The sequence below is a fragment of the Abrus precatorius genome, unplaced genomic scaffold (assembly GCF_003935025.1).
Source record: "Abrus precatorius isolate BTA unplaced genomic scaffold, Abrus_2018 Scaffold3, whole genome shotgun sequence".
Taxonomy (NCBI): Eukaryota; Viridiplantae; Streptophyta; class Magnoliopsida; order Fabales; family Fabaceae; genus Abrus; species Abrus precatorius.
The window spans coordinates 28172208-28224658 of record NW_020874373.1 but is presented as its reverse complement, the minus strand read 5'-3'; the positions used below and the strand labels follow the sequence as shown (position 1 = coordinate 28224658).

The 52451-nt window shown below is 27.2% G+C and overlaps 4 protein-coding genes and 1 pseudogene across 4 annotated transcripts; 3 read left to right on the top strand and 2 right to left on the bottom strand.

Moving 5' to 3' along the window:
• The first annotated feature begins 12634 nt into the window (after positions 1-12634).
• Positions 12635-15177, top strand: LOC113862420. The gene is made up of 7 exons (XM_027495506.1): positions 12635-12811; positions 13183-13429; positions 13774-13974; positions 14074-14725; positions 14806-14894; positions 14968-15027; positions 15134-15177. The coding sequence occupies exons 1-7, from the start codon at positions 12635-12637 to the stop codon at positions 15175-15177; spliced, it is 1470 nt and encodes a 489-aa protein (XP_027351307.1).
• A 966-nt stretch (positions 15178-16143) lies between these two features.
• On the bottom strand, positions 16144-18423 carry LOC113860964 (fructose-1,6-bisphosphatase, chloroplastic). The gene is made up of 4 exons (XM_027493547.1): positions 17866-18423; positions 17379-17603; positions 16341-16847; positions 16144-16239 (listed from the first exon to the last, which is right to left on the bottom strand). Exons 1-4 carry the CDS (start codon positions 18292-18294, stop codon positions 16168-16170), a joined length of 1233 nt encoding a protein of 410 aa, XP_027349348.1. The 5' UTR covers positions 18295-18423; the 3' UTR covers positions 16144-16167.
• A 3374-nt stretch (positions 18424-21797) lies between these two features.
• LOC113862419 lies at positions 21798-24816 on the top strand (annotated as a pseudogene).
• Positions 24817-30907: 6091 nt separating this feature from the next.
• LOC113863639 lies at positions 30908-32476 on the top strand. The gene is made up of 3 exons (XM_027497284.1): positions 30908-31031; positions 31320-31646; positions 32331-32476. The coding sequence occupies exons 1-3, from the start codon at positions 30965-30967 to the stop codon at positions 32474-32476; spliced, it is 540 nt and encodes a 179-aa protein (XP_027353085.1). The 5' UTR covers positions 30908-30964.
• Positions 32477-35575: 3099 nt separating this feature from the next.
• Positions 35576-39553, bottom strand: LOC113863239 (laccase-7-like). The gene is made up of 6 exons (XM_027496744.1): positions 39461-39553; positions 39101-39252; positions 37128-37372; positions 36932-37042; positions 35860-36813; positions 35576-35706 (listed from the first exon to the last, which is right to left on the bottom strand). Exons 1-6 carry the CDS (start codon positions 39551-39553, stop codon positions 35576-35578), a joined length of 1686 nt encoding a protein of 561 aa, XP_027352545.1.
• Positions 39554-52451: the final 12898 nt, after the last annotated feature.

The window sequence follows — 52451 nt, the reverse complement described above, 5'->3', positions numbered from 1 at the left end:
AAAAATTCATGGAATCTAACGCAGCATGTACACAAAGTATCAATACTTAACTTCTCCTCAAAGGGATTCACTTGTTTCACAGATTAACCATCTTTTTAGGAAAGGATATTTATTATTATTATTATTCGTATTTAAATGATTGACACAAAAAAGTAATTGTATATTAACATTATTATTATTGTGTGGCTAACATGCGCAGGAAGCAGACAGAGCACCCTCCACGAGGCACGAGGAGGAGCTTTCTTGGTTTGCATAGAAGGATGGTGAGTTGTGTGTGTGGTTGGTGCCCACTTTGGCATTTGCAAACTAAGCTCATCAAATTCAAGAATAAAAAAATATAGTACGCGTGCTTTCTTTGTCATCTTCGTAAACCCAACACATGCAACTCATCAATTAATCCTTTGCTTTCTTCCCTGCCACACACCTAAGAATTTGTATCCTATACAATGCAGTTCACCTGAACTTCGCAGTTCACAAAATTTACTCACAAAATGTAAATGGGTCTGTCTAAAACTTCAAAATTACATGATTAGAAATTCAAATTGATCTATAAAAGAAAATAACTTTTTTAGTATCTAAAAAATTTAAATATTAAAGTTAATTTATAAAGACATGATCATTTTTTAATACTTTTAATCTGTATATTATATAATCAAACTAGACTAGTTATACACACCTCAATTATGATGTTAACTTTTCATATTAGTGTTTTCTTTAATTTTAAACACTTCGATGGAGAATTACCTTTTTTCACTCAATATAATCGAAAAAGGTTAAATTAGGCTTCTACTATGATGGCTTTGTTCCATTTTGCAAGCTAGGTAGGAGAAATAATTCTACAGTTTATAAGTTTTAGGGACAAAATTGAATGTAATAATACTATGCTTATATTTGATTAAACTTAATGCATTTTTTTTTGGGTGTATTAAAGTTAATGCATTTGATAGGATGTCTTTGTTTAGTGTTTACACTTATTTTTCTCAAAGGAATGTATTATTAACGTTTCTCTTACGTTAAATATTTATCTCAATTTATTTGGGGAAAAAGACAATCATATTGGTCTAGTGTCATTTCATGTGGAACTATGTAACTTCTGTCAAATAATAATAATTTCTCTAACTAATAATATTAATCAAAATCACAAGATCACGATTCATAACTCGGTTTTTTTACTTTGACATGAAGAATTTATTCCTTTTTTTTAACATTTATAGTTTTGGAAAAAAAGAGAAAATATTCACATTTTAACTTTTATTGTACTATTTATCTATTATATTAATTAATTTTTTATTTATTATCTTCTACTAAATAATTATCAATGATAAAAAAATATATAATTACTAGACCATAAAAGAAATTTTAAAAAAACGAAAAAATATTATATACATCACGAAGATCGACGTTTTGATCTCCTGTTAAGTTCAGAAATCATAGTCAACAAAGATAAAATAATAGTAAAAAATCACATTCCCCAATGATATTGATTTACATGATAAAGGTTCAACCCTCGTCTCCTACATTGTTTGGACTTTGGCAAAAAGAATGTTAAAGGTACAAGACAATCGACACATTGAATACGACGCTAGAATAAAAAGACTTGTTTACTACTGAACCCATTTTTTGTACATGGGATAAAGTTATATTTATTTTATTCAAAAATTTTAATAGATCTTTTTTAAATTCGAATTTAATTCCATCAAGATTCAGTAATATTAAAATCAAATTGTTAAATATATTTTAATTAATTATACAATTAATTTTACCAAACAATTCTATTTGAATAAGTTATATACTTCTAGTTACAAGATATAAATTTTCAACTTCTGTGCAACATATTTGAATTAAAATGCTGGAGAATGGAACCCCCTCTTAGCTTTAATGTTTGCATCTTCTTATCTACGCTTACAAGTTCTACACGGCTGTTGCTGTTTGCAGAATTGCAGTGAGCAAACCGTGAAAATGTGAAACTCTGGTCACATATCATTGCAAAAAGCTGAAAGGTCACAACCACACAACTGGTTTTGCAAGAAGATTGGCCTCACTTGCCCGTTTTTCTTATGTTATTTCGCTTTCACAGTGCTATGTTGCCATTGTGTTCATCTTCTATAAGACAATGTTTGGAACGGAGGAACAGGGTTGGCCTAGGCCCCAAAAGAAAAAAAGTCAAAGATCATTCACATTTGGAACACAGGACCACTAAATTAGTTGGCTTCTGAGTGCATGCCATTAAGCCTTTCTCCTGCGTGCCCCCTTCAAAAGATTATATTATTACATGCTAGATGGATAAAAAGCTTCCACCCAACATTTTTTCCTCTTTCTTTTGAGTGGTACTCTGCTTCAACTTCACCGTATTATAACCAACATGATAAAAAGGAACACAAAAAGATGATGACAACAAATATAAAAACCAGCTTTTATATGTGGGTCTTCATCCATCTGAGGTTTAGTTCCCTCATTGTGCAGATATAGTAAATCATCAAACTAATTATATATTATTCTTTAATCACTGTTTGCGTTATTTATTAATTAAAATTAGTTTTATTTTAATATAAAATATATTTAATATTATTATACTTAAAATTTAGTGTGACGATGATTTGGGATTTACCAGTGGACTTGTTAAAGATAAATTGGTTATTTAATATTCATAGATAATTTATGAAATGGTATCAAAGATTTCACTCACAAAAAAATTGGTGCTAATATGAAATAGTGGAGGAGGACCTATTTTTGTCCACGTTTGAATTCCATAAAACGCATAATTTTTGTGATGGTGCTTGTTAGAAATCAAATCTATTAAGTGTCAAATTCTATCTTATCCAAGAATGGGTGTCAACCTCATTTAAGATTGAGAACACATTAATTTATTTTTAAAATTTTAACTATTTAGATTTATTCTTTTATTTCGATATATTTTTCTACTTGTTATTAATCCATTATGCAGGATTTTATTATCTAATTTTTCAGAAAATCTAACTAACTTTATATTACCTATGACCTATATTGATTTTTTTTTTTTTAAGTTTAAACTTGTATCTCATTCATTTTTATATTGTTTTGAATGTGTGTTTTTTGTTTTTAGGTTTCATATGTCACATGTTTATATTATTTTTATTTAATTTGACTCCTTTTTATTTGGGTCTTTTATTTTTTATTTTTGGATTTAATTATTTTAGTTTAGCTGTAATTTTATATTGGAGTTGCAGACTTGAATTAAGATTGAGAAAAAAAAAATCTTGAGTATGAATGAAAGTAGGCCAAGTCATCACACTTGAGCCTATGATTTAAGCCTATTTAGTAAAAATTTAAATTTTTTAAAAAATTTAATTAATTAAATAAACCGGGCTTATATTTAAAAAAACTTCAGGCCAATTTATTTAAGGCACTATATATATATATATATATATATATATATATATATAATATTTTCATTTAATTACAATGGTTTCTTTACCTATTTATAGATAAGTCTATTAGGCTGACGACTTATTAAAAAGCCTTAATATGAAACATATCATTAAATAAATTGAAAGTTCAGGTCAAACCTTTAAAAATGCTTATAACAAGTAATATGCTAAGTCTAACTTAACCTGCTAATTCCAAAATGAAGAGTTGGTAGAGCTAGTTACATTAGAAGATCCACCAAGATAAAACGTACAAAAGAGTATAGAAAATAAAATACTCAACGGGGACTGAAGATAAAGCCACCCAAGCCTTATTGATTGAGAAATAATGTTAAACGAATAACTTTGATTTATATTATTCAAACAATATTAATAGTTGTTTAATATTTTTTATCTTTTTATGTCCATCATATCACATTATTATTACATTTATAGTTTTTCTCTCTTCTATTCCTAATCTCATTAGGTGTAGATGTCAAAGGGTGTCTACAAAATTTTTTTCTTAAACCAAATAAATTATAACAATTTAACAAATAATTTTACATCTTAAAATTATAAAATATGTTAGTAAATTGTTTTAATTAATTCACCAAAAATATTATTTTAGATTTTCTTCTAAGTCTAAAATATGCATTCAGCTGCCCTTGATACAAAGATGTTCTGACTTGTGTTTGAGACCTCCATCAAGAAAAATAACACTTCAGTTAATGAAAGTAAAGCCAGTGAAGGAGAAAAATATCATTGAACTAATAACATATTTGAAATTGCTAGCTGGTCATAAATAGCATATTTTAACATCAGTAGAGGAAAGTTGTCATCAAACTAGACTGGACTTTATTTCTGGACTTTATTTTTACCCTTGACTGTTTATACAAGAGAGACCAATTGTTCCAAAACAAGATTGGACTATAGGTTGTTTCACTGGTCAGTTGTTGAGCCAGGAATTGGTTTATTTTGGTCAGCTACTAATTTTTGGTCATGTTTTGGTGAGTTGTTTGACTGGACTACTTTGGTTCATATTAATATACAGTCACTGAGGCAGCTTTGGCCCAAACTCAAACCTTAGACTGCAGCCCAGTTATGCAATTTTAAAGTCAAACTTGGTAGTTATTGTATTTACCTTTTAATTTCTTAATTAACCTGTTTAAGATGCTATTAGTTACTCTCTTTTGTTGTTTAATGTTATGGGCACACGTTAAAAAATCTTTAACTGATGTTTTTTTTTTTGAGAAATTGACTAAAATACCCTTATGTATATTTCATGTAAAAAAGATGATAGGTGGAAAAAGAATGATGATAAATGAAAAATATAATATAATTATTGTGGTTAGTTAAAGTAATTATGATATAAAATAATCAAATTAATCTTTCTTTTTTAATTAAAACATTAGTAAATATAAAAATATATATGAAATTGAGAGTATAATATGACTGAATTACATAACAAAGTCTTCTTTCTTTTTATCTTTTATATATTTTAACTAAATTTTTGGCAAATTTATAAGTATCCCTTTCAAACGTAATTTTGGACCTTTAATGTTTAGACATCTTATATTTTAATTTGGAAGTTGAACTTTACTTTCAACCCCAAAATAAATTAAGTTCTAAAAATTTAAAAAACTACATATCATATTGTAAACACTAAAGTAAGAATAAAAAAACACAAATATTACTACGTGTTAAACTTTGAAGTTTCTTCTTTAAGTTAATTTTAGCAATAAAAATGTTATATAATTATACTATGATAGCTAGATAAGTTATATAGTTTATTTGTTAGACAATAAATGTTATATTAAGAGTAAATAGATACTTTATAGGTTTTCTAGTTTTGTTTCTAATTTAATTAACACTTCATGTTAATTCTTTATTTTTATAATTATCTTTTATATTAGTCCTTGTCAATTACTACTAATATCCATCAAGAAAAGATTCTACCTGACATGTAAACACCAAGTTGCACATTATCTAGAAAAGAATATTGAATATAATGTCATTTTACTTTATAAAACAAACATTAATTTCATTTCTTTTTCATGAACCCTAATCCTTACTCTTCTCCTTTCTATCCGTGAATACCGTTTTTTTTTTCTTTTCAGTTTCTCTCAAAATTTTATAAAATAGAATAAAATGTTGTTTTTACAAATATATATATATATATATATATATATATATAACTTGGGAAATAGTTTTGGGCCCATAAACAAAAATATTTTGTAGTGTACGAGTTTATTTTCAGCACCCACAATAAACTTTAACCTTAAAAAAGGAAAAATACAGAAATTTTATTCTCATATGAAGATTTTAAAGGGAGAGATTTGAGAGAAGGGCGGCAAAGTTAAAAAAAAAAAAGATTTTTAAGATATTTGAGAAAAGGAACAAAAAGAGCAAAATTTTAAAGGGAGAAATCTGAAGAAAAAAAATCTCGAGGAGAAATAAAATTTTTTAAAGATAAAAAACAAAGCAAAGGAAAAAAGAAATTAGAATAAAAAAAGAACAAAGATAGGAAGAAGAGATAAAAAAAAAAAACAAAAACTCATTACCTATTTTAGATATGTATTTATTTATTTGCCTTATTACTTTGTCCATCATCAAATGACTCTAAAAAAGCAATGTATGATAAAAGTAAAATGTTTTAAGAAGAGTTAAGTGAATGAGAAATGAAAGCGAAGATAAAATAATGCTGATCTTTTATCAACTTTTAACCTCTTTTTTTTTCTTCTATTTTTTTAGATTTTTTAATTTGAAATGTTTTGTTTCTTTCTATTTGGTTACACTACCTTTATAATATGTCTTTCATCAACTTTTACAATTTTTTTCCTTTTTCTTTTAGATTTTTTATTTTAAATATTTTTATTTCTTCTTACTCTTTGGTTCAAATGTTTGGTTTCATGCTTTAGTCCCCTTTTTTTTTCAGTCTATTCTTTTTTATCTCAGATTGTATTTTAATTATATAGTTTATCTTAAATAATATATTTTACTCATTAATTTTATTTTATTTTATTATTATTCTTTTAAAATTAATTCTCCTAATTTTATTTTATTTTAACATTAACAATAAATTCTCTCTAACTTTTTATATTATCTCATTGTTTATGTCTTAATTAATATGTTGGTCATTTACTATTTAGAATTGTTATCTCTTTATTTTTTGTATATTTGTAGAATGTAGATGGTGATTTAATTTTATATTTATGATTTATCTTTTCTTATATTATGATTTTTTTATATATAATCAATAAATGAATAATAATATAATTATATCAATTTATAATATTAATGTATAACTTCTTTATTGTCATGTATTATAAATTGACAAAACCTAAGTATACCTATGTTACATTGGCTTTACACAATATAAATTTATCAAATGTTGAATTTAATTAATTAAATAATTATTTTAATAATTAATCAAGATGTATTCTTCTTCTAATTATTAACTTATTAATTGATCAATTTATATTATTTTATTAATATAATAATTTATGATGTTAATGTGTAGCAACTTTACCTCTATGCAATATAAATTATCAAAACTGTACTAACATTACCTTAAGTTTTATACATATTAATATATTAAAACAATTTTATTCGATTTCTAAAATTAATCAATTATGTTTTTATTCAATTAAAATTTATCATCTAGAACCTAATGCAACAATTTATACTATTATTGTGTAGTGTCTTTACCTTTATATGCTTTAAATCGCTAAGGTTCTTGTATACCAACGTTACCTTGATCCTTATACAATATAAATTTATCAAATGAATTTTTAATCTTTTATTAAATAAATATTTAATTTAATCAATTTAATTTTATTCATTTCATTAAATGAAATTAATTCTATATTTTAATTTTTCTTAAGTCATATTTCTAATTTTGATAAATTAAATAATTAATCTTTTTTTTTAACAATATCGATGTATAATTTACATTACCTTCAATTGTCCAATAAATTATAAAAGATTTATTTATAACTTACACTATCTTAAATTCTCTTTTAACATAAATCATAATTAAATATAAATTCAAATATTTCATTTACAAATTTTTTTTTAATGATTTGCAATGCAGTTGTGTTATCTTCCTTCACCTTCCGTATTGTATAATATATGTATAACCGCGTTATCTTGTATCCTAAACATTATAATTTTATAAAAAATAATTTTAATTTTAAAATAAATTTTCTTTTACTAAACTTAATTTTAATCAGTCAACTTCGTAATTTTTAGATAGAACTACGAGACTTTGAGTTTGTCATTATACTTAGAGATACGTAGAAGTGAGAATCAAACCTGTCAAGTCAAAATTATTTTTAAATAATATTTTCTCTTTTAAGATATCAATTAACATTTTAATAAATAATTTATATATTTTTTTAAAAATAAACATAATCACACTTTTGTTTAGGGGTTAAATAAATATTTTTAAAATTAAAATAAATTTATACAATTAATTTAAGGTAATCGTTTTTAAACTGATGTTATAGGATGCTAATATCTTTGACGTAAATGACTCTCAAGCTCATTTTTTGTTTTAAAAATATTTTTTTAAATTTTTTCTAATGTTTTCTTAAAATAAACTTTGGTGGTGACTCATCTAATTTTTAGAAAATATTTTTTATTCTTTAAAGATATTTTTCTTAACACATTTTTACTGTATTATTGCTACCGTCCGGTTGTGATACTATCTTATTTGCTTCAACCTCCATAAATGTTTATTTCCGATAATTGAAATCAAATAGCTAGCAATGAAAATAAATCATAAATAATGTCATCGTAGTATTGAAAAAGCTTTAATAGAAGTTCATTTTCTAAATATGGCAATACATATTTTAAGGGAGACAAGATTATAATTTATTTTTGTGGTTTGAGAATTGTAGTAGAAATATAAAAAGCAATCACAAATCTTAATAAATTATTTCACGAGTGTCTTAACTATATGATAAATGCCTTTACTTTAATTTTTTCTATTTTATAATGGTACTTAATAGATTTTTTTTTTTTTTTTTGTGTGTATGCAAAGCTTCCTGAGAAAGGTTAAATTTATATGGTAGCATAGAAATTTTTAATATTAGATTTAGATGTGTGTTGTTCCTCTTATCTTTAGTTTTTTTTTTTTTTAATTTAAGTCAGCTAAACCTATTGTGATTAAACCTATTACAACTTGTGCATACGAACTTACTCAACTTTCACTTTTGTTTTTTGGTCTTTTAGATATGTTTCTTATTGACAAAGGATTTGTTACAATTTGATTTTCCAATGTTTTTCCCTTTCTATATTACAAAGTGTTGATATATTGCTTTATAAACATTCATAAAAAACTAATAATGACAATAATTCTTTAGTTTCTAACTTTTGTATGTTATTGTTGCCATAACATGGATGCATGTCATATTTACCACAAGCAAAAATACAAATAGTTATTTAATTAAAGAATAAAGAATATAATAAGCATTTAAAGGATATACCAAAGAGTTGTCAAAGTTTATACAAGCAAGTTTAGTTGCCTAGATTTACAATCACTTTTATTAGGTTGTAGTGAACTTTAAATCATCGCACATTATCATTACATGATTAAAAATTTAAAAATAACAATAATTTTATATGAAAAGTAATGTAATAGAAAGTAGTATAGTCAAACACTTCATAATTAGTGTTGCATATATTGCCTACTTTTAATCATTTATTAAATTTTGAGCCTTTATCCATGCATGATTAGGCAATTATCTAAATAAGTCCAAACTTTTTTATTGATTATTTTTAGATATGTCATATTGAAATTAAATTAAGAAATTATTGTGGCCCTTACTAACTTCCATAACAAATTCTTTAATTATAAATCTTTTCATTATTTATTAAAATTTTGTCATGGACATCGTACAAAAAACTTATTATGAGTACTTGACATCACTTATTAAAAAATAAGTATTAGTCCTTACACAATAAAGATAGTTGCTATCACTAAATGCAATTCACACAAAATCATTTCATGTTGCTTTAGTTCTTGACATAATTAAAAATACTTTAATTTCTTACATAATTTAGCATACATTTCTTTTACATATTTGAAATAAAATTCTAGAAATAATATTTTAAAGTCATTAAGTCCTTATGAACAAGTGGGCATGACCAAATTGTGCATTTTCATTGAACTTTAATTACAATTCTTTAATTGATGCTATCCTTTTCATTATAACAATATGAGATCTTCAATTCCTCATATATCCATAATTGATCACCATTTGTTTGAGAAGCTTTAGTCATATTGATCTCTTTATGACTTATATCTCATTAAAAAAATTACTATTTATATTAATGTTTTCATTTCTCAATTGAACTTTCTTTTTTCTTTGTTAATTTACTAGTACCATCTTCAAATTTAATTAACTCCTCTCTTAGAAGATTATTATATGTCCCTTCACTATCAAGAACAGTTCCCACAATCTTCTCTTTTTCCTTTTCTTTTCCATTTCATACTACTTTCTTTTTATCTTGACCTTGTGATTTTGATTTTGTCGTTGCCTTTTTTTTTTTTTAAACTTTTATTATCCCTTTTCTTGTATCAACAAAATCATTAGTTTTTATTATTTTCTTTGCATGCCCTTGTATTTTTTGTTACACAAACATGCCCTACACTTCTTGTCTTCTTTCCTATACCTAGATTGTTTTCTATATTTAATATTTTTCTTTGTATTCTTTTTATTAATCACTTTCTTTTCCTCATCACCTACTACTTCCAATCTTTCTACAAAAGCTTCAATTACCTTAGCATAGGTTGCCTTTTCTAGTTCACAAATAGTATACTCATAATATACCTGAATTTGACTATTACTTTTTGCAGAAACATTCACCATTTTAATAAGATATTTTATCTACTTTGAAATTATTTAACCCATTCTATAATCAAACTCAAGGTCCAACTGATAAACAATTGTTAGAGATTGATAACCAAACTCTTTATAATAATTTAATATGCTAAAAGTATCTAACATATCATGACCACACTTGAGTCATGCATCTACATTATCTTTTCATGGGTAGTTTTACCATTATTTTCTTTAATAAAGTTACCTCCATGGTGTATGTAAATGGTTACCATCTATAATAGGATGAATTTCAAACTCTCAACAAAAGACTAACTACATTGTATGCAAGGAAAGTGAGAAAAAATTTACAAACACCAACTAACCAACATAAAAATAAGCCAACATACATATTAAATTAAATAAGAACCACATGTAACATTTATTTGAAATCTAACATTAGAACTAGACAAATATTTTAGAGAAAAGAGAACAGTTAGGGTTTAATTCCTTTGTCCATAAAAAGCAAAAATTGTCCTTTCCTTGTCAACTTTAATTACTGCAATAATTAAAACAAGGTTAATCACATGACATTCATAATTAAATGGTAAAATTTCCCTTTTTATACATTAAAGTCTTGCTTAACGACAAATTTTCTCTTATTTATGTAGCAATAATTTGTTAGACAATGTGTTAATGCATATTTAACATGACAAATAGGCATTTCCATTACTTAGATACTAATGGTGATTGACTTTGTGAGCACTAATGATGAATAGAGATAAGTTGAAGGACATTTACAAGTTTTCATGAGTAAAGAACTAAGTGCTTTCTCAACTTTTGTGACTATGTGTTGTTATTCTGAAAGATAAATTATAATTAAAAATAGTCTCTAAAGGGGATTGATATTTGGTTATTGGGTCATCAACTTGTGCTTTGTGAGGTCCTTGTTAGCATGAAGGCTAATGATGTGTATCTCTAAGTACTAGAAAGAAGGATGATTTGTGTGAAGGTTATGTTGTTCACGCACTAGAAATCAGAGTCTTTCACAAATTTTATGGAAGGAAAATGAGTTAATTTGTATAAAATATTAAAGCTAGTTTAATATATTAAAAAAAATGGTGCATTTAATTAAAAGAAATGTTATTAAAAGTAATATCCTTTTTTTTTAAACAACTTAAAAGATAACATAATTTATTTATTTATTAAACATAATTTCGGCTCAAACTTTAATTTTTATTTATGACTTAAATAAAATATATATATTTTTGGCCAATTTCAATAAAGTAGTAGCTTAAATTTAACAATTATAAATGAACGAAATATCTTATTTTGATAATTTTAATAATATTTTAAAAATTTAAAAGACATAATAAGATACCTATTGTATTTTATTTTATTTTTTTATATTTGTTGAACTAATATAATATGATAGCTTATTATATTAAGTTATTGTATTCAAATATTTAAAATTATTATCTTGAGACAGGTGAAAAGAAAAGTGTTGAGAACATATTTTCTAATGTATTTTTAAATATATTATTAGTTATTAAAATTTACTAAAAACTATAAAAGTATAAAAAAAAAGTTATTAAATTATTAAGAATTATTAAATTAGAAGTAAAATCTATATAATTTTTATAATATTTAATAAATTTTATAAATAACTATGAGAATGTTATAAAAAATGTATTGATATTATTTTTTAACTGTAGACTAGGAGTAATCATGATAATTTTTCTTTTCTGAATATCTTATACCCTTATTAATATATTCTATAACAATTATATGAAAATTTAATTTTAATAATTTTTTAATAATATTTTTCATTAAAAATATTTACTCATTTTACAAAACATAATTTTAAATTTTTATAATTCATTAGAAAAAAGTAAATTTTAATTTTAAAAAATATAATTTAATATTATTTATTCAGAATATATATATAGGTAAAAAATAAATAAAAAATTTATTAAAAATATATTATTTTTAAAAAGATTTATTTTATCATTTTAATATAATTTATAATAATTTTCTTAATTTTTATTTGTCTCAAATATTAAATAAAATAAAATAATATAATATTACACATTTTATTATTTTAATATATATATGATATGAGAATAATCTATATTACTTGTATGATATTTTATTTTTATCTAAGCTCTTTTATCTTATCGTTTCTGTGATTAAACAGGCTCTAAAATATTTTTTATATAATTAAAAAAAATGATTACAAGAGCAATTTATTCTTTATTAACGTGGGACTGAATCCAAGGTTTGACTCCCAGTGTGAGCCGTTTTGGTGATTACCGCCAAAAAACAGAGATTTCGGCAGAAGTTCAAAAATACTCCCGCGTTCTTTGGCATCCACTTTTTAACGCAGCGCCAATGCGTCCCTCTCATTCTGATGTGAGACTCTAACAGATGGCGGGGAAACAATCCAAAGCCAGAAAACCAGAGGTCTTCGGGAAGGGCAAGGTTAACCCTACACAGATCGCTTTCATCGTCGACAGGTACCTCTGCGACAACAATTTCACCTCCACAAGATCCATTTTCAGAACCGAAGCTTCTTCCCTCCTCGCCAATTCACCCATTCATGAGGTACCCCTACACTCCCTCTTATTTTTCACTGCATATTTATGAATTTGGGTTCGAAAAGTTGGGTTTTTAGGCACCTTTTCCGCTTCTTCTTCCACCCCTTATGTTTTTACCCGTTTTTATGCAGATTTGACCATCTGGGTCCTCGTTTTTCAGCTTAAAGTTGAAGTTTTTAGGCTCTTATTTCCTAATTTTTTTTCCAACCCCCTCCCCCCCTTTCTTTTTTCTCACCATTGTTGCTAAGATTTCACCATTCGGCTCTTCATTTTTATCCCAAAGTTGGGAGTTTTAGAAGTTGATTTCCTATAATTTTGCATCCCTTTTGTTTTCCTTTGTTTAGCTGAAGATTTGTGCACGTGTCTTGGATTTTTTAGGCACCAAAGACTTTGTTGACTTTAGGTGAGATGCTGGATGAGTATATCTGCTTGAAGGAGCAGAAGGTGACGTTAGATCAAGAAAGGATTGTTGTAGAACAAGAGAAAAACCGGGTTCAGATGCTGTTGCAAGGGATGCAGAATGTAATGACTGCTTACAATGCCAGTGGAAACCTTCAAGCACCTGCTGCAAAATCTGCCATTGTAGCTGTTCCTCAACCAACAATTACTAACAAATCTCATCCAGGTATGAATCCTTTTAGCATTATCTATGATGTGTTGTCAAGAATGATTAAAACCTTTTATGATTAAGTTACAATGGAAGCATAATTATCCTTTAAGGCGCACTTGGTTGGCTAGGAAGATAATCAGGTGGATGGAAATTTCGAATAAAAATTAGTTTGCACTTGTCTGCTACAGCAAAAAAAAAAAAAAAAAAAAAAAAAAAGGAAGAAGACGCACTTGATTTTTGCTTATTTGCTGCATTCCAATTTTCCACTTGCTCAACTATGGACACTCCTTAGCCTTTAGGCTGTGGCTGTAACTGACATACTTACCTTGCTTGGTTATGATTTCACTGCTTTGTATTAGGTAATCCTACTCCTGAACAAAACAAATTGAATACACAGTCATTGCCAAAATCTAGCAATTCAAATGCTGAAGGTGGAAACTTCTCAACGCCAATGATGAATCTGTCTGACAGAAAGAGAAAGGAGACCAAAGCTGTGGATGCTCCTTCAGCTAGTAAAAAATCTCGCGGTAGATCATCCAATAGGAAAATTCCCGTCCAAGGTATGGTTTATTTCCTTACTTGTACATCTGGTATAGTATATGGGTATATGCTAATCTCATGAAATCATTGCATGCATTTTATTTTATCTCTATTGTCAGGTCAAAATGCACTGCAACAATCTGATAATGCTGTGAATAATACAATGATGGCTCAGCCTTCTGCAATTCAATCTTCATCGGAGAACTGCATACCCAGGGAGTCACAGGTCCAGGGATCCAATGTTGCTAAATGCTTATTCAACCAGTCTTCACTTTCTGTTCCAAGTAATTCACCAGTTTCAAAGACACCTCCTAGAACAAATTCTTCTCACAGTGATACACATATATCCCCTTCAGAGATTTCTTCAGTTGCAACTTGCCGTGAGGTTACACCCACTGGTTGTACTGTAATTTCAACCAAGAGAGTTATGGTCAGCCCTGCAAAACAGATGGCTTACATAGAGATGAGTCGTTGTATTTCTCCTCTCAAGACAGATTCAGACAAGTTAAGTAAGAGGGATCATGTTAGAAGCAGGTTGAACTTCGATGCCTCTGATGTGCCTGAGAGCTCGCACAATCCATTGCCCAATGAGATATCTACATCTGAGTCTGAAAAGGAACTGGACATATTTGACATTGATTTTCCTAACTTGGATGCTTTAGGAATGGACTTCTCCTTCACTGAAATGTTAAACGATCTAGACCTTTCTTGCGAAGGCATGGATTTTTCTTGCCATCCAACATCAAGTCCTTCTATGGACAATGCTTCAGGGTATTGTTTCTGTCTAATTTGTAAGTCCAACTTTGTTATTTATCCACTCTTTTATCTGAATATTTCCCATTATTTAATAGGTCATCTCATGAATGCGATAGTAATCATTTTATACCCGAATTATCAACTGTGGCTGAAGTTTTATGTGAGAAAGGCATGAAAATACAAGGTAATGAAATTAATTTTGTTTCTTTGTTCGGTAAGCTAACTCATAATTTGCTGAGAAGCTTTCTTTTATGCAGGCCCTGATTGTATGACTACAATGCGATCTGTAACAAAAAGCATAACAGTTTTAAGCCCTGGTAAATTTATTTTTCAGTAGTTTTGTACATTTTACAAAGTTTTTGATTCAGATAAGTAATCTTTATCGATCAGACGATATTAACTTATGCTACAATTTGGCTACAGAGAAAAACCGCAAGCGGTCAGAGGATCAGGAAAATTTTACATAAGGGACAATTTGAAGAATGATTCAGGCTGACTTGTTAACCTGTGCTTACTTGCACTTCATTTAGGATGATAACCCTCTATTCATTTATACCTTACAAGCTTAGCTAGTTTGGTCGAGCTTAAAAAGTGATTGTAGATAGCTTCCTTCCTTGTTTTGATTTATTATAAGTAGTCTTAGTTGGGTTATATTTAGATGGTAATTATGGTTAAGAGCCTAGCTAAGTTATTTAAGCAGTCCTTTTTATCTGGTTCAGTGTTGTGACAGTTTTAACATGTAAAAGGCAAGGGGAAGACTAGACATGTCGGAAGCTAACTTTTCAAGAATCTTAAATTGACTACCATGATTTTGTTTAGAACTGGCAATTTATGTATGTTTGAACAGTTGCTGAAAAACAAGATTGTAATTAGTAACTGATATATTTAATCATTGATTCTGTTTACTGTTTAGTGTAAATTATATACATCATGTTTCCTCACTAATCAGTCGGTACTTGTTATAATTGAGTTATAAATTTCTAGTTCCATTTCAGTGATAACTAATAAGCTCAAATCTAAGTAGAAAGTTTCCCAGGGATCGTTTTACACGTACTCAAAGTCTTCTGAACTACTCATGTAAAGCAGTTAAGTAACAACAGTTTACTGCTCAACACCTGGATGCATATTTTATCTACATTGAGACAGCTATGTGATTTTATATCAGCGTAGTAAGAGGAGAGTTTTGAGATTCACTGACTTAATTGCATCTCTTGCGACAAACAATACCCAAATGGTAAAAATTACATCCAAGTTGAAACAAGTTTAAAAATGATACAAAATTTTTGTTCAAAATAATCTGAAGATCCCTGGCATCATTTTTCTCTTTGCATCAAAGAAAGACAAAGGGGATAATTTTTTTCCCTTAAGACCACAAGATTGTATTGCTTTAGAAGTTTTGATCGGGCATAATCTTCATAAACAAGTATTTATTTTTTGTTTTCGCAATAACATATCATTTAAGCCAAGTATTTTTCCACCTTCTCTACCTCTTCTGTGCTCCCAATATAAAGTGGAACACGCTGATGAATCTGTCCATAAAAGAGAAATAAATGAATAAGACTATGTATTATAACACTAATTATTAACTTAAAAAAATTTAAAGTCATATAAGTCAATCTATACTACTTACCTCCACTGGTTGAATATCAAGTATTCTCTGATGACCATCTGAACCTTTTCCACCAGCTTGTTCTACAATGAAACTCATTGGAGCACACTCATAGAGTAGCCTAAGCTTCCCATTCTTGCTTTTCTTGTCCCTGGGGTACCCATAAATGCCACCATATAGCAGTGTCCTGTGGAAGTCTCCTACCAAGCTACCAATGTACCTTGCAGAATAAGGCTTGCCAGTAGGACCTGGGTCCTTGAGATCATCAATGTATTTCCTTAACTTGTCGTCCCATAGCTGATAATTCCCTTCATTGAAAGCATAGATTTTGCCTGCTTTAGGTATCTGGAGGTTTTCCTGAGTCAAAACAAACTCCCCATACATTGGATCCAATGTGAATACAAACACTCCTTGTCCAAGAGTGAGAACAAAGATTATGGAGCTGGAATACATGCAGTAACCAGCTGCTAGAAGGTTGCTTCCGGGTTGACACACATTTACAATGCACCTTTGTTCTGCTTTGTCAAGCTGCAAATAACTTAAAATACATTAAGTGCTGAAACCCACCAAATTCCATTTACTCAATAGCTTCTTTTTACTCTTTTCTTTTTGATAAAAAATTTACAGGAAAGGGAGGTTGCTTGTTCCAAGTTTAAAGTAATATGTCACCATTCTCAATGAGAGGTAAGGACCACTAGTAATAATTGATTCTAATATCATTATGTTTGCACTTTTTGATCTTATTAGTTAAGCCAACCCTCATTAGCTTTTTTCAGTTACTTCTGATTACATTAATTTAGCGTTTTATATTGATTCAATTGAAAATTAGAAAAAATGACAAATTTACTTCAACTAAATATGTATTACCCTTTATTCATAGCCACTTTTATTTTTTAACTTTGTTAGTCTTATGACAAGAGTACCTTTTTGGGGTTTTCATTTAGCCAAATTTGATTATACTTTACTTTCGAATATTTGATCCAAAAGTTTCAAGGCCCTAATTTAAATTTGAGCCGTTTTCAATTCTAAATGAAATGAAATAAGCCACGGAAGACTTACTGTGGGGTCATCACCAATGTCAGCAAGGCACTCATCATTGGGGCTGTAAATCCCAAAAATGGACCCAGTTGACACTGCAGCATCAATATTAGATGATCCATCAAGTGGGTCAAACACCACAATGTAGTTTCCAGAATAACTCTCTTCTACTGCCACTGGCACATCTTCTTCCTCGGATGCTATTATTCCAGTCCTCCCACTTGACCTCAAACAGTTTGAGAAAACCTGATAAATGTAAAACAGACAACTTGGTTGTTAACAATAGCTACCTAAACAAGCATTCACATTTAAAGCAGTAAAATTTGTTTATAAAATGTTTGCAAACAACCCCTTATTCCATTTAGTCAAGTTAATCCTTTAGGACAACATAATACATGTTTTCTTTTTTTACAGTTTTATCTTTAGGATAAATCAAAATTGCTTGCTTAATTGAAACAGATATATAACTCTAGAATAAACAAAAACCAAGGAATCTTGTAACACTCACTTCATTTGAGACAACATCAAGTTTTTTCTGGTCTTCCCCTTGAACATTTACAGCTCCTTGAACTCCAGTGAGGTTGGAAATGTTAGCTCTTTGCACCAAAGAAGCAATTTGTTTGCATGCCATGGAAATGCTAGATAGCACAATAGTGAGTTCAGCATCAATCACACCAGCTTGTTCTTGCTTCAGCAACCAGCTAGTTAGTGTTTGAAGCTCATATCCACTCTTTTTCTTTGTAACTGTAGTTGCTTCTCCCACAGCCATGCATCTGAATCCAGAGCCACCCACATGCTTTTTCTTGCTACTTGTTGAACTTGATATCAAGGATTTGGTGTCAAAGACACATAGTTGGAAGGGGCAGAGACGTGAGGGAGAAAAAGACTTTGAGAAAATCAACTGAGAGGATGCTGTTGCTGCTGCCATTGCAACCATGATTATTGCAAAATTTGATTTTTGCAGTGTGGTGATTACATGGATTGTGTTCTAAGGCACTGAAAGAAAGAGAATGTAAGGTCGGGAATGACTCGAGATACTAATGGTCCCACTTATCTTCTTCATATAATTTCCTTTTTGTGATTGTGATTACTTAATGATTCCAACGGTAGAGCCACATTGCCACGAGGGATTCTTTTTTTCTTGTTGATTTTATTCTTGTTTTCTTTCTCTCTTTTTTTGTTGGCATTTCTCTCTTGTGTAGCTTGAACAATTCCAAATGTCGTGGATGCTAGGGTAGGAATTTTTTAATCAAATTAATAATTTTAAAATAATTAAAAAGTTAAAATATTATTTACCGATAAAATAGTATTTATTTTTACTTGAGAGGATATTGGCGTGCTGTCTAGTAAGGCGTTGGATTGAATGACACTATCAATTTTTTTTTTTAAAACTAAAATTACATGCATGTGTTATGTGATGGTTTCCATTAATTATTATTTTTTGATTATATGTGTTGTGTAATGTGTGTTCATGAAAGATGTCACTTAGAAATGATCACGTGACAAATGCATGTAATTTTTTTTTTCATATAAGTATTGTGTTTCTAGATATTAGAAAAAGTTTTATTTTATTATTATTTGTTAATTATTTGTGTAATTTTTTTTTATTAAATGTGTTAAATAACATATGTTATTTGAATTAAATCTTATTTTTATAAATTTAATTTAAATATATTAACAGTCATCTAATTATAAATTATCATATCAATAAAAATTTATTATTTTTATATAAACAATTAAATATTTAGTTTCTACAAAAATTGCATTATTTGTATTTAGTCTTTATAAAATATTTTGTTAGGATATAATCTCATAGCATACATATGCTAGAATATTTGACAATAAGAATGCTAATGCAAGATGAGTGACAAAGATTATGATAAATAAATTGATAAACAATAACATGTCACTTAATGGGAGGGATCATTGGTGAGATAAGAAGTACTTACGTAGTGAATATTTCTATATGGATAAATTTTAATGCAAAAAAAAAAATCTCATAAAATTCATAGATGGTGAGGCAAGCAAACAATACACACTTTTATGGAATTACAAGGTAAAACTTAAGAGAGCTAATTAGGGAAGTTCATGTAAAATACAATTGGTGAGACCAGAGTCCAATTTTCAAGCAAGATTTGATAGCTTTTACCTGTGCTTAGATGAGTGTAAAAAGTGTTTCGTCCATGGGTATAGACCATTCATTGGTGTGGATGGTTGTCATCTTAAGACTAAGCATGATAGGCAACTACTTGTTAAAGTAGAAAATTTTTCAAATGATTAATATTTTTTTACTTCTATAGTAGAAAAAGAATAAAAAAAGACTTGGAGGTAGTTTTTGACATTATTGTTGGTTATAGAAGACATCACCACTAACATATATGTCTTTATATTCGACCAACAAAAGGCGAGAACTTGTATTTATGAAAATGTTTACATTCAATTATGATGTTGTAAGCATACTAATTTTGCTATATTTATGTTACATGTGGAGGGCTTTATCCAAGTTTTTGAGAAGTTGTTAATGAGTGTAGAATATAGGTACAATTATGTTAGGAACTTACATGGTAACCTTAGGCTATATTTAGGAGTTGTGTTTATAAGGTGAAGGGGAAGGGGAGGGGAGGGGAAGGGAGGAGTTAGGAGGTATTAATCATTGTTTGGGAGTTACTTAATTAAGAGGGAAAAGTTTGGGAGTTTTCTCTCTCCTATTCTCTAATACTCTTCCATAAATAAGATTTTAACTTTTTTTAAAAAAAATGTTAATTTTTCAAATGATGATTTTTTTAAAAAATTATAAAAAATAAAAATAGTAATTTTAAAAATATTAATTTTTAGAGAAAGAAAAATATTTATTTTTTATTTTTTATAAAAATAAAAAATATAAATAAAAGATATAAAATATAATATTATTTATATAATTAAATCTCTCATCACCCTTCTCTCTCAATGTTAAACATCCAAATAAAGGGAAGGATTTAACCTCCTTTCCTCTCCTTTCCCCTTCAAACCCTTCCCTTCCCTCCCTCTCCAAATCTCCAAACAAAGCCTAAAAAGAAGTATGAAAGGGGTACATTACTAAAAGAGCTTGTGATGAAAGCATTTAAAACAACCTACATGCAACTTGGGAGGAGTAGGTAAGACAAATCTTTTAGCTTTGTATTATAATTGTGGTTGCATTTATATTTGTGCTTGTTGTCACAATTAGGGTTGTGACAACAAAAATGGTGAATAAAAAAATGAGAAAAAGAAAAATATAAATTGAAGAAGTCGTTACTAAATTTTTTAAAGAATTATGAAAACTTTGAAAAATTGTATGCTTAATCACACTTGAGTTTGCTAGTTTAGTTACGCGTGAGAGAAGTTTTAGCATCCCACGACGTCTATAGAAATAGTTACCTAAATTGTGCAAAAATCAAAGTTTCATTTTATTCAAAAATTTGATATTTTATTTTTAAAAGAAAAAATGAGAGAGAAGATATGTTTTAAAATAATTGGGTCTGACGAGTTTTAGTCCCGGCTCTTTCGTATCTCTTGATGTAATAGGAAAATCGAGGTTATAATGAAAAATTGTTTTGAAAGATATTTGGTTGAGAAATTAAAAAAGAGAACCTTATTAAAATGTATTGCAAGGAAATTGAATGTAAAACCTTTTTGAGATATATTTAAAAAATTAAAGTAAACCTTTTGAGGGTATTAAAGTAATTTCAAGATATTCTTTAATTTTTAATTTTTCTAAAAATTAGATGAAAAAGTTAATTTTAAAATTATTTAATTTGTGAATAATAGAGTAATTTATATATCTATCTTTAATTATTATGTGAATTTAAAAATTTATAATTTATTTAGATAGGAAAAGATAAGAAAATTTTTGGTATTTTTTTTTAAATGACATTTAGAGTAAATCACATGCATATGTTATTAGATAGTTTAGATAAACTAGCATCCATGATTTTATAACATCTAAATAATAGAATAATTTATACATCAAATTATAGATCTTTATGTGATTAAAAAATTATAGCAATTTATTTATTTATTTTATCTCAAAATAAAATATTATAGTTTATAATTGAATATATTCATTTGAATTTAGAAAAAAAGGTGTAAAAGGTCATTTTATCTCAAAATTATTTTAAATTTTTACCATAATTTTTTGTTGTTAGAAAAAATGACATATTTCTCTTAAGAACTTTCTTTAGATACAAAGCTAAGATAACACAATCACCAGTAAGACTTAACAAGAAAGCTCTAAATTAAAAAAAAAATGATCATTATCTAAGGATAACAAGAAAATAATGAAATTTTTACAACATAAACCTTTTTCATAGCCACCCCATGATCCTAATATATCCATACTCTCCAAAGAAACTAACTAAACTATATCTTGCTACACTCTAAAACAAAAGTATAAAAAAAGTTAGATATAAACTTAAAGTATTTATGACTGATGTAATTTGAAACAAAACTTGAGGTCAATATATAACTTTAGTCTTTTTCTTTTTTTACAGACCTGAATAATGTATATAACTAACTCTAGTAATCTCTACCATAATTAAACACATAGTCTTGTATTGTCTACATCGACCAAAGAATTATCATACTTCAACGTAAAATATACACCACACACTAGTGGTGTATCTATATAGGGCTGAGGAGGAGCAAATGCATCCCCTCAATTTTGATAATTACTTTTAATAATATGATTTTTTTAATATTTTGCACCCCCTAATTTTATATTTTTGCACCTCCTAATCGGATGAAACATGCTAAAAGTTCAAATCAATCAAAATAATAATTTTTTATTCTTACTTTTTTACTTTTCTTCTCTGACACGTTTGTCAAATTACCTTTCATCTCCAACAAGTTTACTAGCTTTTCTTAAACCTCAATTGGCCTAGCTTACAGAAAACTGAAAATTTTCACACAAAATTGTCAAGACTTCTTCTTTGCATTGAATTAAACATTCTTCTTTGCTTTGAACATCTGAAATAGAGTTTGCAGGCTGCAGCTCTTCAATCTTCATATTTTCTACTTCAAATTAAAGTCAAGGCAAGGTAAGTTGGATTGTTCTTCCTCTCCTCTGCCACTATTCAATAAAACCTTGCTTTTATATATTTTTTTAAATGCTTACTTAGCAGAATCTTTTCATTTAAACTCTGTTAATCCCATATTTCAAATAGGTCATGGAAATTTTTTTAAGAGGAAATTACCTTCAAATGAGCAGCAATCTTCATCAAACCCTAAAGAATCAAGTTCTCAATCCTAACAAATTGAGCTCAATTTAGAAGACTTGCCATCGGATCCAGGAAAACGCATAAAAATTTCAACCTATCATCCTAATGATCATAATAAGATTCGAAGAGCATATTTGCAAAGAGGACTTTGCCAACCTACTAAATATAACTTTCTCCAAAGAAAATTTGGGAGTTCTTTAAGAAGATTTTCTCCGTCTTGGTTTAATGAATTTGTTAATTGGATGAAGTACAATATTGAAAAAGATACAGTATTTTGTTTATGTTGTTATCTTTTCAGGCCTAATTTTAGAAAGCAATCTGGTGGGGACACATTTGTCACAAGGGGGTTTATAAGTTGGAACAAGAAAGAAGCACTCTCATCTCATGTTGGAGGTCCTAATAGTGCTTATAACATTGCTTGGAAGAAGTGTCAGGATTTGATGAATCAAAATCAATGTATTAAAGTTGCAATTTCTAAGCAATCTGAACAAGTTTGTGACTTATATCAAAGGCGTTTGACTGCGTTCAGTTTCTATTAAAGCAAGGATTAACATTTCATGGTCATGATGAATCAATCAATTCTATTAATCGAGGTAATTTCCTTGAACTTCTCAAGTTTCTTGCATATTACAATGAATCAAAAATCATGTTATCTTGAGAAATGAACCTGAAAATCATCAATTAATTGCTCTATTAATCCAAAAGGATATAGTTAATGTTGTTGCATTTGAAACAACAAATGCTATTACTAATGATATTGGAGAAGAACTATTTGTTGTTATTACTGATGAAGCTCGTGATATATCAAATAAAGAACAAATGGCTGTTACTTTGCGGTATGTTAATAAAAGTGGAAGCATTATTGAGCGCTTTGTTGGCATGGTGCATAGTGTGTGAAGAATTCGTGGACAAGGGTATGATGGTGCTAGTAACATGCAATGTGAATTTTCTGGTCTTAAAAGTTGAGTCTTGAAGGAGAATCCATCTGCATTTTATGTACATTTTTTTGCTCATCAATTATAACTTACACTAGTAGCCATTACAAAAAATCACATTCAAGTTGCTTCTCTTTATAATTTAGTGTCCAATTTATTAAATGTTGTTGGGGGATCTTGCAAACGACATGACATGCTTCGTGAAAAACAAAGCCAAAGTTAGAGAGGCATTGAGAAAAGGAAAAATTTTCAGTGGGCAATGTTTGAATCAAGAAACTAGTGTCAAATGAGCTACTGATACTTGATGGGGTTCACATTATGAAACTTTGATAAATTTGATTTTGATGTATTCTTCAATCATGATGTTCTTGAGATTATAAAAGAAGATGGATCAAATGCATATCAAAGAGCCAAAGTCAATGGTCTTTTATATTTGATAGAAGATTTTGATTTTGCATTCACATTACATTTGATGAAAAAAGTCTTAAGTATTTCAAATGAACTATCATAAGCATTACAAAGAAAAGATCAAAACATAATCAATGCTATGAATTTGGTTAACATCACAAAGGAACGATTACAGATTATGAGAGATAGTGGATTTGATTCTTTATTAAAGGAAGTAATTTCATTTTGTAATGTGTATACCATTCATATTCCTAACATGGAAGATACTTTTTTGTCCAAGGGAAGATCTTGATGCAAAGCTCAAGTTGTCACAGTAGAGCATCACTATTGAGTTGAATTATTCTATACTATTGTAGGCATGCAACTTCAAGAACTTAATGATCGTTTCACAGAGGTAAATACTTAATTGCTCCTTTGTATGGTGTGTTTAAATTCAGCTAATGACTTTCTGCTTTTGATAAAAGAAGACTAACTGACTTTGCCAAGTTTTATCTGCGTGAGTTTTCTTCAAGTGATTTAGTGATGCTTGATAATCAACTTTAGACTTTTATTATTAATATGCGTGGTAGTGTCGATTTTGCATCCTTGAAAGGAATCATCAATCTTTCAGAGAAGTTGCTTGAAACTAAAAGACATATTGTTTATCCACTTGTTTATCTTCTTTTGAAGTTAGCAATGATTTTATTGGTAGCCACAACAACGATAGAAAGGGCCTTTTCTGCTATGAAAATTATAAAAAATCGAATGCGCAATTGAATAGAAGATACTTGGATGAATGATTGTCTAATAACTTATATTAAGAGAGATGTATTCAATAGCATTGATAATGAGCTAATCATTCAACAATTCCAAAACATGAAATCACGCAGAGGACAATTGTAAGGTATGTAATTTTTCTTTTATTATCTATTATCAATATCAAAATTTTAATATTGATACAATTATATTTATATGATGATGATATTGCTAGTCTTTTAATTTTTTAAAATAAAAAATTTGCACCCCCTAACCTTAGGGTCCTAGATCCACCACTGCCACACACCTTTCATTAACATCACCTAATATCTCATATCACTATACACCTTGCATTAATGTCATTGCCAACCAATGCCTATGTGCTATCACTATACATCTTGCATCAATGTTAACCAATTTTCATGCATTATCACTAGATACCTTATATTAATGTTAGCTAATATCCATGCATTATCACAATACGCCTTATATTAGTGTTAACTAATGCTCATGCGTTATCACCATAGATTTTGCACTAGTGTTAACCAATATCCGTGTGTAATTGTATATCCACTAGCAATAACTTTTCTTTCTCTATAACATTGCAGTAATGTTTATGAATATACACTTATCATCTTTTAGAGAAAATTACTCTTTTCCAACGACTTTGCCAACATCTAACTCAAATTCGTGTAATCCTGATTGCATTCAAAGATCTTTGACTTGAGTTTGCCATAAGCTAAAACAGATTCTTCTATCAAAATTTTTTATATCAAATTTCATAGTGCAATGTGAATTAATAACTCTAATACCACTGTTGGAAAAAACTGCATATGTCTCTTTAAAACTTTCTCAAAATATATAAGTAAGACAACACAATCACCACACAAGAATTAACATAGAAACTACAAAACCAGAGATAAAAGTACACGTTATCTAAGGACAACAAAAAAATAACACTATGTGAAATAACTACCCTATGGTCCCAATATACTCACACAAGGCTTTTTTTTATAACTATGTCATGGTCCCAATGCACTTACACTTTCCAAAATAAATGCACTCACTCTTTAAAATAACTACTTGATCTTAGAAGTGTCAAAATAGGTTAGTTTGTCTCGACCATTTAAAAAAATAAACTGAATTTTCTAATTCATTCAATTTAAGTGTGGATTCAAAGACTAAAGAATTAGCTCATTAAAGACAAAAGAAAAGAAAAAGAAAATAGTTAGTGAGCTAATGGGTTAATGAACCAATTGAATTAAAATTAACACAGAAATAAAAAATTACAAAACTTAATAAAAATTTATAAAAAAATGTATATTAATAAAAAATAATATTTAAATAATAAATAAAAATTATTTATTTATTAAAAAATTTAAAATAGGTCTAACGAGCCAACCTATCCCAACTCGTCATTTGCATATATTTTAGTGGGATAAAATATGATGACTTGGATGGACTAACGAACGCAAAGTATTGAGCTTGACTCATTATTTTTAGTGGTCTAGGCAAACCAGTCCATTAGGCCTAACCTAGTTTGACACCCTTACTTAATCTATATATCACAATATTCTAAAATAAAAATGTAAAAAAAAATTAAATATAATCTTAACATATTTCCTTCTAGTGCAATTTAAAACAAAGTAACGAAGTATTAGATAAGGAGATCCTATATCCCTTTGTATTTTCGTTTTATACATTGAAAGGTTAGCACATTTACATTGAAAGGTTAGCACACTTAATTCAGGACAAGATTTTTAACAAGGAATGGTCTCCCCTTGCATTCAGTAGTTCAAGACCTAAGATTTTTCACCTTTTTTTTGCTGATGATATCATTCTAGTAGGCAAGGCTAGTAAAGCTAATTCTCAGGTTATTAATTTTGTGCTAAATGAGTTCTGTTCTACTTCAGGGCTTAGTATTAATACTGCTAAATCCTCCTTATTCTGTTCTAAGAATACTGATCTTCAGGTTGTTAAGAAAATTAGTGATATCCTTGGAATTAATCAATCTAGTTAGGTTAAAAAATATCTTGGGATACCCATTTATCACCATAAACCAGCTAAGAATGAGTTTGGTTTTTTAATAGATAAAATTAGGAAAAAACTCTCTATTTGAAAGATGAACTCATTATCTCTTGCTGGTAGAGTCACATTAGCTCAATCTAGTCTCATGAGTATCCCCTCTTATATTATGCAATCTTTCTTGCTTCCTATTTCTGTATGCAATAAGGTAAACAATATCTGTGTGAAATTCATTTGAGGTTTCTTGGGTGATAGGAAGTGTCATCTTGTTAGTTGAGAAAATTTTTGTAAGCCTAAGTATGAGAGATGGGGGGGCTTGGATTCAGGGATATTCACCTTCTTAAAAAAGTTTTTTTAATGAAACTCTAGCGGAGAATGATGTCATCTCCCTATGATTTGTGGGCTCAAGTGATTAGTAATAAATATAAATTTTCTAGTGGAAAAAATCCTAAATTAAGTAACTATCTCAATCCCTCTTACCTCTGGAAGAGTTTGATATTTGTTTGAGATAATTTCTCCAAGGGGCTGGGCTGGATCATTAGGGATGGCTTATATACCAAATTTTGGGAGGATAGGTGGATTTTCAATCTTCTACCTTTATCTCACTATGCATTACATCCTATTCCTACTAACAACTTTGACAGACGTGTTTTTTATTTTTCTTCCCAATGTAATTGAAACTGGGGTAGAATTAAGAAATTGTTGCCTGAGTCTATCTGTGAGTACATTGATAAAATTAATCCTCCCAATGTTTCAAAAGGGCTTGATTTGTTTTACTAGAGTTATACTAGTAATGGGTTTTTTTGGTCAAATCTACATATGAATTTTTGTTTGCTGCTCCCCATAATGTTGGGATTGACAACAATACCTTTAAACTTGTTTGGAATTGGGAAGGTTCCCCTAAAATTGTTATTGTTCTTTGGAAAGTGGCGCACGTTAGGCTCCTTACAAACTCTGATAGGTTTAGGACAATGCTCTTGAATCTATCCCCTATGTCTTAAGAGATTATTGGTTTGCTGAGTGGGTCTAGAAATATTTTATTTTACCCACTAATTTGGGCTTGCTTCTACAGTTTAGGGCTTTCTGATTGGCTAAAGTCTAATTTATCTAAATCTGACCACAATAATTTTTCCTGTTGGAATATGCTTTTTGGGTTATTATATGGCATCTTTGGAATAATAGAAAATGTGGGATTTTTTAGAATTCTTCTGTCATGCCTGATGTGTTAATCAATAAGATTCTATGTGATTTTATTTATTTTTCTTTTTGTGGCAGGGTTAAATGCAAAGCTGATTCTAATTTTCTGAATCCTCATAACCAGATCAGGTGGTCCCCTCCCTTTATAAGGCAATTTATGCTGAATGTAGATGGATCTGTCTCAAAATTTGGGCTTGCTGCTGGATGTGGAGGCTTAATCAGAGATACTAAAGAAGATTTTGTGGCTAAATTTCAAAGAAGTTTAGAACCTTGTTCTTACCTAGTTGCTAAGTTATGGAGTATTTTTAGGGAGATTAAGCTTGTTCTCCAGTAAGGTCTTAAACTAATCTGAATAGAAAATTATTACAAAGAAGCTGTGTCTCTGATTTTGAATGTATAGAATTGTAATCATTTATTATTCCCGTTGATTAATAATATTAGATCGTTACTAGAGTATCAATTGTATTAGAATTATTTTCTCCCCTATAGAGGCTAATCAAAGTGCAGATAGATTAACTAAGGCTGCTTTAAAGTATTGTTCGCCCTTTTCTTTTTTTGATAAAGCCCCATTATTTGTGGCATTTTCTCGGTAGGGATGCTTTGAGTTTTTAGTTCTCTAGAGGAGCTGGTTAGTTTTGTCTTTATTGTTTGAGTTTTTTTGATCCCGTTTATCATAAAAAAAAAGTAATGAAGTAAATATATAACTTAAACCTCTCTTTTCTTTTATAAATTTAAATAATATAAAATTAGTTTTAACTTACTTTATTTCAACCATATTAGATGTTTGGGAGTTGGGTTTAGGAGGGGAGGAGTTAAAAAGGGTTCATGAATAAAATTTTAACTTTTTTTTTAAATATTAGTTTTTCACGTGATAATATTTTAAAGAAATAAAAATATTAATTTTTAAAATTATTAATTTTTAGAGAAAAATATTTAATTTTTATGAAAATAAAAAATATAATAATATCATTTATATAATTGAACTTCATATCACCCTCCTTTCTCAATATTAAACATTTAAACAAGCAAAGAGTTTAACCTCCCTCTCCTTTCTTTCTATTCTTCTCTTTCTCCATTCAAATCCATCTCCTTCCTCTTCCTCTAGATTTTCAAATAAAGGCTTAGAAAAAATTTATAATGATTATCGAAAGAGACAACAGGTAAATCACTGCCTATTTTATTCAGCTTCAAGGATGCAGATACATTAGTTGGTTCATGGCTTATAACTTTTATTCTCCTGAAGACAAATGGCAGAGCTTTGGAACCTTCTTCCATGCCGCCTTTGAATCTTGTTCCCACCATTACTTTTCTTTGAAGCTCAGAGTTAGAACCTCTAGAACACTCTTTTTAACTCATTACACAAAATCAGAATATGTGAAACACAATCTAAAAGAATCAAGTAAAGAATTCAACTCTCAGTTACGACGTCAACTTTGTAACTAACTTTCGTCACAGTGAAGGTCATACTTATTCTTCTAATTAAATGCTGAAATATGATTTTTGAAGATTGTGAAATTAGTTTATGCCTTCAAATTAATGTTCCCGTGATCTAATTGTTCCATTTTGACTCTCAACATTTACATGGGTCAAAGAAATGCAAAGAAGTTGGTGTCATCGTTGTCTTTACATTTATATTTAATTTGTTACTTTACATATATTTCTTTGCGTGTGTCACTAAATATTAGTACTTTTATCCACTTGCTTATAATTATTATGCTCAATTTCGTTCAACTGTCTCACCATTTCAATTTTCAAGCTCAATGTTCTAGAAAAAGACTAGCCATATTTGTACTAAAATAAATATTTGATATTTAAAATATCCTAATTACTTTTTGGGGGCTAAAACAGATTTTTTTAATTTAAATATTTGCATATTGTTAATGAGTTTAACGTCATATGGCACTATGGCTATTTAATAATACAAGAAATTATTAAAGGAAAGCGTAATTTACGATTAGAAATTAAACTCTTTCATTTTGTATCCATTTCAACTTAAATTTTCTTCAGTCAATGACATTATGGTTGACTCAGATATTTCATATTATTGGCACGTGCATTCCCATTAAAATTAAACTTTGAACTTTTCCTTAAAAAAATTGAAACATAAACAGACTTTGTATATGCGAGATACGAGACATGCAGTTAAAATAAATTTTGTCGAAAGCACTCCACTTTTCTCTCTCCTCTCTCTCACTCTACCTCTCACGCTGGCTTTATTAGGCCTACTAAGTGGAAGCCATAATAATAATAATAATAATAATAATAAGGACGACAATAATGATAATGATAATAATAACTATAATAAATAAATAAACTTTCCGAACAATTGAAGAAGGATTTTGGCTTTTGGGAAATGAATAGTCATATTGCAAAATACAAATGGTGCTTGTTTGACTTCCCTGCCCAAAGTTGTTGGAAAATTCAATACATACGCGTCGGCAATAAAAGTTGAATAAAAATTCAAAACTAAAATAAAATAATATTATCTAATTATACTAAACAAAGGTAAAATATATTTTCTTAAATATATAAACTTGATTTAGTTTTAAATTTAATTTTAATATGCGGCATATTTACTTTTACTGACTGACCAGAAGAAAATTATTTGAAATTCTATAATCTTATAGTTATATTTTTAATATATAAGCAAATTACCTTAAAAGTTTAAAGTTGTAGGAGACCATTCGTAACATATTAAAATTTTAAACAAATCAATTATCAAAACTAAATTTGAAACTTATGATTAAATCTAAAAAGAATGATTTGTATCTTAAGGTTTAATTAACTAATTTAAGAAAGGGAATGGAGTAGCCACGGGGCAACTAGTGAACCATTCTAAGGCGTCTATTAGAAACAGTGTTGTATTGTTACTCACCACCTAGAGACCTACTTACCCTTATATATAGAACTTTGTTGCCTCCACATCGTTCTTAAATCTTCACATCTCTTCCATACTTCTAGTTACATACACCAACCTTTTAATTCTGTCTGACAAAACAATTGTTGTTTTGTTGTTAATCCATATCCTCTATACTCTCCTACACAAACCATATTACACCTTACATTTTAAACCATGTCATTCACATCCAAATTGCCTTTGGTTCTGTTCTTCTGTTCCCTTTTTATCCATGCATCATTAGGTATACATGGGCTATATACATCCTGCTCTATATCTTTAGATCCAGTGCAATTGTTTCTTTTAATTTTAGTTTGGAGTTAAATATATTTTTTATTTTAAAAATATCATTTTTTTTAGTTTTAATCTTTATAAAAATTTTATTTGTTTTTTTTTTAAATTATAAAATCACATGCTTTTAGTCTTTGGTGGAAGACAAAAGTTATATTATTTTTGTTTAAGATAAAGATTAACAACCAAAAGAGTAAGTTTAGAACATGATGTGTTTGTTCTGAACCTTGAATTGGTGCAGCTGAAATTGTATGTGAGGAGTTGGCAAAGGATGCATGTGCTTTCTCAATAGCTTCTTCAGGGAAGCGGTGTTTGCTGGAGACGGCGAAGGCGGCAAATGGTGGCGTGGAATACCAGTGTAGTACATCAGAAGTGGCGGTGGAAGGGATGGCAGATTACATAGAAACAGATCAATGTGTGGATGCATGTGGAGTTGAAAGGAATTTTGTTGGTATTTCATCTGACGCACTCCTTGAGCCACAATTCACTGCCAAATTATGCTCACCATCTTGTTACCACAAGTGTCCCAACATTGTTGACCTTTACTTCAACTTGGCTGCTGCAGAGGGTAAGAATTATCCATTGCTTCTCAATAATGTTCAATTCATATATGTAAAGAAAATTGTGTTGGAGACTCAAAGCTTTACTTTCATCTAAATTAAAATCTTTTATGCCTGATCATGGTTAACATTTAACGTAGTTTATAGCTTTCCTTGCTGAATAATTCTAATTAAAAGTATGGTACTTGTGATCATATGTTATCATGCATTTATTTTGTAGCAAGAGAAGGAATTGGAATAGCAATTAGCTGTTGGACATTCAATGTTGTTGTCTTAATTTGACTAAAAATTGAAATTTCCAAGTACTAAGCATGTTTTGTCTTTTCTTCTTGTGTTCCATTTTCTTGCTTTATATATGTATACCATAAGAAAATGCGTGTATGGTGTTCACCATTCCTTAAATATTTGACGGTGCTTATTTTCATGTTCTGCTCTAGTCTTTGCGTTCACTTTGCACTATGAAAGCATCAAGATACCTTACCTTCTAACACTGCAAATTTAATCATTATATGTATAGTCATTCTTCTACAACAAAAAAATGAAATGAAAGAAGGATTCTTTTCTTCATGTTATTGGATAACATTTTCTATATTTTTTTTAATTGATTATTTGAAAAGGACTCTGTTTTGTGTCATTTTTGTTTTCTTGAAATCAGCATGAACAGCAATTAAGCTTACTTTGATGCTATACAGGGGTGTTTTTGCCAGAACTTTGTGAGAAGCAAAGGACCAACCCTCATCGTGCTATATTTGAGCTTGTGAGCTCTGGAGCTGCACCTGGCCCTGTTTCTGATGCGTCAGAGGACATGCAAGCAGCACTTGCCCCTGCTCCCCAATAAACAATGTTGCTTGATCACTTTATTTTTCACAATTTCCTTGATATAGTGTCATAAACTTTAGGTATATGAGTTCATTACCTTGGGTTGGGATTTTATTAATGTAATAATCTTTGTTGAACAAACAAGGCTTAGTTGGGCAGGCAGTGTGATAGATTTGTGCTACTCTCCAAATTTTTGAATTGTTTTCCGCACCAAAAACTTTCAATAAATAAAATGTATCATTTTTTTCAAGAATTCAAACATTAATCTATTTGTAATGGATCCAATGTTCATAATTATTTCGATTAGTGTTTTATATTATTTTTACCTTTATATTTACAATAAAGTAGATGAAAATACTACAGTCCAAATAAAATTATATTTATAAAGATTGATGTTCATTTTAGAACATTGATTGTTTTAGTTTAAGATTTTTTTTTTTATGATAACTACATACTAAATTTTCAAACTTGCTTTAACATATTGTATATGTGTACCATATTATGTAGTTTTGCTTTATATCATATACCAGAGACCCTTCTCTTCCTACTCTTCATGGTCATCACCCTATTCTTTCAGGCTTGATATTTTGTCAGTCATTGCTCTTCCTACCAAGTTTCAATTTGGGCCATTCTCTTGATTATACTAACTCTTGAATTTTTACTAAATGACTTATCAATACTAATAACCCTATATTGCAAAAGGTGTCTTGTGTACAAAGTGACGCAAACGAATATTTTATTTGTCTCCCTTTTTCGATCTTAGATAATACAAGAATAACTTGTTATCAATGTTAGGCAATATTCTTTGCTTGATTTATTTATTAAGTTTATCTAAACTTCAATATAGATGTCAGTCTGATCATGACTAGCCCTTGGAATGCATGCTTGATTTTTTATTGGAATTACCAGTGATTAGGCAAGTCTATATTTCACATACTATGCTTTTGAGATTATATAAATTTTGTATCATTATCACCGCGCACAATTTTTACTTGTTTGTTAACATTTTAACATATTTGTAAAATGACATAAAATTATAAAAAAAATTTGTCAATCAATAAATAAATTTACTTTGCACACGGATAATCATTAACAATGATTAAAAAAATATTTTACACCACAGAATGTCTCAGTTTAATCAAATCCCACAAATTACTGGGAATCAAATACAAATTATCAATTATTTTATAGAAAATATTAATCTTAGTCTTTTGAATTTAGTTTAAACAACTAATAATAGTAATTTTTTTATAAAAAAATATTTATTATACTTTTATATCTTTAGTATAATAAATTTATTAATAAAAACTTACTACTTTTAACTGCTTAAATTCAACTTTAAAGATTGAACTGAACATAACTCTTGTTTTATTCTTTGTTATTGAAAAATCATCTTTTAAATTTTTTGTTTGTCACCTAGATAGAAAAACAATGAGGATCTACTTATTTTAAGAGTAAGTTTATTCTATTTAATAATTTTTTTTGCAGAAATTAAATTTTTAAAACTACTTGTTAAATTGAAGTAAGATAACACATATATAGATAATTGAGATAAATATTATATAATTCAATGTTTCTGTTTATGAAATTTTCATTATATAAAAAAAGTTATAAGTGAAAGTTAAAATCTTGGAGTTAGCAGATTCTGTGTGTGTGTATGAGAGTCATGTGATTAACTACTAATTAATTTGTATCACTAATTAATTTTTAATTTAAATCACATATATTTAGTTGTATGGTATAAATTTATAATTTTTAAAATTTTATAATTGTTCTCACTTGATACATCTCTTATATAGGGACTGATTCAAGTGATAACATTTAGTTATTATGAAAATGAGAATAATAAATATGGACTATTAGATTTTATTAAATGGTTAAGATTAAAAAAATGTACATAAATTTTTAAGTGATATATGAATATTAATTAACTTTTAATCTTGATTATTCATATATAGATGTAGAAATATAGTTCTTATATTCTTAAAATAATAAGTATTCTTACTTGATGCATCCCTTACATATATTATTATTATTATTATTATTATTATTAAAGAGAGAGAAATATAGGATGAGAACAAAATTATGAATGAGTTTTATAATTTCATATTAGAAACAAAATTTTATTATAATGTATATAGAATACTAAAAAAAATTATATATTTACTTAATATTATAAAAAAATTATTTTGTAATCGATGTTATAAAATCATATCAATATGTACTAATAAAAAAATAATTAATTGGTTATTGATAAAATTATGAAAAATATAAATGATATTGCTTTCATAATCTATATTGGATTAATTAAAACAAAATAATCTATAACAACAATGTATTTTTATTATTAATTTATTTTTTCTTAGTTTATACTAAAAGTATTTTTTATAAAAAATAATGTTATTCGAGCCAAAGGTGAGACTAGTTCTCTCATCAGAAATATGTTTCATTCCCAAAGTTTAAACTCGAGACCTTTTTAAAAGAAATTCAAGCATCTTCCACTTGTAATAATCTCCATTGATACTTCAACAAGTTATTTGTTATGTCATGGCGAGAGTATTAATAATTACATTATAAGCAAATATAATTTTATATTAATATTGTAGTAATTAAATTATATATTTATTTATATGTATGATAATTAATAGTATATATTATAATTGAAGAAAAAGTACAAAAAATTAAACAACATAAAAGAAAAACATATTCAAAGTTAAAAATTTATTTTATAATTATAAAATGGAGATAAAATTTACTTTAGTATATATAGAATATAGATAAAGGTAGCCAAAGTCGTTGCATTGGAAGAAAGCAAATCAAATGATACAATGGGAAATTAAAATATAAAATAAAACTAAAATGCTTTTACAGATTTCTTCTCAAGTGAAACAAATTAATAAAAAAAAATATTTGAACTACAGACATTAAAATTATAAATATCATATTTTTACTCTCACTTTCTCTTCCATTCATTTTTTATTTTTTTCTTATCATATCATCTATTATATCTTATGTTTTCTCTTCCAATTAATTTTTTTATCTCTCGTTCCTTCACACCCATTAACTGAGTGTGAAGAAACATTTCCATTAAAATTAGGTGGAAAAGCACGTTTTGGTGTCAGCACTTGGGTAGATCATGAGGTGGGGAAGGTAGCCTAGACGAAGGAGTAGGACCATTCTCAATTTCGAAAGCCATGGTCATCCCCCATTCCAGATGACTGTCTACATGGCAGTGTACCAGCCATATACCTGCAATTAATTATTACAAAGTGAGTGAAGATGTTAGCATATATAATAAGATTACTAAATTACATTCATCAAACCATAATTAACTAAAGATAATTAATTAATTTCATAATAACATTGAAAAAATGTTAATTCACCTAATGTTGTATAACATACCTGGATTATCTGCTTTAAACCTGATCACAGCCCACCCTCCTTTTTCCACCGCAACTGTATTTCTCATTTGGGGATTTACAAGATTAAACTTCATCCTGTCTTGAGTGGCATTGTAGTTTCCCAAACCCTGAGCTAAAACAAAGAAGTTGAAACCATGAATGTGCATGGGGTGGTTCTCCGTGTCAAGGAACGCAACGTTTTGATACACAATCTCTACAGTGGAATTGTATTTCAACTTCTTCACCTTGGTTGATTTGGGTGCAAATATGTGAGCAAAGTCAAGGCTATTATTTGGGTTGGTATAGTCAAACTCTAGGGGAGGGTTACTTGGAAAATCCTTTGTGTACACGCCACTAGCATCATAGTAGAATGCTTCCAACATGGACATTTTCTTATCACTTGGAAGTACAAAAGATTCATTGTTCATGCTAGCAGAGAGTTGAAATCCTTGTGGGCCTACACATGTACCGTTGATTGGACAAGGTGCAAGATTAATCCCTAATGTAATGAACATGTGTTCATCCACTTCATGTGGACATTGGCGCCAATGGGGCCTATTTACAAGCCCAGTAAGGTTGGTGAAAAACTTGTTGGCAGTACCAGAGTCGTTGAAGGCTGGCAAGATTGGCGTTAAAGGAGTGGTTGTTTTGGAACCTTCATATACAATAAGCCCTCTAGTTGTGGTGCGGTCAATATTTGCTGTTGTGGAGAAGTAAATTGATGCAGCCATGTAATAGGAACCAATTGGTTGATCAGCTTTCAATAGGGCATCGGTGGTTTGACCCGGGGCAATCACTATAAGATCGGTAGCATAAGGTGTCGTGTACACGGCATCGATTGCGACAACAGTAAAGTTGTGATTGGCAACCTTGAAGAACATTTGGCTATTGATGTTGGCGTTGATTATCCTTAGCAAGTAGGTTTTGCCAGGCTTAACCTTCAAGTTGAACATCTCTATATTATATCAAAAGCAAACAACATTGAAGCATGAGCATGTGTCACACATAGGAAAATATTAATTTTTTTTAAAAATGGATCAAATTCAAGATGATAATGTAGAGTGAGTACATACGATCTTTAGAGCAATTGTATAAATCACCGGGCAATCCATTGATCATGAAAGCATCGGATGGGGGAAGTCTTTGGGCATCGAAGTCCATAATGTTAGATTTCCACCACTCACCTTCAATCCACCGTTATATAAAGTCAATTAATTTATATTGAAAAGGGAGAGGGAATAAAGGATGTGCAAGTAATTATTATGATACCGAATAAGATGGGAACATGCTCGTAGGGCTTAGGAAATGCATAAGGATGGTTTTTCCTTGGATGGATAAAAATTGCACCATGGACTGTTGCACGAAGGAAGGATGCATGAGCATGCCACCAAAGAGTTCCCTCTTGTCCTTGGATTTTGAATCTGTAAGTAAAATTATGTTTGGGACGAATTGGGCATTGAGTGACATATTCGGGACCATCGGCCCATCCACTGAGAATTTGAAATATTCCATGCCTGTATAACAAAAATAAATAAATAAATAAATAAAAATACAAATAAGCATTGACCATGTAACCAAAAAAAAAAAAAAAAGACCATTTAATTACATAAAGGAAAAATTATGGCAAGACCTTAAAGGTAGCTAGGGACTTGCAATATATCAATTTATTTACAGGAAAAAAATTATACCCACGATAAAAAGAAATATCGGTTTAAGAATTTAGGATTGGATTACTTTTTACTAATATTCTAACATTTTGTCTAACAAAAATTAAACTGTTAGTATTGATCTGTTGAATTTATACTAATGCATAATGTTATTTGTATGTAATATTACTATATATTATTAATATGATAAATACTAATATAATATATCATATTGTTAGTATAATTTTAAATTTTTATTCTAATAGTTTAATTTTTGTTATAATAATTATATTAGCAAAAAAAAAATCAATAAACTTTGTTTGTTAATGAATAATTATTTTTTTAGTGACCTAAAAATAAAGAAGCTAAATATTTATTAATATTAACGATAATATATCTCATACTCAGATTTAATTAAAAGGTATATAAATACGATGATTTTCAGTCTAAATTGTTTAATAAAATTGAGGCAAATAGATCACTCAAGCTTAAGCTCAACTATCTCTCAATCTTTGATTTGAGACTAAATTCAAATTCTAATATAGTATCAAAATATTATTAAAAAATGGTAAAAAAAAAAAGTAGACTGAAAATTAAAAAGAAAAGGGTCAAGCTAAAATAGAAAAATAGACCTGTAAAATTGAAAAAAATCAAGAAGAAGAAGCACAAAAAACATTTTAAACAAACTATAAACCCTTTAAACATAAAGTCCACTCTCCTTCAATTTTAGATTGGATCTCATTCAAAATTCTCTTGAGGTATCAAAGTTTAGGTTTAAAAATAATAATAAAAAGTCCAAAACTAAAAAAGAAGGGTTAAGAAAAAATAAAAATAAAAATAAAAATAAAGTTACAACATTAAAAAAATCATGCATTTATGGATAAATAATAAATCTAAAAGATATAAAAGTAAAGTGCCTTTAAGTTTAAATTATTTAAAATATTTTAAGCAAATAAACTACTCAAACTTAACCTCAGTTTATCTTTTAATCTTAGATTTAAGTCTATATTCAAATAAGAAAATTAAAAAAGAGCACAAGTTCAAATTAAAAAATAAAAACTTAAAATAGAAACGCAAAATATAAACATAAAGTAAAACAACAAAAAGTTAAACTACAAGTCACGACATACACTAAACTTTTATGTTAAATTACGCCTATGGCATTAAAAAAAAAAAACCCAATTTAGTTCAAATAAATAAATTAAAATAGAGACTCAACTTGAAGTGTAAACGTAGACTAAAACAACAGAAAGTTAAACGACAAGTCAGTATACCCTAAACTTTTATGTTAAATTACGCCTATACTCAAAATCTTAATAAACTCCGCTTGAAAACACTACCATATATGTCATAAATGAGCTCGATGTTGACGGGGTCAGAATATTTAATTTGCTGCCATAATAATATGACTAAAAAGAGATGAATATAGTATATATCTATTTTGTTGTTAAGGTCAAGCATGTTATGTATCAATATCATACTCTATCGCTTCTTTGCTTTCGATTTCACAGATTGGAAGAAGTTGTTTTACTTACTAATCCGTCACTGTTTTGCTTTAATTTTAAAATTTAATTACTTAAGAACTAATATCTTTACCAATGTATGGTGACGTTGTAAGGCGAATTGTTCAACACATGGATGACAACAGTGTCACCCTCTCGCACGTGTAAGGTGGGTCCAGGAAACTCCCCATTAACGGCAGTGATAACTTGATTGTTGCATAGACGAGGGATAGTGAAGTTCGCCACCTACAAATTTCAATGAGATTACCATTATATATAGTAAGAAACAAAATTGAATAGCTGAGTTGTTAGTCACAAATTTACATGCATGCGGTTAATTAATAGAGCTCATTATGAGCATATGTGTATTGTGTTTTGTGTGTCACTAGAATCGTAGAAGAGGCTATGACAGAATTTATATAGTGGAAGAGAATCAATTGAACAAAGTAATTACATTGAATGTGTGCTCCACTATAGCCGCAGAAGTCATAGAAGACGAAGCTAGCAGAGCGAAAACCCATGCTAGAGCAAAAACTAGATTTCTCATGTTCAAAAGGAAAAAGTTAGTGAAGCAAAACAAGCTATGACTAAGAAGAACGTAAACTATTTCTTGTGATAGATCAATGTGTGTGTTTATGTGTTCTAGGCAAGTTTATGACTATATATATACAGATTCGGCAAAGGTTGTTTTCCTGATTTCGTGTTTACTTTATAATAATTGAATATAATATTGCATTAGTCTTTTAATTGCTAAAGCATTTGAATTGGTTCTGCACTGCACAGGGTCAGAAAGTTAGTCACGTAAAATATTTCAGGTCGTGTTTACAACACTCCTTCAATTAAATAATGTATATTAAACAATGTTTGTGTTTATTGTCATTTTAAAATATTTATTGTAACTTTTATTTCAATAATTATGTTTACAAAATATTTTTTATCTTTATTAATGAAATTAATAATAAAACATTTTTAAAAGTTCTTAACTTAGGATTAAATGTATAAGAGTGACGACAACATAAACATTTTAAGAAAATTAATTTTCTGAAAAAAAAAATAATGCTAACATTCCAAACTTGTACGTATTCAAGTACGTATTCAACTAAAATTCTATTATTATACTAAATACCAAGAGAATAGATAATTCAACATTTATGAAGCGGAAATATGAAAAAGAAAAAATATATTTCTAAAACATAAACAATGTTGTATTGAACACCATAATTTTTTTTTTCCAAAAGAGAAATATAAATAGAATAACAAAAATATGAAAGTTTGGTCATGGAGACGCACCCAAAAGGCATAAATATGTAAATTTTACCTTTGCTAAATATAGTTAAATTTTTATTTCTATTTTTTAATTTTTTAAAAATAGTTTAAATTATTATTTAATAATGACATGACATAAATCTAATAAAATGTCAGTGAGTATTTTGAGGTAATATATAATGTCACATTTTGAAATACATATCGCATCATCAATATAATGGTGATAGATATTATTTTAAAAAAAAAATTTAAGGACTAAGTCTAAAGGAAGAAGTTAAATCTAATTGTAACTATAAAAACAAAATATATTTTATTCATAAAAAAAAAAGTGAAAAGTAGATATTTTAACAAAGGCACAATTCTTATTATTGATGTTCAGATATATAATGTGATAATTTTCCACTTCCGCAGCAGATAAACTGCCACGAGTTGTTGAACAAATACAATAATATATACGTAAATCAAGTTTATTTAGGTTAATAATATTCTATCAGTCAAGGTCAGAATGTGAGTTGATCAATTCAAAGGCATTCATTGTCTCTACGAAGGACTGGCCTGGTTTACTTCATGTAAAAGTAACATTATCATTAACATTACTACGATATGTTTTTATCAGAAAAACAAAAAAACATTTCGTTCAACGGTATGGCTCCCTTTGTTATATTTTATTTGATTTCATTTATTAGTTTATGGATCTTGCTTGTCTACCATGGAAACTTCAATTTGGAAGCAAAGCCAGAATGTGACTTGAAGGAAAACTGCAAACACGCGTATAGATTTCTCAGTTTCTATTAACAATTCGTTATCTTTATGAGCAAGCAAGACTCTCATGCACACTTTTTTTGTCTTAGAATAATCTTGAATTAATCAAAGACCATTTGCTAACAGAAGTGGATAAGAAGATATTGTAAATAATATTATGTGTTTCTTAATTATTAATTGCTTCAACTTCAAGAACCTGAAGAAAATTGTTAGAACTTTTCCAGGTTGCCCTGAAGTGTGGCTCATTAGTGTCTATTTTAAATTTTTCTGATGACGCGTTGCTTGATCTCTTGCTTTTGTACAACATAAGCACCCCAACTCACGGAATATATCAATAATTATTGTGATGGAAAGTTTGGCAATTTAAATAATTTCTCAATGTTTGAGTAAAATATACACTATTATTATAGTTTCTTGCACCGTGCATCACACGGGCATTGTTTATTAACTATCCATATACTTTTAGACGTGTGAAACATAAGTATTAAAAAATGTTAAATAATTGTATTACAATTACTATGTCATATATAATAGAGAATTACACCCATTATTTGTACTAATTATCTTGCTATATCGCACTGGCTCGTATAAATTTTAGAAAATTTATATTTTATTTTTAATGATACTTGTTTTGATCCTATTTTTAACAAATATTTATTAACATTTGTTTTCAAAATTTAAAAAATAAAAACTATTTTCAGATGCATTAATTGTTATTTTGTTTCTATATCATTATTTATTGTAAGATTTAAATTAACAAAATACTCACTTGTTATCCGCTTAAAAAGATAAATTCATTCTTTTAATGTACCGACTACCAATTCAACTATTTATTATTGTAAGTATTTTAAAATATATTATAAATCTATAACATACAATTACTTTATATTAATTTTAATAAATAAATAAATTATTATAAAAAATAAATCATATATATATATATTATCAATTTTTTTTGTTATTATACATATTATCAATTTACTTCTTATAATCCTTTTAATTGTTATAACTAACTTTAAAAGCCTTTTAATCATGACAACGTTATTCTACCTTTGATAACACCTATCTCCAACACGGAGAAGAAACTGTTTTTAATGGAAAAACCTTTTTCTTGAAAATTTCATGAGTCTCATTTATCAAGGAAATTTTACGGTAAACAAAAGAGGTGGTTATAAGGTTTTTCATAACTTTAAAGAGGGCGTTAAAAAGTATGTTCATAGTATATCTTTTGGTCTATGAGAAATGCTATCAACAAATTAGTTCTTAGTAAAATATTTATAAAAAATAAAAAATATATGAGAATCTTACATAATGTGTTTCTCTTGTACTTTTATAACTTTAAATAAATTTTAGTTAATAAATAAAAGTATGTGTAAAAAAGTATGTTCGAGAATGTGTTTTTAGCAATCATTTATAATCTATGTATGCATATTTGGTGTTTTAATTGATTGTATTCAAAGTAGGCTGTGAAAAAGAGGAGTGATAAGTCTTCGAAGGAATACAAGTTCATTTTTTATAATGAAAATGAAGAATAATTGAAACACTTGTTCTTGAGATGCATGTGATCTTACATGATTTGGTGGATACAGTATATTTTGTTTGTCTCAATTTTGCCATTAGGGGTGTTTAGAAATGATATTATCTTTAATAATCATTTAATGATTATGATCTTTACGACAAAATTGATAAAATTGAGAATTTAGATTAACAATAGATCTAAAATAATGATTTCTATGTTGATGGTGCCTATTACAATTAGAAATAAGTTAATCAATAAAAAAAAATTTGGTCACTAAAAATGATATGTTAAACTCGTAGTGTAAACAAATGCCTGTAAGAATTAACTTATATTCTTATTTTCTTAGGACAGTTTTATATTTCAAGTTTCATTAACACATTTTTTTCTCCTGCTTATTATTATAAATTGTGATTTATTGTGTCATAAATAGAATAATAGATAAGTTTCAAAATGTTTAAATATTCTCTTGTACATGTGTGGTAAAAATTATGCTCATGTATGTTCTTTGTGATGTTATTATTGTCAGAGTGTATACATTTGAATTTTTAAGAACTCTATTTTTTCTTTGTAGTAACAGTAGTTATTCTTAATTAGAAATTAGAATAATTAGAAATGTATGAATTAATTTTTGTTAAAGATAACTATGAGAAATTAAATCTAAAGTGAGATATACATTATTATTATAATTTATTCTTATTTTGTTCTTTGAAAAATTAAATCTAAAGTGAGATATACATTATTATTATTATAATTTATTTTTTTTCTTTGAATGATTTTTTTGTTTGCATAAACTTTAGAACTTGTTTTGCAATATCTAGTGAATTAAAACTAATTAAACCAGCTGGAAATGATTAAGACATTAAACTTTTATTTAAAAGCCTTTGATTTTCTTACCATTAGTTTAACCTTTTCAGCCGAACTTTAAAGATGTTTCGTTAACACCTTCGTTTTGATTGTAATATTTTTTATACGTATCCTTTAAAAGTCAATAAGTCGGTGAGGGGGAGCAAAAATAAAATTAAAGGCAAAAAGCCTTTCAAAAATGAAAAATTAAAAGAAAAAAAGAATTATTTTATTTATTCTTTTATCCTTACAAATCCGTGGTATACCGAGTATGTCTGAGAGGAGGTTATTAAAGGGGAAAGAAAGAGTGAACATATTTTTTTATTTTAAATTAAAAAATTATATATTATTTATAATAATAAATATATTAAATATTTGTTAAAATATTAATTTATATATTTTATTTTTAAAAAATATTAATTTTAAATATATTTATTTAAAATATAAATTTATGCCCTCTTCTCTCTTCTCTTCCAAAACCTTCATTCTCACACAACCCTAAAAGAATATCTAAGATAATGCCAAAATCATTTTATACAAACTAGAACAGCTAACATTGAATTTAAACAACGAAAACTGAAAAATAAAATGAAAATTATAGTTAACATTTAGAACGGCCTGAAGCTTATATGTAAGATAATCAGAAATCATTTTTATACAAACTAATTTAATATACACTTATTAAATATATATTTTAAAATGTATGACTACTTGATTAAATTTTTCTGAAGGTCAATTATTTCAAATTTGACGTGTGAACAAATCGATATCACAGCTAATACAAATCAAATGTGGCATTTGATTAAACACATGTTTGAATTGCGGCTAGGTGATATATGAGTCAGCTTCTATATACTCAATTTAATTTACCTCTTGGTCGGAAATTAGGATATACATAGAGCTCAAACCTCTAATTTCTGTCTACATATACCATATGTTACAATTAATTCAACTCTTGGTTTCTTCCCCTGTTATTATTATCATGTTCACTTACCAAATAATAATCGATATCTTCATTCCATTATAAAATACATATCTAAGGAAGAGAATGATATTTTTATTTATTTCATCAAATTCTATTACACTAATCATTAAATACAGATCTAATCATAATTTGTTTAAATGGATATAAAAGAGTTACAGTGTACAAATGTTATTAAACTGGCATGAGTAATAATAATATATCCTGCCGGTCTTAGTTGTGCAATCCTCAATTCATATATTCTATGCATAAATAAATGCGTAATCATAATACTTCCAAACGCTTTATGAATTCTTAATTAAATGTCAACTCATGTTGATCATTATTAGTAAAGAAAAGAGGCTTAATAATTATTATTATCGAATAACATGCACATGAATCTCTACAGGAAGTCGTAGGATACAAAATTTGTGCATTTAAAACAGGATCAACTTTTTGCTTGTTTAAAACTTGGACTTCATGTTAGTATATTAATTAGAACCTGTGTATTAATTATTATTATTTTTATGCCTAGTTATGTGTATAGTTGTGACAATTTCAAAGCTCATTTCTAAAGAAAATGACAGTATATATATTCTGATCCATCTAATTCAACTGTAAATAAATAAGTATGGCTTCCAAATAAGCAAAAAGGCAAAAGGGAGTCCACGCCTAAATGCAACCTCAACCACTCGGTTCACGAACTTTATGAATAATATAATTCATCTTTAACAATTTCTAAATGATTATAACTGTGAAGTTTTCGTAGGGCGTATTTGAAACGATTAACAGATAAATTAATTGAAATTTTTTTTAAAATGTTGAAAGTTGAGAGTAAAAAGATGAAGCTCACAAATTTATTAATTGAATTAAAATTATTTAATAAAATTAATGGCTGAAAGAGTTAAAAATAAAAAATGAAAAGAAAATTATAATTAATGATTATACCAAAATTTTTAAAATAATTATCTATTTTTAATAATTACATTTATCATTTTTAAAATTAAAATAGTTTGTCTTTTGTTTATAAATGTTTTTAATATGAAATAAGATAATACAAATAAATTTATATTATTATTTTAGTAATTTAATGTTATTAAAAAATTGCGTCACATATAATGTGACATATACCCTTCTAATATGTTTAATGTTTGGCGATGAGAAAGTACTAATTAACAGTGTAAACTGTTGCACGAATTAATAGAATATATAGATTTAAAAATTATTTTATTATTATCATTAAAAGAAGGAAAAATAAATTTATTTTTTAAATGAAGTTCACGTTACAAAAATCATATAACATATAATTCACATTAATATCACACAATTTATTTTGCAAAAAAAATTAAATCATATTTACAAAAACAAAAACTTAAAATAACGTAATTATATGTAACTCTTCGCAATTTTTATAACATATATACAAGAATAAAGAAATTACACGTGAAATCATATATTTTTGAGTAATTTTAGAATTCTTTTTAGTAAAATTTTTATCTAATCACAAATAACAGATTTAATAAATAAATAAAAAAAAGCAAGGCATGTAAATAAAACGAGACAACAACTAATTACATCATTAAATTTTAAGATGCAAGCGTCAAATTCTTGTGATTACTCTTTGACGAAATTCATTATTTGTCCTTAGAATATTGTTATATGCTGTTGCATTCTCAACATATCTAATTTATCACTTTAAAACTATATTACATAATAAAATTAAGTATACTTATTAAAATAATATTTTAAAAATGATTTATCAAAATAATATTATCTTAATATGTGTTATGATCAAAACAAAATAAGATTATCTTAATGTCTAGGAGTATATAACAATTAAAAAATTATTATAAATACGTGTAAATTTTATTTTTAAATAATAATTTATAGTAATTTTCAACTTCAAAACAATCTTGTAAACCGTCTCAGATTGTTTAACAACTAAAAATTTTAATAAATGATTCTAATTCAAATAAGTTTTAGTAATATATTTCAAAATAATAGAATTATTTTAATTAAAAATAAAAAGCAAATATTTTAATAAGTTCACATTAACGAAACTATAAATTCAGATCCATGCATTAATAAGAAAGAATTTTTCAATCAAATTAAGATTACAACAAAATTAATGCCACGTCAAAGTATCCAACATTAGTGATAATATAAAAATTACTTTTAATTTCAGTCAAAAAATTATATAGATACAGTTAATATAGAAAGTCAAAATATTTTACATTAATTCTAATAATTGATATAAAAAATATTACTTTTTACTTTAATTATAAATAATTAATTTTTAAAAAAATTGTTAATATTTATCAATAAAGTCAAAGTTGTTTTAACAATTTGATAAGTAATTTTTTAATTATATTAATGTATGTTGTCATCAATGATGTTAACATTTGTTGTTAATATTTATTCATGATTTAATTTTTATAGAGTTTGTAAATGAAAATATGTAATATTTGTTAATATTATCTATTAATAAATTAACAAAAAAGAAAAGACAGAATAAAATAAGGTAAAATTATTGAAATACTAAGAAAGAGTTTATATTCATCTTCATCTTATGCTTACATAAATTTAAAAATGTAAATAAGAATTTATATTTATCAATAACATAATTAAAAATGTTAATAAAAAGTTGAGAATGTAAATACAAATTCATATTTTTTTGTCTCCCATTTATGTTATTTAATTGGCATGTTTATAGAATATTATATCTTGAAAAGAACCAATTTAAAAAGCATCATTCTACATCAGTTCTATTTATTTATGTAAAAATTTATATTTAAATTATTTTTATATCCGTTCCAAAAATAATTAAGACAGAAAATATTTATTATATTAATTTCAAAATAATTGAGATAGAAAGTACTGTTTATATTAATTATTTAGCAACTGATCCAAAAATTTTACAATTTCTCCATTTTCTATTTTTTTTTTTACATTTTTTTGCTTTATCATTTTGGTTGAAAGTTTAAAATTATTTTTTACACGGGTTGTTTCAACGACCATTGATGTTAAATTTTTTTTGTTATCACACTTTTTATTAACTAATATAAAAACTCTTATTAAGTTTTTTTTGTAATAGTGAACTTTAAAAAAATTAAATAAAAGAAGTAGTTGATAAATAAGTATTTTGTACAATCATATAATGGTAAGAGAAACTAAAATATCTAAATTTTACAAATATAAGATCTAAAATTATAAAATTAAAAAAATTAAAAACTCAAAAGTATAAAGACCAAACATTTAAACTACTACGAGTGTATTATATACTCTCACAGCCTCATCTTTGTTCATCTTTATTAATCTATTTAATGATAAATTTATTTATTTATTTAAATTTTTTTCATAAGTTACGTAGTCTGATAAGTTAGATTAATCTTTAAAAAGGCATAACAAGCCTTAATTATTCCTGAGCATTAAATTTTAGAAATTAGGTTAGACTCAAATTTTGTAAAGCATCTAATCTATTCCTTTCTCTAATTAATCACAATTCAACAATTTTAATTTTTTTTAACCTTATATTTTATTAATTTTTTAATGGATGAGTACTGAAATCCATTGTTGAGATTTTATAAGTAGTTCGATTGTCGATTCTTATATGGATTTTTGAAATTACAACATTTTTACCTAAAGCACCAGGATATAAAGGTGGTTGTAGTGTTAATTTCTTGAATATGTCACTATCTCTCAACAAAATTATCTTTAAAGTTTGAACTTTACTCTTCAAAATTTATAAAGATCCACTAATTATAACAGCATATTTTTAGCTAATTTTTTCATTATAGATTAAGTAACGTGCAGTTCTTTTCTTCTAAAAGAATCTTCTGTTATTCAAAAAATACATAAAATAGTTATATGGATGAACGGGCGAGAAAAACCTCTCTTCTTTGGTATCCATTCAGGGTCAAGTGATGGAAGTCTTTGAATAAAGTAATTGAGTCGATGACTACAGATATGTTTACTGTCTTCCTCCTTAATTCGTCAACGTCTTTATTAAATATTGAAGCAATCATCTGCAGATGATCTTAGTTTCTAGTTCTTTATTAATTATAAATTTCTTTTTCAACAAATTCATATATAATATTGATGTGGTCATGCAGTGGTTGCTCTGGAATTTCTTTGTTTTAGTTTGCCTAAAATTGGTCAAAAATTGCTGCTTTCATGCATCGAAAACGTTGAATAGTGGAATCTAAACGGCAAAAAGCTAAAATTGCTGAGTTGCATTTCCGCGTTTGCTTTCAACGTGGTTGGAAGCTTCTTATATTGATTAGCGAAGAAGCTCCATGCATGGGTATTAGTCTAACGAACTCAAGCTTTCAAACCTAAAAGGAAATTGAAATGCTGCAAAGTAACTTACAGTGTCATTTTCCAAATAGCTAAGAATCTTCAATATTATAATTTAGGGTTTCAATGTCATTTTTGAGATTTCAAAGTGCCGCCGATAGACAATGATCTATTCATAAGATTATAATTAGCATTGTTTTGAAAACTGAACCACAAATTAAACAAAATTCGATTGATGTAATTAATTAAATTCATAATTGAATTACTGTGGAGCAATGATGAAATCAAATAATTTAATTATTATTCATATTGAAAGCTGGTTTGGTTCTTACTAACGGGTTCAACGAGCTGGTTTATCTAACTTTTGAAATATTGAATTTAGAGTACTTATTTAAATATACATATTCTGTGTTGACCCAAAAAATATATGCATATTGTGTAGGAAAAACTACAAAAGTAGTAGTTAGCTGTAAATTGATAAGTGATAAACAGGCATAAAACAATTTTAAGAGTATTTTACCACCTTGAGGAAATTATTTGATTTAGGTGAATTGTAGATAAAACTAATAGTACTTGATATTGTGAAATAGCAAGGATATGCAAATAACTTTTGGGATACACATGCACACAACAGAAAATTTATTATTTATTAATAAATAAAAAATTATAACTGTTAAAATAACTTCTATTAGTTTAGTTATTATATAACAAAAATTTAAATTATTAGTATCAAGTCATTTAACTAATACCAAACTATTTAATCTTAACCTATAGTTTAAAAGTTGAATATTAATAAATGCAAAATTTAAAGAAACAATTTTATCAATATTAAATTGTTAATGAATACTTTTTTTTTTTTATAGTGCGAGAAAACAAGAATAAAAGAAGAAATATAACATTAGAATTTTATGAAGTCTCTTTTTATTTTTTTTCATAAGAACCAGTACAAGTATAATGTTAAAAATATATATTTAATAATACCTTTAGTCCTTATATTTTAATATATGTGTAATTTTGATTCCGTAGCTTTATTTACTTGCATTAGTTTTTTTAGTTTCTCAATTGTTTAAATTAAGTCTTTCCCTTTAAAATATAATCTAATAATTAATAAAAATATGACATATTACTAATTTATATGCGTTAATAAAAAATTATATAATATTTGAATAAAAATATTACATGAATAAAATAAAATATTTTATTTTATTTAGTTATGTTATATATACTTTTTTATAAATTTGTATAAATTGGTAATATATTAATATTTATTACACTTTTATTAATTATTGAATAATATTTTAAAATAAAAAATTAAACACAAGTAATTAAAACTAAAATCACATATATTAAGGTGAAGAAAGTAAAACTATAATTAATCATATACAGAAAGGAGTAACATCTTGATTTTATCGTTTAAATATAAGTAAATAAAAAAATGCAGGGTACTTTTAGATAGAGAAGTGGACTAACTGTGCATAATAATTAATATAAGTCTTTCAAAATGGGCCATGCCCCAAAGAATCTTCTGCTTAGCTTACTCAAAATTAATATAAGCTGAGTTTGAAAAATTAGAACCTGATTTAGTTTATCCCAATTTCAATCCGGCGCTAACTTGCAATAAGTCAGGTCAACCCGTTCATTTGATTATATTTTAAAAGTAATTTAATTTATTATGTTAATTAAAAATAATTATATTTATTATTTTTAATAATTGATTTAAATAAGATTGAACTTTAAATTTGAGTGAAGCAATTTGAAAATAACATACAATTTAGAAACTTGATTATTTTTTAAAACATAAAATAGTTAGCCAACCCTAGTTGTAGACTTGGTAAAAAGAAAAGAACGGAGTAGCATCAAAATAACATAAAATATATTGCCTGTTGTCTTATAGACAACAAGTTGAGGTAGGTAAAGAGAAGATTTGATCAAAGTAGATTTTGACATTGAAATAAATAATATATAATACAAATAATATAACAAACTTTTAGATAGGAGTTGAAACATATTAGTGTGAGTATGTTTGTCCTAAAATGGGTTTTCGATTGAGAGTTTCCTAAAATGGTTTAACATGTTTTTTTAGAGAAAATCTTTTATTTAAAATTTGAAACTAATATATATCACTATATTATTTTTTAAAAATATTTTAGTCACAAAATTAATCTTTAAATATTTAAATCTTTATATTAGTTCTTTAAATATTTTATAAATTCCTAAAAAATAAACTAATACATTAATTTAAAAAATATTGAAAACTTTGTCAAATCATTTTTTTATAAAAGACTAAAGATTTGCTTATTTTAATCTTAAAATTTTCATTCACAAGTACAAAAATAACTTTTTACATAAATTAAAAATAATTTTTTATTTTAATTTTTTAACTTGTATAGACATCTAATAAGTTGCTATATTTTATATTAATTTTTAATTTATGTAAAAAATTATTTTTATATCAATTCTAAATGCAACTAATATTATATATATATATATATAATTTTCTACATTAATTGTAATTTAAGTGATTTAAAAATTTACTTTTTACATCGGTTATGTCACAACTGATATAGGAAATATAGATTATGCATCCGTTCTTTATATTACTAATGTAGAAAATTTATAAAATGTTTGTCAATCCACCCATTTTTTTGTCTTCAAGTTAAATAATTTTAAGACCGCTAACAACCGTGTAAAATTAGTATACTCTAGATATAAAGAAAAATTCTTAAAAATATGTTCTCTCTCAAAAGACTCTTCCTTTATATCACGGATCAAATCTTCTAGTTGATCTTTCATGTCTACATCAGCTTTGATTGTTTGGGACAAGGTGAGCATATATGCTAATTTGCCATGCTACATCTATGTCTTATAATTCTTGCAAAATCTATAACAAAGTACATGTTCTTTTATATCTTTAATTCTCAATTGCCTTTAATTCAAACACTTCACATAAACACAATAAAATTTTCCTTTGTTATTAGGCACATTTCTTTTAACAAATTCCAAAAACTCTTCCACCACATTCTTATACTTCTCATTTATACAGCTAACATTTATCTAACTACGATCCATATTTATAAAAATAGGACAATTGAATGGTGGTCACCTAAGAACATTTCATAACTTATCATTTTCCTCTCATTAGGTATGAACCTATCCCATTTAAGAAAAAACATTTATATTAAACAATTATAAATAATTTTTAGAATCTCGTATATAATACAAAATAAAATTTTGGCATCATTTCATATTAGTCTCTAAATACATAACTTGAAAGTAATGTGATATACTACCAACAATTGTGCAGCCAAAGACAATGCAAAATTTAAAGAATTGAAATTTTATTAAGTATATTATTCAAGAATCATAAAATAATTTATAATATTTAATAAAAAAATTTGTTTCTAAACTTTTTAATTTGGACATTCAATACAATAAGATGAATAAAGTATATTATTAAATCTTGAACGAGAAACTAAGGTTTCACTCACTAATGAAAAGAAGTGTTTTTAAGCTAGGTAGTTATTATCATCAACAAGATTGACAATGTGTATTTAAAAGGTAAAAAATTGATGTCAAAATCTTTAAAAATAAAGGAAAACTTTGCTCATATTAGTGACATTCTCATATTTTAAACAAGATTGACAATAAGACAAGGTTACGACAAATATTCTATAGCTAGGGCGAGAGAAAAATGAAAATACTAGAGTGTTCTATGTACAGGATTCAAGAAAAGTAATAGTTTGAAAGTAGTAAAGTGCAATAATAAACCCTTTCTACATCGATTATATAGTATAATTA

What these genes read in the sequence shown, in the direction of transcription:
- LOC113862420 (XM_027495506.1), top strand. Translation starts at nt 12,635, where the DNA reads ATGGCGGGGAAACAATCCAAAGCCAGAAAACCAGAGGTCTTCGGGAAG. An exon ending in TACTAACAAATCTCATCCAG is followed by an intron (nt 13,430 to 13,773) that starts GTATGAATCCTT and finishes GCTTTGTATTAG; the next exon opens with GTAATCCTACTCCTGAACAA. An exon ending in TAGGAAAATTCCCGTCCAAG is followed by an intron (nt 13,975 to 14,073) that starts GTATGGTTTATT and finishes CTCTATTGTCAG; the next exon opens with GTCAAAATGCACTGCAACAA.
- LOC113860964 (XM_027493547.1), bottom strand. Translation starts at nt 18,294, where the DNA reads ATGGTTGCAATGGCAGCAGCAACAGCATCCTCTCAGTTGATTTTCTCA. An exon ending in ACATTGGTGATGACCCCACA is followed by an intron (nt 16,848 to 17,378) that starts GTAAGTCTTCCG and finishes AGTTATTTGCAG; the next exon opens with CTTGACAAAGCAGAACAAAG. An exon ending in TTGATATTCAACCAGTGGAG is followed by an intron (nt 16,240 to 16,340) that starts GTAAGTAGTATA and finishes TTTTATGGACAG; the next exon opens with ATTCATCAGCGTGTTCCACT.
- LOC113863239 (XM_027496744.1), bottom strand. Translation starts at nt 39,553, where the DNA reads ATGAGAAATCTAGTTTTTGCTCTAGCATGGGTTTTCGCTCTGCTAGCT. An exon ending in TAGTGGAGCACACATTCAAT is followed by an intron (nt 39,253 to 39,460) that starts GTAATTACTTTG and finishes TGAAATTTGTAG; the next exon opens with GTGGCGAACTTCACTATCCC. An exon ending in TACAACGTCACCATACATTG is followed by an intron (nt 37,373 to 39,100) that starts GTAAAGATATTA and finishes TTTGTTATACAG; the next exon opens with GCATGGAATATTTCAAATTC.
- LOC113863639 (XM_027497284.1), top strand. Translation starts at nt 30,965, where the DNA reads ATGTCATTCACATCCAAATTGCCTTTGGTTCTGTTCTTCTGTTCCCTT. An exon ending in TTTTATCCATGCATCATTAG is followed by an intron (nt 31,032 to 31,319) that starts GTATACATGGGC and finishes GAATTGGTGCAG; the next exon opens with CTGAAATTGTATGTGAGGAG. An exon ending in CAACTTGGCTGCTGCAGAGG is followed by an intron (nt 31,647 to 32,330) that starts GTAAGAATTATC and finishes GATGCTATACAG; the next exon opens with GGGTGTTTTTGCCAGAACTT.